The sequence below is a fragment of the Lithobates pipiens genome, unplaced genomic scaffold (assembly GCF_037356315.1).
Source record: "Lithobates pipiens isolate NorthernLeopardFrog02 unplaced genomic scaffold, aLitPip1_a1.2 Scaffold_25, whole genome shotgun sequence".
NCBI classification, from domain to species: domain Eukaryota; kingdom Metazoa; phylum Chordata; class Amphibia; order Anura; family Ranidae; genus Lithobates; species Lithobates pipiens.
In genome coordinates this window covers 103,870,826-103,942,483 of record NW_027507787.1, presented here as the reverse complement: position 1 = coordinate 103,942,483, position 71,658 = coordinate 103,870,826, and the positions used below count along the sequence as shown (strand labels likewise).

Below are 71,658 nucleotides of genomic sequence, written 5' to 3'. Positions count from 1 at the left end.
TGGAGCAGGAAGAAGGCAGAAATGACAATGCGGCGGCCGCACCACATCAATACCCACTTGGACGGGCGGCTCTCCTCTTCTCCTCTGGCTGCCTTGCACACCAGCACCACGGATGAGCTGCTGCTGTAGTACCTGAACACATGAAGTCTATCTCCTCCTGGTCAGGTAGGTCAATCAGAGTTTGTATGTCATGTCCCCCTATGTGTGTGTCCCTGTGTGTGTCCCCCCGTGTGTGTGTGTCCCCCGTGTGTGTGAGTGTCCCCGTGTGTGTGTGTCTCCCCATGTGTGTGTCCCTGTATGTGTGTGTGTGTGAGAGTGTCCCCCTGTGTGGTGAGTGTGTGTCCCCCTGTGTGTGTGTGTCCCCCTGTGTGTGTGTGTGTGTGAGTGTGTATCCCCCTGTGTGTGTGGTGGGAGTGTGTGTGTCCCCGTGTGTGTGTGTGTCCCCCTGTTTGAGAGAGTGTGTCCCCTGTGTGTGTGCCTCCCCTTGTGAGTGTCTCCCCTTGTGTGTGTGTGTCTCCCCCTGTGTGTGTGTGTCCCCCTGTGTGTGTGTACGTGTGAGTGTGTGTGTCCCCCATGTGATTGTGTGTGCCCCCCTTGTGAGTGTGCGTGTCCCCATGTGTGCTGTGAGTGTGTGTGTCCCCCTGTGTGTGTGTCTCCCCCTGCGTGTGTGTGTGTATGTTTCTTCCCCTGTGTGTGTGTCTCCCCCTGTGTGTGTATTTCTTCCCCTGTGTGTCTCTCCCCTGTGTGTGTGTGTCTCTCCCCCTGTGTGTGGTGTGTCCCCCTGTGTGTGTGTCCCCCTGTGTGTGTCTCCCACTGTGTGTGTGTCTTCCCCTGTGTGTGTGTGTCCCTGTGTGTGTGTGTGTCCCCCTGTGTGTGTGTGTGTGTCCCCCTGTGTGAGTGTTTTCACCTTGTGTGAGTGTCCCCCTGTGTGTGTGTCCCCCTGTGTTTGTGTGTGTGTGAGAGTGTCCCCCTGTGTGAGTGTCTCCCCGTGTGTGTCTCCCCGTGTGTGAGTGTCCCTGTATGTGTGTGAAAGTGTCCCCCTGTGTGAGAGTGGGCATTTAATCACTTCAGCGCAGGACCATTTGGCTGGCCAAAGACCAGAGCACTTTTTGCGATTCGGCACTGCGTCGCTTTAACCACTTGCCGACCATTGCACTCTGATGTACGTCCCTACTTTGGGAACAAACAGAGGCATCTTTAGGGGGTGGCCGTAGTCTGGGACCAGTAGCCCAGAGTCTCGGTCCAGAATGCAGGGAACAGGGGCAGACTGAGCCTTGGTTGGCTCCAGCTCCAGCTTTAGCTCTGCCCCGCTTCCACCCGACTTTACTCTTGGTCACTGATTGCTATAGCCGCCTGGCGGCTAGCAACCATTAACGTCACTGCCCACTGTGCACACACTGCCCAACATTCAAAGCAGAGGAGGATTGCACTTCCTCCTCCTCCGCGCTAGTGCTCGTGGGGCCTGGCCTACGACTTCTGGTCTGGATTGTCCCGTAGCTGTTATGTTAGCGTGGAGTGTAGAGCCCAGGAGGGAGAGAAAGGGATAACGCCGCCACCCTGAGCAGCATTCGCAGCGGCTCCCTTAGCCTACACTCCTGCAATCTTAGTCCTCTCCCAGCTTGCTGTGCTGGAGCAGGAAGAAGGCAGAAATGACAATGCGGCGGCCGCACCACATCAATACCCACTTGGACGGGCGGCTCTCCTCTTCTCCTCTGGCTGCCTTGCACACCAGCACCACGGATGAGCTGCTGCTGTAGTACCTGAACACATGAAGTCTATCTCCTCCTGGTCAGGTAGGTCAATCAGAGTTTGTATGTCATGTCCCCCTATGTGTGTGTCCCTGTGTGTGTCCCCCCGTGTGTGTGTGTCCCCCGTGTGTGTGTGTCTCCCCGTGTGTGTGTCCCTGTATGTGTGTGTGTGTGAGAGTGTCCCCCTGTGTGGTGAGTGTGTGTCCCCCTGTGTGTGTGTGTCCCCCTGTGTGTGTGTGTGAGTGTGTATCCCCCTGTGTGTGTGGTGGGAGTGTGTGTGTCCCCGTGTGTGTGTGTGTGTCCCCCTGTTTGAGAGAGTGTGTCCCCTGTGTGTGTGCCTCCCCTTGTGTGTGTCTCCCCTTGTGTGTGTGTGTGTGTGTCTCCCCCTGTGTGTGTGTGTGTCCCCCTGTGTGTGTGTACGTGTGAGTGTGTGTGTCCCCCATGTGATTGTGTGTGCCCCCGTGTGAGTGTGCGTGTCCCCATGTGTGGTGTGAGTGTGTGTGTCCCCCTGTGTGTCTCCCCCTGCGTGTGTGTGTGTGTGTATGTTTCTTCCCCTGTGTGTGTGTCTCCCCCTGTGTGTGTATTTCTTCCCCTGTGTGTCTCTCCCCCTGTGTGTGTGTGTCTCTCCCCCTGTGTGTGGTGTGTCCCCCTGTGTGTGTGTCCCCCTGTGTGTGTCTCCCACTGTGTGTGTGTCTTCCCCTGTGTGTGTGTGTCCCTGTGTGTGTGTGTGTCCCCCTGTGTGTGTGTGTCCCCCTGTGTGTGTCCCCCTGTGTGAGTGTTTTCACCTTGTGTGAGTGTCCCCCTGTGTGTGTCCCCCCCTGTGTTTGTGTGTGTGTGTGTCCCCCTGTGTTTGTGTGTGTGTGAGAGTGTCCCCCTGTGTGAGTGTCTCCCCGTGTGTGAGTGTCCCTGTATGTGTGTGAGAGTGTCCCCCTGTGTGAGAGTGGGCATTTAATCACTTCAGCGCAGGACCATTTGGCTGGCCAAAGACCAGAGCACTTTTTGCGATTCGGCACTGCGTCGCTTTAACCACTTGCCGACCATTGCACTCTGATGTACGTCCCTACTTTGGGAACAAACAGAGGCATCTTTAGGGGTGGCCGTAGTCTGGGACCAGTAGCCCAGAGTCTCGGTCCAGAATGCAGGGAACAGGGGCAGACTGAGCCATGGTTGGCTCCAGCTCCAGCTTTAGCTCTGCCCCGCTTCCACCCGACTTTACTCTTGGTCACTGATTGCTATAGCCGCCTGGCGGCTAGCAACCATTAACGTCACTGCCCACTGTGCCCACACTGCCCAACATTCAAAGCAGAGGAGGATTGCACTTCCTCCTCCTCCGCGCTAGTGCTCGTGGGGCCTGGCCTACGACTTCTGGTCTGGATTGTCCCACAGCTGTTATGGTAGCGTGGAGTGTAGAGCCCAGGAGGGAGAGAAAGGGATGACACCGCCACCCTCAGCAGCATTCGCAGCGGCTCCCTTAGCCTACACTCCTGCAATCTTAGTCCTCTCCCAGCTTGCTGTGCTGGAGCAGGAAGTAGGCAGAAATGACAATGCGGCGGCCGCACCACATCAATACCCACTTGGACGGGCGGCTCTCCTCTTCTCCTCTGGCTGCCTTGCACACCAGCACCACAGATGAGCTGCTGCTGTAGTACCTGAACACATGAAGTCTATCTCCTCCTGGTCAGGTAGGTCAATCAGAGTTTGTATGTCAGGGACCAGGTCAGTGTGTGTCAGGTAGGTCAGTGTATGTATGTCAGGTAGGTCAGCGTGTGTCAGGTAGGTCAGTGTGGGTCACGTAGTTCATCCTTTTTTCCCCACAAATAGAGAGGTTTTTTTTTTTTTGAAGGTATTTGATTGCCTCTGCAATTTTTTTTTTTTTGCGATATAAACGGAAAAATCTAAAAAATATTGAAAGAAAATTATATTTTCTGCTTTTTGTTATAAGAAAAATCCAATAAACTCAATTTTATTCATACTTTTAGGTCAAAATGTATTCAGCCACATGTCTTTGGTAATGTTAATAAGTGTATATTTATTGGTTTGCGCAAATGTTATAGCGTCTGAAAACGATGGTACATTTTCTGGAATTTACGCATCTTTTAGTTTATGACTGCCTATCTCATTTCGTACAAGGTTGCTTCAGCTGTTGCTGTCCGAAAAGGGTCATCATACAGGCGTGCCATAGCCTTGAAGAACTGATCCAAGGTATTCACAGAAGGGCTGCATTGTTCCAGCAGGCCATGGGCCCACGTCTGGGGATCGTCCCTCAACAGTGAAATGGTGAACCCCACCTTGGTCGCTTCTGAAGAAAATGTCTAAGGTTGCAGGGAGAAGTAAAGAAAACATGAGTTCTTGAAGGATCTGAATTTCCTTCGGTCCCCATAAAAGTGCTCTGGGGCTGGGACTCGTGGTTCTGGAGAGGTTGAAGTTGTAAAAACAGGAACTTGACCAGAGGAGGTGGGCGGTTCAAGAGTGCTGCAGGTGTTCCTTCAGCCAGAGATATCTTTCTTGGAGCTCCTGAATAGCTGGAGTAAGGGCCTTAACTTCTTGTAAAATGGCCTCCATTGGGGAGTCACCTCTGTCGGCCTCTGGCATGGCTGGATTATACTGTCACGATCAGGAGTGAGGCCGAGATGCTGAGAGGGCTCCCCTTGCGGCCGAGTGCAGCACAACCCTGAAGATGACACAGGGATGCAGTGCCCACAGTAGCACAGGTTGCCAGGTAGCAGCAGCAGAGGACAAGAGCCTGGGTAAACAAGTCTCTGGGGGCAACCGTGCTAGGAAGTCCAAGAGCGGAGCAGCAGAAGTCCAGAAGAGTAGTCAAGCCAAGACGGGATCGGGTGCAGGGAGCAGACAAGGAACGTCGGGTACAAGCCAGGAGTAAGAGCCAGGAGAACAACAGGAGCAGGTCGAGCAAGCCGGGTCGGTACACAGGAGATCGGATAGCAGAAATCACGGGTACAGGTACACAGGGGAGCTGACAATAATCCAGCGGTGCAGCACTGTCAGGCGAACGTTTAAATAGGCGAGGTGCCCAGGTCACGTCGTGAGCGCGTCGAGGCGATCGTACGGCTACGTCGAGTACGTTGCGTGTTCGTATCAACACCGCGTATGCCCGCCTGGTTAGACGTAGCGTCGGCCGTTCGTCTTGAAACTACCTTACGCTTCCGTAGGCGCTGACGCGCGTTAACACGAACGTACCTCGTGAGATTGCGCCTATTTCCCTGACAGTTGGTAATACGCTGAGAATAGAAAAAATTGTCTATCAGCATAGAGGTTGCCCTGATAAATTTGAAAAACTATGGGGGCCGTGGCTGGATACTAGTTTTTTTTCTGGATAAAAAAAAAAAAGAAGGTCGACAACTTTATGTCAAACAAGGGGTCCGCTAGCAGGAGGAACAGACGCATTAGTCTTCCCAGGGGATCAGTTTTCACTGATCTATGCTTTTCCTCTAGTTCTGATACTTCCGCGCCTTGTCCGCAGGATTAAGCAGGAACAAGAAGAGGCGATTCTGGTGACCCCAGCCAGGTCCCAGAAGATCTTAATTTTTCAAGATCATAAAGATGGCAGTAGGAGTCCTTTGGACTCTGCCATTATAGCCAGACCTTTCTTGCACAAGGTCCGGTATTTCATCCAACTTTATGGACAAGGAGTTTATAAAAAGATAAAGATAAGACTCTATAAAAGATCGTGGGTGATCTCCTTCAGTAGTGTCTACTTTGACTAATGCCAGGAAGCCGGCTTCCACAATTACTTACTATAGAATCTGGAAGGCATAGGTTTCTTGGTATGGATCCAGGAGTTGGCACCCCAGGAAGTATGTCAATAGGCAGGATTCCTGCCTATGTGATCTGAAATGAAGCTGGCCTTGACTTTTATCAAGAGCCAGATCCAGGCCATGTCAATGTCTTTTCCTACGGCCTGTTGCTTCCTACTCTTGGTGCGTAGCTTATTCAGGGGGTAACACAGTTTATCCCCCATATCAAGGCACCTCTAAATACTTAGGATTTAAAATTGGTCTTGTCGGCTTTGTTAAATCAGCCGTTTGAACCTTACGAGAAATTCTCTTGGTTCTTTGACAAGTAAGATAATCTTTTTTTGCTTGCCATTTCTTCTACTAGAAGAGTATTGGAACTAACGACTCTGTCTTGTAAGAGCCATATTTCATCATGCATAAGGATGAGGTGGTTTGATGTCCTCATCCTGAATTCTTACCAAAGGTGGTAACAGGTTTTCATTTAAACCAAGATATTATTCTTCCCTTTTTCTCCCCAGAAGCCTTAATCTGGGGAAGAGAAAGCACTACAGTCACTTGATGTAGTAAGAGCGATCAGAATCTATTTAAATGCGACCGCTGAGATTTGCAAAACACGGGTTTTGTTTGTACAGCCAGAGGGTCCAAGATATGGACAGGCAGCATCAAGAGCCACTATTTTCCAAATGGATTTGTCAAGTGATTGATCAAGCTTCAGCTTAAAGAAGAAAATTCTTCCTTCTCATATTAAGAGCACATTCATCCAGGGCGATTAGTGCCTCTTGGGTGGTGCATTATTAGGCCTCTATGGCTAAGATCTGTAAGAGCGCAACTTGGTCTTTGGTTCAGACGTTTATCTGTTTTTTTCAAATCGATATTAAAGGTCATGAGGATATTGCCTTTGGGCACAGTATACACTGCAGACTGCAGTATGAGTCCTCTGGCCTGCTGTTTCCTTGATTCTGTCTCCCCCCTTCAGTTGCCATTGCTATGGGACATCCCACATAGTTATTACTATGGCTCTGTGTCCCCTGATGTAAGAAAAGAAAATAGGATTTTTAAAACAGCTTACCTGTAAAATCCTTTTCTTTGATGTACATCAGGGGACACAGAGGTCCCTCCCTTCTTCTTCTTATACACTTTGATTGCTTGGCTACAAAACTGAGGACTCCCAATAATGGGAGGGGTTACATGGGGGAAGTTCACGCCTTAAGGGGCGTGCCAGTGTCCAGCACCTGATATGTCGATATAACCCACATACCCTGTTTCCCCGAAAATAAGACCTAGCATGATTTTCGGTGATGGCTGCTAACCTTCAATCCTGTGTCTGGGTTTTGCTGGAAACTTGTAGCCTCGAGTTCTCATCCCAGGAGTCAGGTGGGCTCCTATCAAGAGGTCAGAGTGTGTATCTGTGCAGTAAAGCTGAACGATTCTGGCTAAAATGAGAATCATGATTTTTTTTGCTTAAAATAAAGATCACGATTCTCGCTGCGTAACATCATCTTTTACAATATATAAAAAAATCGGGCTAGCGTCACTGTTTTTCTATTTATTTTTTATTTGTTGAAGTGTATTTTTTCCCAAAAAACTGTGCTTGAAAGACCCCTGCACAAATACAATGTGACATAAAATATTGCAACAACCGCCATTTTATTGTGTAGGCTCTGTTAAAAAAAAATATATGTAATGTTTGGAAGTTCTAAGTAATTTTCTAGCAAAAAATACTGATTTTAACTTGTAAGCAACAAGTGTCAGAAAAAGGTTTAATCTTTAAGTGGTTAAACTGACCTCATTTACACAAAGTTCATCCCTTTCATCTCTAAAAGTACTAAATGTTACAATGTTTATAGTTATCTCCCAGCGCTGACAATTTTGTGAAAAATGTGGCAAGCTACCTGTTTTTTTGACAGCTGAGTGAGCAGAGAACTTTCTGCACTTGTTACGGGAATGAATCAGGGAAATGCGCATAGAGATCGGGAGGGGGGGTTGAATCAAGATCACAATTTTTGAACGAATAATTGTGCAGCTCTACTGTGCAGCAAGGTGCAGCAATCTTCAAGGCTAAGCGAGTCTGAACAGCCGCTGGTCTGAGGGACTGGTATGCATAGCAGCAGGACTATGGAAGATTCTCGGTCTGAAAATCCGGCAGTGGCCGACCGGCCGGAATGAAATCTCCTGCGCATCGACATCGCGGCTCCGGCCACTCACAGCGCCGGAGCCGCGATACCCAGAAGATACACAGAGGGAGCATGTCAGCTCCCTCGGCGTGGATCGGGCCAGATGTCGGGGCCTCGTTCTAAGGTAAGTATTTCATAATGAGCTAGTATGCGGTGCATACTAGCTCATTATGCCTTTTGATTTGCAGGTGTTAAAAAAAAAATAGCGGGTTTACTACCGCTTTAATACAGTAAACATAAGGAACACAGCAAATCAATTTCCCTCATGCTTCTATGTGAAAAAAAAACAGCACACCCAGCTATTTTTGGTCACCGACAGGGGCGGACTGATGTGAAACATCCATAGTTTTTGCCGTATCCAGGGCAGAGGGAGTCCCTTTTAACGGCACAAAATGCGCCATCTTGGACAGGCGGTCTACTACCACCAAGATGGTCGTAAACCCTTCAGAGGGAGGTAACTCTACAATAAAATCCATGGAAATTTCTTTCCATGGTTTCTCCGGGACTGGCAGTGGCCTTAACAGACCCCAGGGTCTGGCGTTAGATCCCTTGTTACGTTGGCAGATGGTACAGGAGTCAACGTATTCTTTACAGTCTGCCCTTAAGGTAGGCCACCATAAGGACCGCTGTACAAGGTCAATCGTCTTCCGGACTCCAAAGTGGCCTGCTAGTTGGTGGTCATGGAAAGTCTTTAATACCAGTAACCTGGCTTGCCGAGGAACAAAAATCTTGTCCCGATGATATAGAAGCCCTCCTTGGCTTCTCAGGGAAGAAACTTCAGTTTCCATACACTGACTAGTGGCCTGCTCGATTGAAGACCTTAGATCCGGTTGAATCAGTAAGAAATTTTGGGGGGACAAAATTGTACTGGGTGGGACTCCTTCCGGGGTATCAGGAAACATCCGGGATAAAGCATCCGCTTTACTGTTCTTAGACCCTGGGCGATAGGTTATGTGGAAATTAAACCTTGAAAAGAACAAAGCCCATCGGGCCTGTCGGGGTCTCAGACGTTTGGCTGTGCGGAGGTACTCTAAGTTCTTATGGTCGGTAAAAATTAGAATGGGGTGAGCGGCACCTTCCAGGAGATACCTCCATTCTTCAAGAGCGGTTTTAATCGCTAGAAGTTCCCGATCCCCCACATCGTAGTTCCTCTCTGGGGAACTCATTTTCCGAGAGAAAAAGGCTACGGGATGCAGTAATGCCTTAGAACCTTGACGTTGAGATAAAATAGCCCCTGTGGCCACCTCCGAGGCGTCAACTTCCAGCACGTAGGGCAAGGCGGGATCTGGATGCTGCAGGATTGGTGCAGTGGTAAAGAGGGTCTTGAGCTGGTCAAAGGCGGACTGAGCTGCTGGGGACCAGTGGAACTTGGTGTGTTGGCGAGTGGTCTGGGTGATGGGGGCTACAATGGTGGAGAAGCTCCTTATGAATCTTCGGTAAAAGTTTGCAAACCCGATGAATCTCTGAACACTCTTTTTGTCAGAAGGAGCGGGCCAATCCAGGATAGACTTCACTTTCTGCGGGTCCATGGCAATTCCACCTGTGGTGATGAGTCCCAAGAAATGAATGGATTCCTTTTCGAAATCACACTTCTCGGCTTTGACATATAACCCATGTGTTCTAAGAATACATAGTACCTTCTTAACATGTACCCTGTGAAGTTCCAGAGAAGTTGAAAAAATAAGAATGTCGTCAAGATAAGCGACAACAAAGTGGTCTAAATGCTCCCGGAAGATATCATTAATGAAATGCTGAAAGGTTGCTGGGGCATTACATAGTCCAAAGGGCATGACTAAATACTCGAAATGCCCGAATCTTGTTCTGAAAGCGGTCTTCCACTCGTCCCCCTCCCGGATACGGACAAGGTTGTAAGCCCCACGTAGATCGAGTTTGGTGAAGATACGTGAGGTGTGGAATCTTTGGAAGAGTTCGGGGATGAGCGGAAGTGGGTAACGGTTTTTAATGGTAATATTATTTAATTCCCTGTAGTCCACACATGGTCTTAAAGTCTTGTCCTTTTTTTCCACAAAAAAGATGCCTGCACCGGCAGGGGATGAAGAGGGACGAATGAATCCTTTGGCCAGGTTCTCATCTATGTATTGTCTCAGGGCCTCAAGTTCAGTCTCAGAAAGGGGAAATATCCGGCCAAAGGGAATGGGAGCCTCGGGTAATAACTCGATGGGGCAATCATAGGGGCGTTGTGGAGGTAGGGTATCGGCTTTCTTCTTGTCGAACACATCTCTAAATTCCTGGTAAACTGCTGGTATGTGAGGAACTGGACTGGGTACAGGTTGAACGGTCAGACAACTGGGCAAGTCATGGGATACGGAATCCAGGCAATGCTGTTGGCAATAGGCAGATGTGAAGGATACCACCTTCTTGAGCCAATCGATCCGGGGGTTGTGAGCCTGTAGCCAAGGAATCCCTAGGATAACAGGGAACATCGGAGAACTCAGAACATCGAATTTAAGGAATTCCCGATGACCTGAATCGGTGATCGCCAGGATGGGTATTGTTTCCCTGGTGACATGGCCAGAACTAGGTAAGGAGCCATCGGCCAGATGGACAGTCAATCTCTGTTTCTTGAGGTTAAGTGGGAGAGCCAGACTCTTAGCCAGGGTTAAGTCCAGGAAGCAGCTACAGGCTTCGGAGTCAATTATTGCCTGTAGAAGAACTCCTTTACCTGCCACCATCAATGTGACCGGAAGGGTGATATGGGCGGAAGCCGACTTTGCTACCTGAAGGTGAAAAGGAGTGCAGTTGACTGGTTTACTTGCTCTTGTGGGGCAGTTGTTAATGAAATGTCCTGATTCCCCACAATAGAAACAAAGGTGTGCCTGTCGGCGATGAAGTCTCTCTTCGGAGGTTAAAGCGGGATGAGGCATGCCCTTCCAAACGGAGGTTACTGCTGGGCGAGCTGAAGGTGGAGCCTGGATAGAACAAGAAATCCGAGCGCGTTCAGACTGGCGCTCCCGTAGACGCCTGTCGAGCTGGATAGTGAGTAGGATAAGATCCTCAAGGGTAGAGGGAACCTCTAATCTGGCTAACTCGTCTTTGAGGGCTTCAGACAACCCCACCCGATATTGATATCTTAGTGCTGCTTCATTCCAGCCGGAATCAGAGCTCCAGGTACGAAATTCTACTGTATAGTCCTCTACAGGCCGCTCACCCTGGCGAAGGGCGTACAAGGTTGCTTCAGCTGTTGCTGTCCGAAAAGGGTCATCATACAGGCGTGCCATAGCCTTGAAGAACTGATCCAAGGTATTCACAGAAGGGCTGCATTGTTCCAGCAGGCCATGGGCCCACGTCTGGGGATCGTCCCTCAACAGTGAAATGGTGAACCCCACCTTGGTCGCTTCTGAAGAAAAGGTCTAAGGTTGCAGGGAGAAGTAAAGAAAACATGAGTTCTTGAAGGATCTGAATTTCCTTCGGTCCCCATAAAAGTGCTCTGGGGCTGGGACTCGTGGTTCTGGAGAGGTTGAAGTTGTAAAAACAGGAACTTGACCAGAGGAGGTGGGCGGTTCAAGAATGCTGCAGGTGTTCCTTCAGCCAGAGATATCTTTCTTGGAGCTCCTGAATAGCTGGAGTAAGGGCCTTAACTTCTTGTAAAATGGCCTCCATTAGGGAGTCACCTCTGTCGGCCTCTGGCATGGCTGGATTATACTGTCACGATCAGGAGTGAGGCCGAGATGCTGAGAGGGCTCCCCTTGCGGCCGAGTGCAGCACAACCCTGAAGATGACACAGGGATGCAGTGCCCACAGTAGCACAGGTTGCCAGGTAGCAGCAGCAGAGGACAAGAGCCTGGGTAAACAAGTCTCTGGGGGCAACCGTGCTAGGAAGTCCAAGAGCGGAGCAGCAGAAGTCCAGAAGAGTAGTCAAGCCAAGCCGGGATCGGGTGCAGGGAGCAGACAAGGAACGTCGGGTACAAGCCAGGAGTAAGAGCCAGGAGAACAACAGGAGCAGGTCGAGCAAGCCGGGTCGGTACACAGGAGATCGGATAGCAGAAATCACGGGTACAGGTACACAGGGGAGCTGACAATAATCCAGCGGTGCAGCACTGTCAGGCGAACGTTTAAATAGGCGAGGTGCCCAGGTCACGTCGTGAGCGCGTCGAGGCGATCGTACGGCTACGTCGAGTACGTTGCGTGTTCGTATCAACACCGCGTATGCCCGCCTGGTTAGACGTAGCGTCGGCCGTTCGCCTTGAAACTACCTTACGCTTCCGTAGGCGCTGACGCGCGTTAACACGAACGTACCTCGTGAGATTGCGCCTATTTCCCTGACAGTTGGTAATACGCTGAGAATAGAAAACATTGTCTATCAGCATAGAGGTTGCCCTGATAAATTTGAAAAACTATGGGGGCCGTGGCTGGATACTAGTTTTTTTTCTGGATAAAAAAAAAGAAGGTCGACAACTTTATGTCAAACAAGGGGTCCGCTAGCAGGAGGAACAGACGCATTAGTCTTCCCAGGGGATCAGTTTTCACTGATCTATGCTTTTCCTCTAGTTCTGATACTTCCGCGCCTTGTCCGCAGGATTAAGCAGGAACAAGAAGAGGCGATTCTGGTGACCCCAGCCAGGTCCCAGAAGATCTTAATTTTTCAAGATCATAAAGATGGCAGTAGGAGTCCTTTGGACTCTGCCATTATAGCCAGACCTTTCTTGCACAAGGTCCGGTATTTCATCCAACTTTATGGACAAGGAGTTTATAAAAAGATAAAGATAAGACTCTATAAAAGATTGTGGGTGATCTCCTTCAGTAGTGTCTACTTTGACTAATGCCAGGAAGCCGGCTTCCACAATTACTTACTATAGAATCTGGAAGGCATAGGTTTCTTGGTATGGATCCAGGAGTTGGCACCCCAGGAAGTATGTCAATAGGCAGGATTCCTGCCTATGTGATCTGAAATGAAGCTGGCCTTGACTTTTATCAAGAGCCAGATCCAGGCCATGTCAATGTCTTTTCCTACGGCCTGTTGCTTCCTACTCTTGGTGCGTAGCTTATTCAGGGGGTAACACAGTTTATCCCCCATATCAAGGCACCTCTAAATACTTAGGATTTAAAATTGGTCTTGTCGGCTTTGTTAAATCAGCCGTTTGAACCTTACGAGAAATTCTCTTGGTTCTTTGACAAGTAAGATAATCTTTTTTTGCTTGCCATTTCTTCTACTAGAAGAGTATTGGAACTAACGACTCTGTCTTGTAAGAGCCATATTTCATCATGCATAAGGATGAGGTGGTTTGATGTCCTCATCCTGAATTCTTACCAAAGGTGGTAACAGGTTTTCATTTAAACCAAGATATTATTCTTCCCTTTTTCTCCCCAGAAGCCTTAATCTGGGGAAGAGAAAGCACTACAGTCACTTGATGTAGTAAGAGCGATCAGAATCTATTTAAATGCGACCGCTGAGATTCGCAAAACACGGGTTTTGTTTGTACAGCCAGAGGGTCCAAGATATGGACAGGCAGCATCAAGAGCCACTATTTTCCAAATGGATTTGTCAAGTGATTGATCAAGCTTCAGCTTAAAGAAGAAAATTCTTCCTTCTCATATTAAGAGCACATTCATCCAGGGCGATTAGTGCCTCTTGGGTGGTGCATTATTAGGCCTCTATGGCTAAGATCTGTAAGACCGCAACTTGGTCTTTGGTTCAGACGTTTATCTGTTTTTTTCAAATCGATATTAAAGGTCATGAGGATATTGCCTTTGGGCACAGTATACACTGCAGACTGCAGTATGAGTCCTCTGGCCTGCTGTTTCCTTGATTCTGTCTCCCCCCTTCAGTTGCCATTGCTATGGAACATCCCACATAGTTATTACTATGGCTCTGTGTCCCCTGATGTAAGAAAAGAAAATAGGATTTTTAAAACAGCTTACCTGTAAAATCCTTTTCTTTGATGTACATCAGGGGACACAGAGGTCCCTCCCTTCTTCTTCTTATACACTTTGCTTGGCTACAAAACTGAGGACTCCCAATAATGGGAGGGGTTACATGGGGGAAGTTCACGCCTTAAGGGGCGTGCCAGTGTCCAGCACCTGATATGTCGATATAACCCACATACCCTGTTTCCCCGAAAATAAGACCTAGCATGATTTTCGGTGATGGCTGCTAACCTTCAATCCTGTGTCTGGGTTTTGCTGGAAACTTGCAGCCTCGAGTTCTCATCCCAGGAGTCAGGTGGGCTCCTATCAAGAGGTCAGAGTGTGTATCTGTGCAGTAAAGCTGAACGATTCTGGCTAAAATGAGAATCATGATTTTTTTTTGCTTAAAATAAAGATCACGATTCTCGCTGCGTAACATCATCTTTTACAATATATAAAAAAATCGGGCTAGCGTCACTGTTTTTCTATTTATTTTTTATTTGTTGAAGTGTATTTTTTCCCAAAAAACTGTGCTTGAAAGACCCCTGCACAAATACAATGTCTAGGCTCTGTTAAAATGTCTAGGCTCTTTATTGTCTAGGCTCTGTTAAAAAAAATATATGTAATGTTTGGAAGTTCTAAGTAATTTTCTAGCAAAAAATACTGATTTTAACTTGTAAGCAACAAGTGTCAGAAAAAGGTTTATTCTTTAAGTGGTTAAACTGACCTCATTTACACAAAGTTCATCCCTTTCATCTCTAAAAGTACTAAATGTTACAATGTTTATAGTTATCTCCCAGCGCTGACAATTTTGTGAAAAATGTGGCAAGCTACCTGTTTTTTTGACAGCTGAGTGAGCAGAGAACTTTCTGCACTTGTTACGGGAATGAATCAGGGAAATGCGCATAGAGATCGGGAGGGGGGGTTGAATCAAGATCACAATTTTTGAACGAATAATTGTGCAGCTCTACTGTGCAGCAAGGTGCAGCAATCTTCAAGGCTAAGCGAGTCTGAACAACCGCTGGTCTGAGGGACTGGTATGCATAGCAGCAGGACTATGGAAGCATAGCCAGGTTGGCTAGCATTTTCTCCAGTTCATGTTTTGATGTTGAAGAACTCTTGTATAGGAACCTATATTCATGGACATTTTTAACACTAGGGCGGTGCTGGCGTCGGCGGTAAAGTGCTGCTATTTTTAGCGGGGCTTTACCGTCGTTTTAGCGACGGTATGCGGCCACTAGTGCTGCAGTTTTAACCCCCGCTAGCGGCCAAAAAAGGGTTAAAACCGCCCACAAAGCACCGCTGCAACTGCGCTTTGCCGGCAGTATAGCCGCACTGCCCCATTGATTTCAATGGGTAGGAGCGGTGAATAAACCGCTCCAAAGATGTGGCTAGAAGGACTTTTTTCACTGCCCTGCTAGCGCACCACTCCAGTGTGAAAGCGGCAGTTTTTTTCAGGCGCTACATAAGTGCTATTTTTAGCGCTGTAGCGCCTGAAAACCACCCCAGTGTGAAGGGGGCCTTAGGCTCGATTCACATCTATGCATGTTGCATTTGAGCGTTTTTGCAGTGCTTGTTGCGTTTTTGGACATGCGTTTTTGCCGCGTTTATTTTTTTTTTCTTCACTGTGGTTGCTTGCCAACCAGCTATATACAGTGAAAAAAACAAAACAAAACTGCAAATCGCAGTAAAAATGCAGTGCTTGCGTTTTTTGATGCAGCTCCATTGACTTCTATTAATGAAAAAACGCTGCATTTTTGCATGAAAAAAATGCCCCGCCCTTTCCAAAAATGCAGAGGCACAAAAATGCATTGATGTGAACATGTTCCATAGGAACCCATGTTAAAAAAAATGTCCCTGCATCTCTGCAAAATGCATCAAAAAACGCGTTAGTGTGAATCCAGCCTTAAAATCCATTATATTTTATTTAGAAATTTCCTCTAAATGACTCTAGATGCAGCCGTCAAGGCCAGTGTAAATGAGGCCTAATAGTCAATAGTCTGGTGTAAAATGCATAAAAAAGCACACCTATGCTTTCTTTTTTTTTTTTTTTTGTGCATTTTCAGTTTTGCATAAACACCCTACAGTCCATTTAACATGGTTTCCTATGGATGTAGTTCACATCTGTGCATTTTTTGGAAAGGGCCAGGGATTTTCAGTTTTTTGGTTACATTAGATGGTTTAAATGGTCTAAAGATGTGCATTGAAAAATGCTAAATACGCCTGCAATATGCAAACTGCAAAAGTGTGAATCAGACCTTGGACAGATTTAGAAGCTGCAGTGTGCATGGGCACTTAGGCTGGATTCACGCCTGTGCATTTTGGAGATTTGTACTACAGAATGTGTTCCATATGAAAACATGTTAAGTGGGCTGTAGTGAAAATCTGCAGAATGCAAAAATCACAAAAAATGCATGGGTGTGAATCAAGCCTTATAGCTTATGAAGAAAAAACTATCCAAGGAAAAACCCTTACCTTTTTTTTATGTATAGGTTTTGCTTGCAAAAGCTTTCTTCTGTCTCCCAGGATGCCAGTTTTTCAGACAAGAGATTGGCAGCATTTTTTTTTAAATTTGGAGCACTGGCCTTTGCTTGTGACCAGACAGTGAACCCTAACTTGTTACAATGTTGTATCCTCCTATCAGGACATGTTTTGGACTTTTAAACCCAGGTGACTCTGTGCTGTTTCTTCCTTTGCATTTTGGATTTTATCTAGAGTGGATTGAATTTATCAGAGTCTGTGACCAGATCATCCAGTGCGTTGGAAGAAGTGAATATCAAGTCACATTCAGGTATGTACACCACTTTCATGTTGTGAAGTTTGTCAGTCACTAGAGAGATGACATGTGGGCTTATTTTTGAAGTGCAGTTTGCCGCTTTTGTAAACTTGCGTGATGCTGTCTATTGGTGAATGAGGGATTTATCTGGAAAGTTGGTTTGCAGGGTTTCTTCTTCCTTTTTTATTTTTCAATGTTATATACTTAGAATGCAAGGGTAGAGCATACTGCCGTATACTCTATATTGTGTAGTATGTGATATGTAATGCAAACATCTTGCATTCTGTAGTTTTTCTGTATTGTAAGCACATTTAAGCTTGCCATACACTGTACAATGTGATTTTACAACCTTCTTTAGAACTACCAGAAACTATACGGTGCAAGTGACTGTCCATTTGTGTTCTTTCGCATAGTTTTATTCAAGCCATACACATGGTGGTTTTTAGGGTTTTTTTTTTTTACTTTAACATGCAGGTTGAAGGAGGGAAAAGCGGATCCCCCCCCCCCCCCCCCCCCCATTCACACATTTCTCTTTGGATGGGGTAATCTTTCCTACTGTGGCATTGCAGTATGACAGTGGGCTGTTTTCAAATTACTAGTGTTGTCAGCTATCCACACTGATCATTGGGGAAAATTGTCTGGTTGTGCACAAGTCATCCAATAGATCAACTTCTGTACAACCAGCCAGCCTGTACATGGATCAAAATTCAGCCATTCCTGCTAAACAAGCAAAATTTTTTGACTCCATGTACAGCCAGGCTAACTCTAAAGCACAACCTCTGTACAATCAGATTGTCTCTTGTATGGCCAGCTGAAAATGCAAAAGATTTTAGTGTCTCTTGTCAATAACAGTCCAGGTGATAGAGGGGCTTATTTTGAAGTGCAGATACCCAAGTGTATCTTTCAGTTTAATGTAAGTTGGCGATTATGTTCTATTTGTGAATGAAGCATGAGGGAAATTGATTTGCTGTGTTCCTTATGTTTACTGTATTAAAGCGGTAGTAAACCCGCTATTTTTTTTTTTAACACCTGCAAATCAAAAGGCATAATGAGCTAGTATGCACCGCATACTAGCTCATTATGAAATACTTACCTTAGAACGAGGCCCCGACATCTGGCCCGATCCACGCCGAGGGAGCTGACATGCTCCCTCTGTGTATCTTCTGGGTATCGCGGCTCCGGCGCTGTGAGTGGGCGGAGCCGCGGAGATTTCATTCCGGCCGGTCGGCCACTGCCGGATTTTCAGACCGAGAATCCCCTTGTGCGCATGCGCCGCTGCAGTCAGCGGCGCATACCGAGGGGAATATGTCCTAAACTGTACAGGTTTAGGAGATATTTTTTTTACCTACAGGTAAGCCTTATTATAGGCTTTCCTGTAGGTAAAAGTTAAAAAAATGAATATACAACCACTTTAAAGGTGTTGTAAAGTAAAATTTTTTATTTTTTTAAAATAACAAACATGTCATACTTACCTCCACTGTGCAGCTCGTTTTGCACAGAGTGGCCCCGAACCTGCTCTTCTGGGGTCCCTCGGCGGCTGTCTCTGCTTCCTCCCGCAGGTGCTTCTCACGTTAATGCGAGCTCCCTCGCATTGGTGAGAAGCACTGCGGGCGCGCTCCCGTGATACAGCCGGCGGCTATAGCCGCTCGCTGTATCACAAGGCCCCGCCCCCCGGCGCGCTGCATCATTGGATGTGATTGACAGCAGCGCGAGCCAATGGCTGCGCTGCTTTCAATCCATCCACTCCAGCCAATCAGCGGCCAGGCTGAGCGGCGAAGAGGAAGTCGGGGGCGAGCGCAGGATTTTCGAGGGGTCAGGTAAGTAAAACGGGGGGACTGGGGGCGCCGGCAGTGTGAGATGTTTTTTCACCTTAATGCATAGAATGCATTAAGGTGAAAAAACATTTACCTTTACAACCCCTTTAAGACACTACAGATTAGGGAATATGCCAGGGACTTGTATCCTATTTGAGATCTTGACTTCAACCATAACAAAAAACGCATTGCATAGACCTAGTTTTTCTGTCTTGTTATGCACATTTAGGGTGGTCATACACTATACAATCTCCTTAAGACCCCTTTCACACTGAGGCAGTTTTCAGACATTTTAGCACTAGAAATGGCCTCTAAAAAGTGCCTGGAAACTGCCTCCCATTCTGTGCATTGTGTGTTTTCACACTGGGGCAGTGCACTTGCGGGATGTTAGAAAAATTCCTCCAAGCAGCATTTTTTGAGGGGCTTGGAAGCACTGTATTTAGCGCTTTCAAAATGCCCCTGCCCATTGAGTTTTACTTTTTCTACCTTTCCATTTTTAAATGCAACGCATAAACAGAGTGATCATTGCTGAGCTGGCAGTCTGTCAAAATGGACATGTCATGTGTGAAATGCACCTAACATTAACGACTTGCTTACTGTGCACTTAAACACCCTTCCTGCCAAGACCAATTTTCAGCTTTCGGTGCTCTCACACTTTGAATGACAATTACTCAGTCATGCAACACTGTACCCAAATGAATTTTTTGTCCTTTTTTTTCCCAGAAATAGAGCTTTCTTTTGGTGGTATTTGATCATCTCTGGGGTTTTTATTTTTTGCGCTATAAATGAAAAAAGACCGAAAATTTTGAAAAAAAAACGCATATTTCTTTGTTTCTGTGACAGAATTATGCAAATTATTAATTTTTCTTAATAAATTTTGGCCACAATTTATACTGCTACATATCTTTGGTAAAAAATACCCCAAATTAGTGGATATTATTTGGTCTTTGTGAAAGTACTGGTGGCCTATCTTGCTTCTTGTGACCCGAACAAGCCAGGGAAGTACAAATAACCCCCAAATGACCCCTTTTTGGAAAGTAGACATCCCAAGGTATTTAGTAAGAGGCATAGTGAGCTTTTTGATGTTGTCATTTTTTTCCCACAATTCTTTGCAAAATTAAGATTTTTAATTTTTTTAATTTTTCTCCACAAAATTGTCATTGTAATAGGTTATTTCTCTCACATGGCATGTGTATACCACAAATGACACCCCCAAAAAAATTCTGCTACTCCTCTTGAGTATTACAATACCACATGTGTGGGACTTTTTCACAGCCTGGCCACATAGAGAGGCCCAACATGCAGGGAGCGCCATCAGGTGTTCTAGGAGCATAAATTACACATCTAACTTGTTGACTACTTATTACACTTTTGAAGGCCCTGGAGCACCAGGACAATGACACGTAACACTGATGACAGATGGCACTGATACGTGGCAATGATGACACTTATACGTGGCACTGATGACACGTGGCACTGATGACAGATGGCACTAATATATGGCACTAATGACAGATGGCACTAATATGTGGCACTAATGACAGATGGCACTAATATGTGGCACTGAAGACACGTGGCACTAATACGTGGCACTGATGACAGATGGCACCAATACGTGGCACTAATACGTGCCACCGATGACAGATGGCACTAATACGTGGCACCGATGACGCGTGACACTGATGATAGATGGCACTGATAAATGGCATTGATGACACGTGACACTGACAACAGATGGCACGTGACACTGACAGGTGGCACTGATGACAAATGGCACTGATACGTGGCACTGATGACAGATGGCACTAATATGTGGCACTGATGACAGATGGCACTATGTGGCACTGATGACACGTGGCACTGATGACAGATGGCACTGATACGTGGCACTGGGGACAAATGGCACTGACAACAGGTGGCACTGGGGACAGATAGAACTGACAACAGATGGCACTGGGGCAGGTAGCACTGGGGTGGATGGCACTGGAGTGGATGGCACTAGATTTTGTTTTTGTGGGGAATGCTGGTATTTATGTGTTTGTTGTCATTCTTGTTGTCTGTGTTTTGCTCTTTCTTGCAGGTTTCGGTGATGAGGGTCATCATAGCAGCTGTAGCGGTGGTGTCTTTTGGTCTTTGCTGGGGCAAAAGAAAACAGATGATGGAAATGTGGGGGGAGCTCATAGCGATATGGGCCCCCTTTTGGTGTATCCCAGCGGAAGGGTAGGCTGGAATACGGGATTTGGTGGCACTGCGGGAAAGGTGGTTGTCACCGGGCTGATAAACAGGTGTTTAAAAGGTGGAAAGTGGTACCGTCAAAGACCAACTGACTGGGAGTTCTTTCAAATTGCCGTTACTAAACAGTGGTTATATATATATTTAATAAAGTTATTTAAGTTATTGGTTTGAAGAGTTGTTAATAAAGGCTGCTATGGCCATTTATACTCCAAAACTCCTGTGTGGCCTGATTATTGGGATAGAGGGGGAGTTATATAGAGTAAAAGGTAATAAGAAATATATGAAAGGTGAAGGGAAAGGTTAAAGCCAAGGGTAAAAGTTCCTGTACTACTTCAATCTAGGGTTGCCACCTTTTCTTCAAGCCAAACCTAAACATTTTCACGGCGCATGGCAATTTTTTTGTAGTACACGCTATAGGATTGTAAAATACCTTGGGTTACCCAAAAAGAGTAGTAATGAAGTGTGCTACAGTGAACAGTTGCTATAGCCAAATTGCATTAAAAGTGGGGGGACTTAAAGGGGCATGATTAAATAAAACAAAAGCATTTAGTGTACCCATAAAATATGATATGATTAATAAAAGAAATGTCAGTGAAAATAGCCTACCTTAAAAGTCGACACTGTCAGCCAGTAGAGCAGAGGACGGTGTCAGTAGGGCAGTGGACGGTGTCAATAGAGCAGTAAATGGTGTCAGTAGGGCAGTGGACAGTGTCAGTAGGGCAGGCAGTAGACAGTGTCAGTAGAGCAGGCAGTAGACAGTGTCAGTAAAGCAATGGATGGTGTCAGTAGGGGCAGTAGACAGTGTAAGTAGAGCAGTGGACGGTGTCAGTAGAGCAGTGGACGGTGTCAGTAGAGCAGTGGACGGTTTCAGTAGAGCAGCGGACAGTGTCAGTAGGGCAGGCAGTAGACAGTGTCAGTAGGGCAATAAAGGGTGTCAGTAGAGCAACGGACGGTGTCAGTAGAGCAGCGGACAGTGTCAGTAGAGCAGCGGACAGTGTCAGTAGAGCAGCGGACAGTGTCAGTAGGGCAGGCAGTAGACAGTGTCAGTAGGGCAGTAAATGGTGTCAGTAGAGCAGTGGACGGTGTCAATAGAGAAGTGGACGGTGCCAGTAGAGCAGTGGATGGTGTCAGTAGAGCAGCGGACGGTGTCAGTAGGGCAGGCAGTAGATAGTGTCAGTAGGGCAGTAAATGGTGTCAGTAGGGCAGTAAATGGTGTCAGTAGAGCAGCGGACGGTGTCAGTAGGGCAGGCAGTAGACAGTGTCAGTAGGGCAGTAAATGGTGTCAGTAGAGCAGTGGGCGGTGTCAATAGAGCAGTGGGCGGTGTCAATAGAGCAGTAAATGGTGTCAGTAGAGCAGTAAATGGTGTCAGTAGAGCAGAGGACGGTGTCAGTAGAGAAGTTAATGGTGTCAGTAGAGCAGTGGACGGTGTCAGTAGAGCATTGGACAATGTCAGTAGGGCAGGCAGTAGACAATGTCAGTAAGGCAGTAAATGGTGTCAGAGCAGTGGACGGTGTCAGTAGGGCAGTAAATGGTGTCAGTAGAGCAGTGGACGGTGTCAGTAGTGCAGTGGAGCAGTAAATGGTGTCAGTGGAGCAGTAAATGGTGTCAGTAGAGCAGTAAATGGTGTCAGTAGAGCAGTGGACGGTGTCAGTAGAGCAGTGGACGGTGTCAGTAGAAAAGTGTAAATGGTGTCAGTAGAGCAGTGGACGGTGTCAGTAGGTCAGTAAATGGTGTCAGTAGGGCAGTCAATGGTGTCAGTAGACCAGAGGACGGTGTCAGTAGAGCAGTAAATGGTGTCAGTAGAGAAGTGGACAGTGTCAGTAGAGCAGCGGACAGTGTCAGTAGAGCAGCGGACAGTGTCAGTAGAGCAGGCAGTAAATGGTGTCAATAGAGCAGTGGACGGTGTCAGTAGAGCAGTGGACGGCGTCAGTAGAGCAGTGGACGGCGTCAATAGAGCAGTGGACAGTGTCAGTAGGGCAGTGGACAGTGTCAGTAGGGCAGGCAGTAGACAATGTCAGTAAGGCAGTAAATGGTGTCAGTAGAGCAGTGGACGGGGTCAGTAGAGCAGTGGAGCAGTAAATGGTGTCAGTAGAGCAGTAAATGGTGTCAGTAGAGCAGTGGACGGTGTCAGTAGAGCAGTGGACGGTGTCAGTAGAGAAGTAAATGGTGTCAGTAGAGCAGTAAATGGTGTCAGTAGGGCAGTGGACGGTGTCAGTAGAGCAGTGGATGGTGTCAGTAGAGCAGTGGACGGTGTCAGTAGAGCAGTAAACGGTGTCAGTAGGGCAGTAAGTGGTGTCAGTAGACCAGAGGACGGTGTCAGTAGAGCAGTAAATGGTGTCAATAGGACAGTGGACGGTGTCAGTAGGGCAGAGGACGGTGTCACCCGGTGAGAACTGTATATATGGATGCTGTCTGGGGAGTGGAGAACAGTATATATGGGGGGACTGTATATATGGATAGTGTATGGAGGGGGGGTGTTTGCATAGTGTATGGTGGGGGGAGGGGTGTGTAAATGGTGTCAGTAGAGCAGTAAACGGTGCCAGTAGGGCAGTGGACGGTGTCAGTAGGGCAGTGGACGGTGTCAGTAGGGCAGAGGACGGTGTCAGTAGGGCAGAGGACGGTGTCAGTAGAGCAGTAAACAGTGTCAGTAGGGCAGTAAAAGGTGTCAGTAGACCAGAGGACGGTGTCAGTAGAGCAGTAAATGATGTCAGTAGGACAGTGGACAGTGTCAGTAGGGCAGAGGACGGCGTCAGTAGGGCAGAGGACGGCGTCAGTAGAGCAGAGGACGGTGTCAGCAGAGCAGGAGGACGGTGTCAGCAGAGCAGGAGGACGGTGTCAGCAGGGCAGGAGGACGGTGTCAGCAGGGCAGGAGGACGGTGTCAGCAGGGCAGGAGGACGGTGTCAGCAGGGCAGGAGGGCGGTGTCAGTAGGGCAGAGGGGTGTGTGTATAGTGTATGGTGGGGGGAGGGGGGTGTATGTATAATGTATGGTGGGGGGTGTATGGTGGGGGAGAGGGTGTATGTATATTTTTAGATTGTGAGCTCTAGCGAGCAGGGCCCTCTGATTCCTCTTGTACCAAATTGTAATGTAAATGTGATGTCTGCCCTCATGTTGGCGCTATATAAAACCTGTATAATAATAATAATGTATGGTGGAGGAAGGGGGTGTATGGTGGGGGAGGGGTGTATGTATAGTGTATGGTGGGGGGAGGGGGGTGTATGTATAATGTATGGTGGGGGGAGGGGGGTGTATGTATAATGTATGGTGGGGGGAGGGGGGTGTATGGTGGGGGAGGGGTGCATGTATAGTGTATGGAGGGGGAAGGGGTGTATGTATAGTGTATGGTGGGGGGAGGGGGGTATGTATAATGTATGGTGGGGGAGGGGGGTGTATGGTGGGGGAGGGGGTGTATGTATAGTGTATGTTGGGGGAGGGGGTGTGTGGTGTGGGAGGGGGGTGTATGTATAATGTATGGTGGGGGGAGGGGGTGTATGTATAATGTATGGTGGGGGGAGGGGTGTGTATGGTGGGGGGAGGGGTGTATGTATAGTGTATGGTGGGGGGAGGGGGGTGTATGGTGGGGGGAGGGGTGTATGTATAGTGTATGGTGGGGGGAGGGGGGTGTATGGTGGGGGGCGGGGTGTATGTATAGTGTATGGTGGGGGGAGGGAGGTGTATGTATAGTGTATGGTGGGGGGAGGGGGTGTATGTATAATGTATGGTGGGGGAGGGGGGTGTATGTATAGTGTATGGTGGGGAGAGGGGGAATGAGAGGTGAGAGTACTTTGAAAACCTGACAATGAAAAAACGTACCTTACATGCTTGGCTGCAGTCCAGCGCGATCTCTGCACACATTCCAGAGCAGCAGGGAATGGGGAGGCTCCGCCCACGTCCTTGTCCCTTCTACAGCCAGCCAGAGGATTGGAGGAGAGCACCATGGAGGCTCCGCCCACCTCCTTGTCCCTTCTGCAGCCAGCCAGGGGATTGGAGGAGAGCACCATGGAGGCTCCGCCTCTGCCTCCCGCCTCACGTTCTGTACTCAGAGTCTCAGACAGCTAAACAGGAGCAGAAATTAATAAGCGCTACGCCGCTGCGGACCCCGAAATTGAGGAGACACGGCCGCGCAGGAAGGGAGCCACTGACGGGTCTGAAAGGAATAATGTGCCCGGGTCTCAGGTGGTTAGAGACCCGGGCACATGTTTCAAAACCCGTACTGTCTGGGTTCATCTTGGACAGGTGGCAACTACTTCAATCTGACTTCTAGGCAACTTGTACCCATTGATTTCAATAGAAGTTGCCTCCAAGTCTGATCCCCTGTCTTAACTGAAGTAACTTTCCAGGAAGTAAAAATAGGCAAACCCCTCCCTCCCACAGAGCTGATTATTATGTGATTGACCACTGGTAAAGTCCCCTGTCCTGGAAGCAACTTCAAGTTGCCTTATAAGTTGCCTCAAGTCGTGCTGTGATTCATACTCAAGTCGTGTCCAAGTTGCCTCCCAAAGTCTCGCTCAAAGTCATGTTGCCCCTGTGTGAATGGACTATAACTGGACCCCTGCTGCGAGCCACATCTGTCTACCAAGCCTTAAGCCTCGTACACATGATTGGATTTTTGGCCAACAAAACGTCAGACTTTTGTCCGAAAGGCGTGTGCCGTAAACTTGTCCTGCATACAAGATTATACACAATTGTAGGCCAACAAACACGAATGCAGTGATGTACTACGTGGAATTTCAGCTCTTGGGCGCCACCCTTTGGGCACCTTCTGCTAATGTCGTGTTTGGTGAGCATTTATTCCGCTCATGCGTGCTTGTACTTTGGACTTTTGTGCAACAAGCTTGTGTACATACGATGCAAAAATCTGACAACAGACCGTTGTCTGCCAAAAATGTACTAGCATGTCATCTAACATTTGTTGTGATTGGACACAGCTGATCATGTGGTAAAGAACCTATGTGTGAACCGTGTGTATACAACAGTTTCGGACAAAATCCGTCGGACAAAATCTGACGGATTTCGTTGTCGGAATCTCCGACCGTGTGTACAAGGGCTTAGAGTTGCCCTCTCATCCCTTTAAAACCAAACACATGTGAATTTCACGGGTTCTGTGGCTGATTCAGGTGGTAATTAAACTCACTTGGTGCCTTATCTGCATTAAATTGGTTTCAGAACCTGTGCAATTCATATGTGTTTGGGTCTAAAGGGATGAGGTGGCAACTCTAGGTCCAGTGAGGCCAAATTTTTGGTGCCTTTTGGGGGGTCTGCTTCTGGTGCGGTCTTCTGGTGCCTTTGGGGGGTCTGCTTCTTGTGCGGTCTTCTGGTGCCTTTGGGGGGTCTGCTTCTGGTGCGGTCTTCTGGTGCCTTTGGGGGTCTGCTTCTGGTGCCTTTGGGGGGTCTGCTTCTGGTGTGGTCTTCTGGTGCCTTTGGGGGTCTGCTTCTGGTGCGGTCTTTGGGGGTCTGCTTCTGGTGCGGTCTTTGGGGTTCTGCTTCTGGTGCCTTTGGGGGTCTGCTTCTGGTGCCTTTGGGGGTCTGCTTCTGTTTCGGTCTTCTGGTGCCTTCTTTGGGGTTCTGCTTCTGTTTCGGTCTTCTGGTGCTTTTGGGGGGTCTGCCTCTGGTGCCTTTGGGGGTCTGCTTTTGGTGTGGTCTTCTGGTGCCTTTGGGGGGTCTGCTTCTGGTGCCTTTGGGGGGTCTGCTTCTGGTGCAGTCTTCTGGTGCCTTTGGGGGGTCTGCTTCTGTTGTGGTCTTCTGGTGCCTTTGGGGGGTCTGCTTCTGGTGTGGTCTTCTGGTGCCTTTGGGGGGTCTGCTTCTGTTGCAGTCTTTGGGGGTCTGCTTCTGGTGTGGTCTTCTGGTGCCTTTGGGGGTCTGCTTCTGGTGCGGTCTTCTGGTGCCTTTGGGGGTCTGCTTCTGGTGCGGTCTTCTGGTGCCTTTGGGGGGTCTGCTTCTGGTGCGGTCTTCTAGTGCCTTTGGGGGGTCTGCTTCTGGTGTGGTCTTCTGGTGCCTTTGGGGGTCTGCTTCTGGTGCGGTCTTCTGGTGCCTTTGGGGGTCTGCTTCTGGTGCGGTCTTCTGGTGCCTTTGGGGGTCTTCTTCTGGTGCGGTCTTTGGGGGTCTGCTTCTGGTGCGGTCTTCTGGTGCCTTTGGGGGGGTCTGCTTCTGGTGCGGTCTTCTGGTACCTTTGGGGGGGTCTGCTTCTGGTGTGGTCTTCTGGTGCCTTTGGGGGTCTGCTTCTGTTTCAGTCTTCTGGTGCCTTCTTTGGGGGTCTGCTTCTGTTTCGGTCTTCTGGTGCTTTTGGGGGGTCTGCTTCTGGTGCCTTTGGGGGTCTGCTTCTGGTGTGGTCTTCTGGTGCCTTTGGGGGGTCTACTTCTTGTGCGATCTTCTGGTGCCTTTGGGGGTCTGCTTCTGGTGCGGTCTTCTAGTGCCTTTGGGGGTCTTCTTCTGGTGCGGTCTTGGGGGGTCTGCTTCTGGTGCCTTTGGGGGTCTGCTTCTGGTGCGGTCTTTTGGTACCTTTGGGGGGGTCTGCTTCTGGTGTGATCGTGGTTATCTGGTGCCTTTGGGGGGTCTGCTTCTGGCGTGGTCTTCTGGTGCCTTTGGGGGTCTGCTTCTGGAGCGGTCTTCTGGTGCCTTTGGGGGTCTGCTTCTGGATTGGTCTTCTGGAGCCTTTGGGGGTCTGCTTCTGGTGTGGTCGTCTGGTGCCTTTGGGGGTCTGCTTCTGTTTCGGTCTTCTGGTGCCTTCTTTGGGGGCCTGCTTCTGTTTCCGTCTTCTGGTGCTTTTGGGGGGTCTGCTTCTGGTGCCTTTGGGGGTCTGCTTTTGGTGTGGTCTTCTGGTGCCTTTGGGGGGTCTGCTTCTTGTGCGGTCTTCTGGTGCCTTTGGGGGTCTGCTTCTGTTGCTGTCTTTGGGGGTCTGCTTCTGGTGCAGTCTTCTGGTGCCTTTGGGGGGTCTGCTTCTGTTGTGGTCTTCTGGTGCCTTTGGGGGGTCTGCTTCTGGTGTGGTCTTCTGGTGCCTTTGGGGGGTCTGCTTCTTGTGCGGTCTTCTGGTGCCTTTGGGGGGTCTGCTTCTTGTGCGGTCTTCTGGTGCCTTTGGGGGGGTCTGCTTCTTGTGCGGTCTTCTGGTGCCTTTGGGGGGTTTGCTTCTGTTTCGGTCTTTGGGGGTCTGCTTCTGGTGCGGTCTTCTGGTGCCTTTGGTGGTCTGCTTCTGGTGCCTTTGGGGGGTCTGCTTCTGGTGCCTTTGGGGGTCTGCTTCTGGTGTGGTCTTCTGGTGCCTTTGGGGGTCTGCTTCTGGTGCAGTCTTTGGGGGGTCTGCTCCTGGTACGGTCTTCTGGTGCCTTTGGGGGTCTGCTTTTGGTGCGGTCTTCTAGTGCCTTTTGGGGTCGTCTTCTGGTGCGGTCTTTGGGGGTCTGCTTCTGGTGCCTTTGGGGGTCTGCTTCTGGTGCGGTCTTTTGGTACCTTTGGGGGGTCTGCTTCTGGTGCGGTCTTCTAGTGCCTTTGGGGGGTCTGCTTCTGGTGTGGTCTTCTGGTGCCTTTGGGGGGTCTGCTTCTGGTGTGGTTTTCTGGTGCCTTTGGGGGTCTGCTTCTGGTGCGGTCTTCTGGTGCCTCAAAAGTCCTTGCACCAGCCCTGTCACCACCAAATCTGCGGTGGAAGCGTCAGTTACTTCAAGAGTCCTTTTTACAATGAGAAAGACCTCCTCAGAGCAGTCTTTTGGGTGGGTGAATAACCCTTTGCTCTTGCTGTTCTTTAGGTTCTGGGGTTACAGGCACACTGGTTTCTTCTTCCTGCATATCAGCTTCAGTTTCCTCAATGAAGGATGGAAAGTCTTAGGGGTCTGTTGTCAGCAGGTAAGATTGAGCGTCTTCCAACTCTTCAAAAGGTGGACTTTAAGGTCCAAACTCAGGATCCTCTGGCCTGAGAGTCACCTCAATCACCTTGGGAGGAGAAGAAAAGGGGAGGTGGCAGGCCCTGACATTTGAGATGGCCACAGACAATCTTTCTCTTTATACTCTGTTTTCATCTTCAGAAACGGGTAGAGAGTGAGATACAGTCACTGGCTGGGATCTTTGTGAGTCCATGGGTGTGAACTGTAAATCTGGCTCTGGTGGCACGTTGTGGAAAATGTTAGATGTATTTTTATATGTATTGTCATAAGAGTCCCCCTGCGTTCATTCTCCCCTAGCCCGCGCTAAAGAGTTGACTGGGGCAGACTGACACTGGTTGAGATCCGTTAGGTAACGTTAACACCACTTGATCTTACCGGATTTAACGAATATCTATTAGCCTGAATGATTTTTGGCCAGAAAATTTGATAAGGGGGGCTAACCCTTCCTTATGTACCACCTAATATCTCTATTGTGATGTGGAATATCTCTGAAATGATGTGAGATCAAACGTTAAAACCAATTGCTCTTCCCGGATCTAATGAATATCTATTTTTCAGGGCTGGTTTAGCCCTTACTTCTCTGGGTTGGCTGCTCAGCTGTCGGCTAATTGCCAGCTCTCATCTCTCTCCACAGTTACCAGCTGTTCCTTATCATGCTCGTCTGACCTGCCTACTTAAAGCTGTCCAGCTGACTTCATCTCTGCCTTCGCCTTGGTCACATCACAAGAAACCATCTCCTGCAGTTCTGTTTAAAGACTGGCTTGCTGACATCCCTTCTGGCTCCTTTTTCCGCTTGCTGCTGTTTCACTTGGATCCCTGACTTCTGGCCTGGCTGATTACCCGATCTGGTTATTGAACTCTGGCCTGGCTGACTACTCGATCGGGTTGCTGGAGTCTGGCTATGCTTTGACTACACTTTCTCTACTCACCTTTTTATTTAATAAACAAGTGTGATTTAATTGTACTTCTGTCTCGGTCTGATTCATGGTTTCTGACACTATTAGCCTGAATGATTTTTGGGCAGAAAATTGCATGTGGGGGGGCTAACCCGTCCATATGTACCACGTAATATCTGTATTTTGATGTGTAATATCTCTGAAATGATGGGAGATCTAACATTAAAACTACTTAAGATCTTACCGGATCTAAGGAATATCTATTAGCCTGAATGTTTTTTGGGCAGAAAATTAAATAAGGGGGGCAACCCCCCTCATTATTCACTTAATAAGTCTCTAATTATGTGAGATTGAACGTCAAAACCACTTGATCTTACCGGATCTAATGAATATTTTTTTCTGGCCAAAATTGCATGTGGGGGGATAACCCGTCCATATGTACCACCTAATATCTCTATTTTGATGGGAAAGGAGATAAGGGGAGGGGGCAGCCCCCCTCATTAATCTCTTAATAAGTCTCTAATTATGTGAGATCTAACATTAAAACCACTTGATCTTACCGGATCTAACAAATATTTATCAGCCTGAATGATTTTTGGCCAGAAAATTTGATAAGGCGGGCTGATGACGGGTTAGCCCCCCCTGCAAATAACTGTTAATATTGCTTCTTCTGTATGAGATCTAACGCAAACAACAGTTGGTCTAACCTGATCTAAAAAAGATCTAACAAACTGAATACGATTTTTTTTTAAATACTGTACATTGTAATAAATCACAGCAGAGGGAGGCTAGAGGTTACAGAAAGGTCACTGTGCAATACAAACAACCAAACATTGAATACCAAAAATGGTCCTCAGTTACCAAAAAAAGCCCGGACCTTCTAGGCTAAATATTATCCTTGGAGGCCAAAAATGGGCCCCAGTGAAAAAAAACAGCACACCCAGCTATTTTTGGTCACCGACAGGGGCGGACTGACCAGTCGGTCTCTCGGGTGCCGCCCGAGGTCATTAGGTGCCCGGCCCGGTCTCGGCCAGATGAGAGGCCACTTGAAGCAGATGTGCCGTATCACATGCCGCGATCATGCCGATTACAATACTGCAAACGATACTTCTAACGGCACGCTGCTCCCCGCCGCCCCCTCCTTCCCTCCCGTCCGTCCCAGGTGATGTCACAACGCATACCGTACAAGCACCTGGGACGGACGGGAGGGGAGGAGGGGTCGGTGGGGAGCAGCGCACCGTTAGCAGTATTGTAATTGACATGATCGCGGCATGTGATATGGGCACAGCAGAAGAGTGGAGGGGCCGGCAGGGAGCTGCGCCGTTATTATCGGCATCCGGTAAGTGAAGCCTGGGCCTGCCACAAGTGATGGGAGGCGGCAGTACAGAATGCATGTGGCCCTGGATCCCCCCAACCTACAGTGTCCCCCTCTGTGAGTGCCCCCCCGTTTGTGAGTGTCCCCCTGTGTGTTTGTCCCCCTGTGCCCCCGTGTGAGTGTGTCCCCCTGTGTTTGTGTCCCCATGTGTGTGTCCCCCTGTGTGAGTGTCCCCCTCTGTGTGTGAGTGTCCCCATGTGTGTGTGAGTGTGTGTGTCCCTGTGTATGTCCCCCTATGTGTGCGTCCCTGTGTGTGTCTCCCCGTGTGTGTTCCCCCGTGTGTGTGAGTGTCCCCGTGTGTGTGCGTCTCCCCGTGTGTGTGTCCCTGTATGTGTGTGTGTGAGAGTGTCCCCCTGTGTGGTGAGTGTGTGTCCATCTGTGTGTGTGTCCCCCTGTGTGTGTGTGTGTCCCCCTGTGTGTGTCCCCCTGTGTGAGTGAGTGGGCGTGTCCCCCTGTGTGTGAGTGTGTATCCCCCTGTGTGTGTGGTGTGAGTGTGTGTGTGTCCCCCTGTGTGTGGTGTGTGTGAGTGTCCCCGTGTGTGTGTGTCCCTGTTTGAGAGAGTGTCCCCTGTGTGTGTGTGTGTGTCCCCCTGTGTGTGTGTCTCCCCTTGTGTGTGTGTCCGTATGAGTGTGTGTCCCCATGTGATTGCGTGTGCCCCCCGTGTGAGTGTGCGTGTCCCCATGTGTGGTGTGAATGTGTGTCCCCCCCTGTGTGTGTGTGTGTGTGTTTCTTCCCCTGTGTGTGTGTCTCCCCCTGTGTGTGTATTTCTTCCCCTGTGTGTCTCTCCCCCTGTGTGTGTGTCTCTCTCCCCCTGTGTGTGTGTCCCCCTGTGTGTGTGTCCCCCTGTGTGTGTCTTCCCCTGTGTGTGTGTGTGTGTCCCTGTGAGTGTGTGTCCCCCTGTGTGAGTGTTTTCCCCTTGTGTGAGTGTCCCCCTGTGTTTGTGTGTGTGTGTGTGTCCCTGTGCTTGTGTGTGTGTGAGAGTGTCCCCCTGTGTGAATGTCCCCCTGTGTGTGTCTCCCCGTGTGTGAGTGTCCCTGTATGTGTGTGTGTGTGAGAGAGTGTCCCCCTGTGTGGTGTGAGTGTGTGTCCACCTGTGTGTGTGCCCCCTGTGTGAGTGAGTGTGCGTGTGTATCCCCCTGTGTGTGTGTGTGTGAGAGTGTATCCCCCTGTGTGTGTGTGTGGTGTGAGTGTGTGTCCCCCTGTGTGCGGCGTGTGTGAGTGTCCCCGTGTGTGTGTGTCCCCCTGTGTGTGTGTGAGTGTCCCCCTGTGTGTGTGCCTCCCCTTGTGTGTGTCTTCCCTCTTTGTGTGTGTGTGTGTCTCCCCCTGTGTGTGTGAGAGAGAGTGTCCCCCTGTGTGAGTGTGTGTCTCTGTGTGAGTGTGTCCCCCTGTGTGGTGTGTCCCCCCTGTGTGTGTGTGTCCCCCTGTGTGTGTGTGTGTCCGTGTGAGTGTATGTCCCCCCATGTGATTGTGTGTCCCCCCCGTGTGAGTGTGTGTGCTCCCCTGTGTGAGTGTGCGTGTCCCCCTATGTGTGGTGTGAGTGCGTGTGTCCCCCTGTGTGTGTGTGTCTCCCCCTGTGTGTGTGTATCTCCCCCTGTGTGTGTGTGTGTTTCTTCCCCTGTGTGTCTCTCCCCCTGTGTGTGTGTGTCTCTCCCCCTGTGTGTGAGTGTGACCCCCTGTGTGTGTCTCCCCCTGTGTGTGTGTCCCCCTGTGTGCGTCAGTGTGTCCCTGTGTGTGAGTGGTTCCCCCTGTGTGTGTAAGTGTGTCCCCCTGTGTGTGTGTGTGTGTGAGTGTGTCCCCCTGTGTGTGTGTGTCCCTGTGTGTGTGTGTCCCTGTGTGTGTGTGTCCCTGTGTGTGCGTGTGCGTTCTTCCTCCAGTTTCCCCCTGTGTGCTCCCCCCGTGTCTCCCTGTGCAGGTGTGGTGCCCAAGGGGGCCCCATGAGCTTCTATTGCCTGGGGGCCCCATTAGTTGTCAGTCCGCCCCTGGTCACCGAGGACCTTTTTGGCATTCAAAGGTCAGGAGTGTGCCTTTTTTAGTCACCAAGGACCATTTTGGGCATTTAATCACTTCAGCGCAGGACCATTTGGCTGGCCAAAGACCAGAGCACTTTTTGCGATTCGGCACTGCGTCTCTTTAACCACTTGCCGACCATTGCACTCTGATGTACGTCCCTACTTTGGGAACAAACAGAGGCATCTTTAGGGGGTGGCCGTAGTCTGGGACCAGTAGCCCAGAGTCTCGGTCCAGAATGCAGGGAACAGGGGCAGACTGAGCCTTGGTTGGCTCCAGCTCCAGCTTTAGCTCTGCCCCGCTTCCACCCGACTTTACTCTTGGTCACTGATTGCTATAGCCGCCTGGTGGCTAGCAACCATTAACGTCACTGCCCACTGTGCCCACACTGCCCAACATTCAAAGCAGAGGAGGATTGCACTTCCTCCTCCGCGCTAGTGCTCGTGGGGCCTGGCCTACGACTTCTGGTCTGGATTGTCCCGCAGCTGTTATGGTAGCGTGGAGTGTAGAGCCCATGAGGGAGAGAAAGGGATGACGCCGCCACCCTGAGCAGCATTCGCAGCGGCTCCCTTAGCCTACACTCCTGCAATCTTAGTCCTCTCCCAGCTTGCTGTGCTGGAGCAGGAAGAAGGCAGAAATAACAATGCGGCGGCCACACCACATCAATACCCACTTGGACGGGCGGCTCTCCTCTTCTCTGGCTGCCTTGCACACCAGCACCACGGATGAGCTGCTGCTGTAGTACCTGAACACATGAAGTCTATCTCCTCCTGGTCAGGTAGGTCAATCAGAGTTTGTATGTCATGTCCCCCTATGTGTGTGTCCCTGTGTGTGTCCCCCCGTGTGTGTGTGTGTCCCCCGTGTGTGTGAGTGTCCCCGTGTGTGTGTGTCTCCCCGTGTGTGTGTCCCTGTATGTGTGTGTGAGAGTGTCCCCCTGTGTGGTGAGTGTGTGTCCCCCTGTGTGTGTGTGTCCCCCTGTGTGTGTGTGTGAGTGTGTATCCCCCTGTGTGTGTGGTGGGAGTGTGTGTGTCCCCGTGTGTGTGTGTGTCCCCCTGTTTGAGAGAGTGTGTCCCCTGTGTGTGTGCCTCCCCTTGTGTGTGTCTCCCCTTGTGTGTGTGTGTGTGTGTGTGTCTCCCCCTGTGTGTGTGTGTGTCCCCCTGTGTGTGTGTACGTGTGAGTGTGTGTGTCCCCCCATGTGATTGTGTGTGCCCCCCGTGTGAGTGTGCGTGTCCCCATGTGTGGTGTGAGTGTGTGTGTCCCCCTGTGTGTGTGTCTCCCCCTGCGTGTGTGTGTGTGTGTATGTTTCTTCCCCTGTGTGTGTGTCTCCCCCTGTGTGTGTATTTCTTCCCCTGTGTGTCTCTCCCCCTGTGTGTGGTGTGTCCCCCTGTGTGTGTGTCCCCCTGTGTGTGTCTCCCACTGTGTGTGTGTCTTCCCCTGTGTGTGTGTGTCCCTGTGTGTGTGTGTGTCCCCCTGTGTGTGTCCCCCTGTGTGAGTGTTTTCACCTTGTGTGAGTGTCCCATTGTGTGTGTGTCCCCCTGTGTTTGTGTGTGTGTGTCCCCCCCTGTGTTTGTGTGTGTGTGAGAGTGTCCCCCTGTGTGAGTGTCTCCCCGTGTGTGTCTCCCCGTGTGTGAGTGTCCCTGTATGTGTGTGAGAGTGTCCCCCTGTGTGAGAGTGGGCATTTAATCACTTCAGCGCAGGACCATTTGGCTGGCCAAAGACCAGAGCACTTTTTGCGATTCGGCACTGCGTCGCTTCAACCACTTGCCGACCATTGCACTCTGATGTACGTCCCTACTTTGGGAACAAACAGAGGCATCTTTAGGGGGTGGCCGTAGTCTGGGACCAGTAGCCCAGAGTCTCGGTCCAGAATGCAGGGAACAGGGGCAGACTGAGCCATGGTTGGCTCCAGCTCCAGCTTTAGCTCTGCCCCGCTTCCACCCGACTTTACTCTTGGTCACTGATTGCTATAGCCGCCTGGCGGCTAGCAACCATTAACGTCACTGCCCACTGTGCCCACACTGCCCAACATTCAAAGCAGAGGAGGATTGCACTTCCTCCTCCTCCGCGCTAGTGCTCGTGGGGCCTGGCCTACGACTTCTGGTCTGGATTGTCCCGCAGCTGTTATGGTAGCGTGGAGTGTAGAGCCCAGGAGGGAGAGAAAGGGATGACGCCGCCACCCTGAGCAGCATTCGCAGCGGCTCCCTTAGCCTACACTCCTGCAATCTTAGTCCTCTCCCAGCTTGCTGTGCTGGAGCAGGAAGAAGGCAGAAATGACAATGCGGCGGCCGCACCACATCAATACCCACTTGGACGGGCGGCTCTCCTCTTCTCCTCTGGCTGCCTTGCACACCAGCACCACGGATGAGCTGCTGCTGTAGTACCTGAACACATGAAGTCTATCTCCTCCTGGTCAGGTAGGTCAATCAGAGTTTGTATGTCAGGGACCAGGTCAGTGTGTGTCAGGTAGGTCAGTGTATGTATGTCAGGTAGGTCAGTGTGGGTCACGTAGTTCATCCTTTTTTCCCCACAAATAGAGAGGTTTTTTTTTTTTGAAGGTATTTGATTGCCTCTGCAATTTTTATTTTTTTATTTATTTTTTTTGCGATATAAACGGAAAAATCGAAAAAATATTGAAAGAAAATTATATTTTCTGCTTTTTGTTATAAGAAAAATCCAATAAACTCAATTTTATTCATACTTTTAGGTCAAAATGTATTCAGCCACATGTCTTTGGTAATGTTAATAAGTGTATATTTATTGGTTTGCGCAAATGTTATAGCGTCTGAAAACGATGGTACATTTTCTGGAATTTACGCATCTTTTAGTTTATGACTGCCTATCTCATTTCTTGAGGTGCTAATATGGCATAGTTGACTTCTTTTTTTCCCTTGTTTCCCAAGGTGACCATCTTGGTGTTTGTCAAGAGGGTTGAGGGTGCCAAAAGTGAGTGCCTATGGCAACATCACCCTGAAAGCATCTGATACTAAGCAGGGACGGGCCTGGTTAGTACCTAGATGGGAGACCGCCTGGGAATACCCTCTTGAGAAATGCCAAGATGGTCACCTTGGGGAACCACAAAAAAAGGCGGTCTCCCATCCAGGTACTAAGCAGGCCCATCTCTGCTTAGTCTTCAAGACCAGATGAGATCGGGTGCTTTCAGAGTGGAGTGGCCATAGGCAATCTCTTCTGGCACCCAAAACCCTCTTGAGAAATGCCAAGAAGGTCATCTTGGGAAACCAGAAATAAAAAACAGGTCAACTAATGCAGGTACTAACCAGGCCCGACTCTGCTTAGCCTCCAAGATCAGGTGCTTTCAGGGTGATGTGGCTGTAGGCAATCTCTTTGGGCACACTCCACCCTCTTGACAAACGACAAGATGGTCATCTTGGGAAACAAGGGAAAAAAAAAACAAGTTAACGGCAAAAAAAAAAGATGCCTATGGCACATGCTATTCTCAGGCGGTCTCCCATCCAGGTACTGACCAGGCCTGACCCTGTTTAGCCTCCGAGATCAGACGAGATTAGGGCTTTGAGGGTGATGTGGCCATAGGCAATCTCTTTGGGCACCGTCAACCCTCTTGACAAACCTCAAGATGGTCACCTTGGGAAACAAGGGAAAAAAACAAGTTGACGCAAAAAAAAAAAGAAAAAGAAGACTGCAGCTCCTGGTATTCCCAGGCGGTCTCCCCTCCAGATGCTAATCAGGCCCGACCCTGCTTAGCCTCCAAGATAAGACGAGATTTTGAGCTTTCAGGGTGATGAGGCCAAAGACAATCTCTTTGGGCACCCTAAACCTCCTTCACAAATGCCAAGATAGTCACCATGGAAAACAAGGAAAAATAAGTCAACGGCAAAAAAAAATAAAAGAAGCCTATGCTACCTGGTATTCCCAGGCAGTCTCCCATCCAGGTACTAACCAGGCCTAAGCCTGCTTAGCCTCCGAGATTAGAAGAGATTGGTCGCTTTCAAGGTGATGTGGCCATAGGAAATCTCTTTGGGTGCCCTCAACCGTCTTGACAAACGCCAAGATAATAACCTTGGGAAACAAGGGAAAAAAATAAGTCAACGCCCCCCCCCCCCCAAAAAAAGAAGCCTACATCACCTTGTATTACCAGGCGGTTTCCCATTCAGGTACTAACCAGGCCCTACCCTGCCCATAGGCAATCTCTTTGGGCACCCTCATCCCTCTTGACAAATGCAAAGATGGTCACTAAGCCCGACCCTGCTTAGCCTCCGAGATCAGACGAGATTGGGCGCTTTCACGGTGATATGGCCGTAGGCAATCTCTTTCGGCACCCTCAACCCTCTTGACAAACGCCAAGATGGTCACCTTAATTGAAAAAAAAACAAGTCAACATCAAAAAAAAAAAAAAAAGAAACCTACGGCACTTGGTATTCCCAGGGGGTCTCCCATCCAGGTTTTAACCAGGCCCAACTCTGCTAAGCCTCCAAGATCAGATGAGATTGGTTGCTTTCAGGGAGATGTGGCCGTAGGCAATCGCTTTGGGGACTCTCAACCCTCTTGAAAAATCCCAAGATGGTCACCTTGGTAAACAAGGGAAATTAACAAGTCAACTCCCAAAAAAAAAAAAAAAAAAAAGTCTATGCCACCTGGTATTCCCAGGCAGTCTCCCATCCAGGTACTAACCAGGCCCGACCCTGCTTAACATCCGAGATCAGATGAGATCAGGCGCATTCAGGGTGATGTAGCCGTAGACCATCGTGCTGGCCACTCTAAACCCTCTTGACAAACGGCAAGATGGTCACCTCTGCAAACAAGCAAAAAAATTAAAACAGGTCTTCAACGCCAACAACATATAAAAAAAAAGCCTACGGCACCTGGTATTCCCAGGGGGTCTCCCATCCAGGTTCTAACCAGGCGCGACCCTGCTAAGCCTCCGAGATCAGATGAGATTTGTTGCTTTCAGGGAGATATGGCCGTATTCAATTGCTTTGGGCACTCTCAACCCTCATAAAAAACGCAAAGATGGTCACCTTAGTAAACAAGGGAAAATAACAAGTCAACACCCAAAAAAAAAAAAAAGTCTATGCCACCTGGTATTCCCAGGCAGTCTCCCATCCAGGTACTAACCAGGCCTGACCCTGCTTATCCTCCGAGATTAGACGAGATTGGTCGCTTTCAAAGTGTTTTGGCCATAGGAAATTTCTTTGGGCGCCCTCAACCGTCTTGACAAACGCCAAGAAACAAGGGAGAAAACAAGTCAACGCCAAAAAAAAAAGAAAAAAAGAAGCCCGTGGCACTGGGTATTCCCAGGAGGTCTCCCATTTGTTACTAACCAGGCCAAATGCTGCTCAACCTCCGGGATCAGACAAGATCAGGAGCTTTCAGGGTGATGTGGCCATAGGCAATCTCTTTCGGCACCCTCAACCCTCTTGACAAACGCCAAGATGGTCACCTTGGGAAACAAGGGAAAAAAAACAAGTCAACAACAAAAAAAAAAGAAACCTACAGCACTTGGTATTCCTAGGGGGTCTCCCATCCAGGTTCTAACCAGGCCCAACCCTGCTAAGCATCAGAGATCAGATGAGATCAGTTGCTTTCAGGGAGATGTGGCTGTAGGCAATTGCTTTGGGCACCCTGAACCCTCTTGAAAAAAAAGCCCAAAAAAGAAAAAAAGAGAAGCCTATGGCACCTGGTATTCCCAGGCAGTCTCTCATCCAGGTACTAACCAGGCTTGATCATGCTTAGCCTCCGAGATTAGTCACTTTCAGGGCAATGTGGCCATAGGCAATTTCTTCGGACACCCTCAACCATCTTGACAAACGCCAATATAGTCACCTTGGGAAACAAGGGAAAAAAACAAGTAAACGCAAAAAAATAAATAAGCCTACGGCACCTGGCCATCCAGGTATTAACCAGGCTCAGCCCCTGCTTAGCCTCCGAGGTGAGACAAGATGGGGCGCTTTCAAGGTGATGTGGCCGTAGCCAATCTTTTTGGGCACCGTCAACCCCCTTGACAAATGCCAAAATACACTTTGGGAAACAAGGGAAAAAACAAGTCAATGCCCCAAATGAAAAAAAAAAGGAAGCCTATTCCTAGGTGGTCTCCCATCCAGGTACTTACCAGGCCCGACCCTACCCATGGGCAATCTCTATGGGCACCCTCATCCCTCTTGACAAACGCAAAGATGGCCACTAGGCCTGACCATGTTTAGCCTCCAAGATCAGATGAGATTGGGCGCTTTCACGGTGATATGGCTGTAGGCAATCCCTTTGGGTATCCTCAACCCTTTTTGACAAACGCCAAGATGGTCACCTTGAGAAACAAGGGAAAAAAACAAGTCAATGCCAAAAAAAAAAAAAAAAAAAAAAAAAAGAAGCCTATAGCACCTGATATTCCCAGGTGGTCTCCCATCCAAGTACTAACCAGGCCCGCCACTGCTTAGTCTCTGAGATCAGATGAGATGGTTTGCTTTCAGGGTGATGTGGCCGTAGGCAAGCTCTTTATGAAACTTCAACCCTCTTGACACTCATCAAGAGTTCTGCGGTTTGAGTTGGAACAGCAGCATTTCCAGTTCGTAGCCCTGCCCTTTGGGCTAGCCACAACACCCCAGGTGTTCACTAAAGTGCTGGGTCCACCTCTAGCCAGATTAAGGGCACATGGCATAAGTCGTAGCATACCTAGACAATCTGTTACTAATCAGTTGGCTCATTTAGAGCAAAGCATACGCACTACAACCATCTGAAGAGTTCAGATTCTAAACCTAGAGAAATCTTCCTTAACACTGCTAAAAAAGCTGGAGTACTTGGGTCTGATCGTAGACAGAGCCCACGAAAAAGGTGCTCTTGCCTCGGGCAAAGATCAACTCCATAAGAGTTGGTGCGGATGGTCAGGTCAAATGGCCTAATCTCGGAGGCTAAGCAGGGTCAGGCCTGGCTAGTACCTGGATGGGAGACTGCCTGGGAATACCATGTGGCATAGGCTTCTTTTTTTTTTTTTTTGCCGTTGACTTGTTAAGTGTTTAATTAAGGTTAGATATACCACTACATATCTAACATATCCAAACTATATATTAACCTCCCATATCAATAGTGTTTTATTAACCCTAAATTAACATAACCAACCCCAATGTGTATATTTAATAATCTTGTTAACAAATTCATTATTACTATTAAGGCCTGTGACATATCAAATATAATACATCCATACAATTTAGTGACTCTTTCTTGCCTTTTCGACTTACTTCCTTTTACCCATTACCATTATACCCCCCTACATCCCCTCCCTCCCAACACCCAACGCTGTTAGCTGTGCTTTTTAGGCTTCAAAGAGAAAAGCGCCCCCCCCCCCCTGAGCTTTCAGCGGTATCGCCTTGTTCAAGATTGCTTCTCCTTTTACTTTTTTACTTTATTTACTTCTTTTTACTTTATTTCCTTACTAACCTTGAACAGTGTCCATAGAGTGGTGGTCAGCATCATATTTTGCTTGTTCAGCTTTACTTTCTCCTGTCACCTTTCACCATCCTTTCACCATCCAGCTCTGTTCTTTTTCGTACCCCCTCGGAGGTTCACGAGCTCTCCCGAGGTTCCCCGAAATCTTTCCGGGATCTCCCGATCTCTGCCGTCCTCTGCCCGACTCCTCTGTGACACTTCCGAGGCTTCCGAAGGGAGGATCACATCTGTCGGCTCCGTCTCTCAAGCCTTAGACACGGACCGGCGTTCGGATCCACTCCCTCCCCCAGCCTCTCTCAGCTTCAGATCTGGCGGCGCAGGGACCGGCACTCCACGGGGTCCTCCAATCCACCGGACGTACGGCTCCAAAGAACGGCGTTCCACGGGCTCTCCACCTCCTCACAGTGATCACGCCAGGCACTCCATCCACTTAGCCACAGGTGAGGGGGTGAAAGGGATATCCCTTATGCAGCTTGGAAATTTGCTGTGTTAGCAATCCCTGAGTGAGTCCTTCCAGGGAGATTTCATATGCGGCTCAGAGTCTCCATAACGTAGCTTAACTTCTGTGCAGATATTAATATGTAGGCTCCATAATCTCTTTATGCCACAGCACAGGCACCAGCAGCAGCAGCAGCTTCCTACACCAGCGTGTCAGCATGCCGACCTCATGGAGCTCACCTAGTCAGCAGCTCCTCCCCCCTCCATCAGGTGTCTGGTGCCTTTGGAGGTCTGCTTCTGGTGCCTTTGGGGGTCTGCTTCTGGTGCCTTTGGGGGGTCTGCTTCTGGAGCGGTCTTCTGGTGCCTTTGGGGGTCTGCTTCTGGTGTGGTCTTCTGGTGCCTTTAGGGGTCTGCTTCTTTTTCGGTCTTCTGGTGCCTTCTTTGGGGGTCTGCTTCTGTTTCGGTCTTCTGGTGCTTTTAGGGGGGTCTGCTTCTGGTGCCTTTGGGGGTCTGCTTCTGGTGTGGTCTTCTGAGTTTAGGATTTCACTATCTACAAATGATTACTAATGCCTTGGTGGGGGGAGGGAATGGGGAAGAAGACTAACCACCTATGATTTAGGGTGCGTTTTTTACTGTGCTGACTAAAGTGTTAATCATCTCAACAATTGCTGGTTACTAAGTAGATACCAACTATTTTTAAAATAAAGCTAAATGCAAAACTTTTTTTTAAGTTTTGGACAGAGTGGAGAGGGACTGGAACACCTTTTAGGTTTGTATTGCTACCTATGCCCCATTAGAAATATTCATTCTTTATATTTGTCCTGTTTCCTATTATCATCAAAAGTGTCAGTAAAAGAAAATGCCAAATTTTGGGTTGTCCCTAGAACAGTTATAGAGGGGAAATCTTCCAATGGGGACATTCGTTCTGGTGACCTGGCGGGCCCCAAATGGATTCCACTAATTTGCAGGGCTTTCCTCTCACTTCCTGTTTAGGCTATGGGACAGGAAATAAAGGTAAATCTCTCCAATGGGGCACAGATAACAAGAAAAAATTGGACATGTTATAGCCCTTCCTTACTCTATCCGAAATGCCTACAGTTGTACTTTAAAATTTTATGATTTGGCATAATTTTCTGCTCCCCTGACAATGGTCACTAGTATAGAGAGCTGCATCTTATCATTCCTTATGGGGATACAGACAACAATAAAAACTAACCTGTTCTCACTCTATCCAAAACTTTAAAAACAAAAAAAAAGTTTTGGCTATACATATACTTTAAACTTCTTTTTTTTTTATAAATTAAAACTGTACCTGTGAAGAGAAATGTAAATACTCTCCTGCTCCCTGCTCGATTGATCTCAGCTTTGATCAAGAGAAATCCTCAGTTAATGTCTATGCAGAAACTGACACTCTGGGAGTGTCGTCTTCTGTCAACCATATAGTGCTTAGTGCTATGCCCTTTAACCCTTATGTCAATAAAGGGCACAGCAGTGACTTGGCTCCCGACATAGGTTAGAGCCTAAATTGGTGGTTGTTATCCAGCAGGAGGGAAAATCTTCATCCTGCAAGGTGTTAACAACAGATGCCAGCCTTCTAGGCTGGGGAGCAGCCCTGGAAGAAGATTCTGTCCAGGGGAGATGGTCCAGGTTAGAGGACCTTGCCTATCAACTTTGTTGGAGGTTTTCAGGCAGTACATCTGGCCATAGAATCTTGGTGGTCAGATAACGGGACTGTCCTGACAGGATTCAGTCTGACAGAGCCACGGCGGTGGTTTACATCAATCACCAGGGGAGTCGTGCAACCCAAAAAAAGAGGTGAATAATGTTCTAGCTTTGGCAGAACATAACACTCCTTGCCTAGCGGCAAATTTAATATTTCAGGTGTACTACTTGAGACGCCAACAATTATTTCTGGGAGAATGATCTCTTCACCTCGATATCTTCCTAGCAATATGTCAGATGGGGTATCCTGACATGGAGCTATTCGTGTCCAGATTCATTAAGAAAGTCGACAACGGCCGTATCTTTGGGAGATACTGAGGCGTTTTGGCTTTGGCGCTGGGTACATATCCTGAGTATGGCTGCTTTATTACCACCCGAGCGCGGCCATTAGGGAGGCCGGTAGGCTATCTTTGTCATTCTGTCTTGGTCGAGGCCCTTTATCTCCCCTGCTGTTTGCCCTGGCAATAGAACCACTGGCCATTAGGATCAGGGAGCACAGAGGCATCACAGTTTTCTGCTATGGGGATAGACAGGAAAAGGTGATGCTTTATGCAGATGATACTATGATTTTGCTGGGGGACTCAGCACAGTCTCTGGATAACACATTAGATACAGTGACCCGCTTTGGGGAGTTCTCTGGTCTTAGGATAAACTGGTCCAAATCCGCACTTATGCCTATAGATGAGCCACAACCACAGCAGGGGGGACAAGTGGGAGAGATCCCTAACGCCCTCCAGTTTAAATATCTGGGGATACAGGTGACACCGCAAATCAGAGACTATGTTGCGTTAAACATTGCACCGCTGCTGACCAGGTTTCGCTCCAGGACTAAGACTTGGAATTTGCTGTGTATGTTGGCTGCAGGCAAGGTGAACCTTATTAAAATGATCCTAATGCCCCAACTGTTATACATGTTGCACAACTCTCCTGTGGTGATCCCGCTGAAGACTTTTAGGATAGTGAACTCCATCTTTCGTGAGCTAATATGGAAAGGCCGACCCCCTAGGATTAAATTAGAGCATCTCCAACACCCAAAGTGGGACGGGGGGCTTGCGCTGCCGAACCCCTGGCTGTACTATTTAGCCTCTCAACTACAACATTTAATAGGCACTATGGCCCCTGAGAGTGACCCCACTGGCAGAGTCCCTAGCGCTTCTGAGGCCATCATGTTGTACACGGTGGGCGGGGGATCTGTTCAGACTGCCCTGGAGGCTCAGGCCTTCGGCAAACCCCCCCAAAAAAGTTTCCCCACATATAACTTAATACAGAAAGTATGGAACAAAACCAAATATTTGCAGGGAGCTACGAGTATTAGTGAATACAGCCCTATCTGGGCTAATGAGTCATATCCTGAATTAGCAAAGCTGCAGCATAAGGAAAGGTGGCAGAGGAGGGGAGTGTTTTATCTAACGCAGATAATCAGTAATGGTCAACTGTTATCCTTTGATACTCTGAGAGCGAGATATCAACTCCCGGCACATATGTACTTTTATTATATGCAACTTAGGCACGCCTTTCTGGCCCAATCAAAGGTTTCGGACTGGCAGCTGGAGGGATTGCCTCTTGTGTCCCAGCTTAAATCAGCTGCCAACGCAAAAGGATTTATCTCGCAGAGCTATGCTACCCTTTTAAGCAGGTTCATGTTGAAACACCCCCTGCGGTTAAAAGGAAATGGGAATTAGATGTGGGACCCCTGGAAGATGAGCAGTGGGAAGAGGTGTTGCAATCGGTGGCAATCTGCTCGCTGAATGTGACGCATAGACTTACCCAACTGTACACCATACTGAGAATTTACTATACTCCCCGTAGGCTACACTCTATGGGCCTTACACCGACACCGGTGTGTACCAGATGTAAAAAGGGATCACGGTGACTTACTACACATGCTGTGGCGATGCCCCAAACTTCATGTCTATTGGAGGGGGGTGAGGGGCACCCTGAGCACGGTGTTTCGGGTGTCAGTCCCCTGGGATCCTCGGTGTTGCATTCTGAACTTGCTGGATGAGTTGGACTGGGAATGGCATACTAGAGAGGCTCTGACCAGGGCGCTCTTTATTGCCCGCAAGTTGATAATGCTCCACTGGAAATCGGACTCCATCGGTCCGGTAGTGGACCACCACTGTTAGTAATACGCTGAGAATAGACAAAATTGTCTATCAGCATAGAGGTTGCCCTGATAAATTTGAAAAACTATGGGGGCCGTGGCTGGATACTAGTTTTTTTTCTGGATAAAAAAAAAAAGAAGGTCGACAACTTTATGTCAAACAAGGGGTCCGCTAGCAGGAGGAACAGACGCATTAGTCTTCCCAGGGGATCAGTTTTCACTGATCTATGCTTTTCCTCCAGTTCTGCTACTTCCGCGCCTTGTCCGCAGGATTAAGCAGGAACAAGAAGAGGCGATTCTGGTGACCCCAGCCAGGTCCCAGAAGATCTTAATTTTTCAAGATCATAAAGATGGCAGTAGGAGTTCTTTGGACTCTGCCATTATAGCCAGACCTTTCTTGCACAAGGTCCGGTATTTCATCCAACTTTATGGATAAGGAGTATATAAAAAGATAAAGATAAGACTCTATAAAAGATCGTGGGTGATTTCCTTCAGTAGTGTCTACTTTGACTAATGCCAGGAAGCCGGCTTCCACAATTACTTACTATAGAATCTGGAAGGCATAGGTTTCTTGGTATGGATCCAGGAGTTGGCACCCCAGGAAGTATGTCAATAGGCAGGATTCCTGCCTATGTGATCTGAAATGAAGCTGGCCTTGACTTTTATCAAGAGCCAGATCCAGGCCATGTCAATGTCTTTTCCTACGGCCTGTTGCTTCCTACTCTTGGTGCGTAGCTTATTCAGGGGGTAACACAGTTTATCCCCCATATCAAGGCACCTCTAAATACTTAGGATTTAAAATTGGTCTTGTCGGCTTTGTTAAATCAGCCGTTTGAACCTTACGAGAAATTCTCTTGGTTCTTTGACAAGTAAGATAATCTTTTTTTGCTTGCCATTTCTTCTACTAGAAGAGTATTGGAACTAACGACTCTGTCTTGTAAGAGCCATATTTCATCATGCATAAGGATGAGGTGGTTTGATGTCCTCATCCTGAATTCTTACCAAAGGTGGTAACAGGTTTTCATTTAAACCAAGATATTATTCTTCCTTTTTTCTCCCCAGAAGCCTTAATCTGGGGAAGAGAAAGCACTACAGTCACTTGATGTAGTAAGAGCGATCAGAATCTATTTAAAGGCGACCGCTCAGATTCGCAAAACACAGGTTTTGTTTGTACAGCCAGAGGGTCCAAGATATGGACAGGCAGCATCCATAGCCACTATTTTCCAAATGGATTTGTCAAATGATTGATCAAGCTTCAGCTTAAAGAAGAAAATTCTTCCTTCTCATATTAAGAGCACATTCATCCAGGGCGATTAGTGCCTCTTGGGTGGTGCATTATTAGGCCTCTATGGCTAAGATCTGTAAGACCGCAACTTGGTCTTTGGTTCAGACGTTTATCTGTTTTTTTCAAATCGATATTAAAGGTCATGAGGATATTGCCTTTGGGCACAGTATACACTGCAGACTGCAGTATGAGTCCTCTGGCCTGCTGTTTCCTTGATTCTGTCTCCCCCCTTCAGTTGCCATTGCTATGGGACATCCCACATAGTTATTACTATGGCTCTGTGTCCCCTGATGTAAGAAAAGAAAATAGGATTTTTAAAACAGCTTACCTGTAAAATCCTTTTCTTTGATGTACATCAGGGGACACAGAGGTCCCTCCCTTCTTCTTCTTATACACTTTGATTGCTTGGCTACAAAACTGAGGACTCCCAATAATGGGAGGGGTTACATGGGGGAAGTTCACGCCTTAAGGGGCGTGCCAGTGTCCAGCACCTGATATGTCGATATAACCCACATACCCTGTTTCCCCGAAAATAAGACCTAGCATGATTTTCGGTGATGGCTGCTAACCTTCAATCCTGTGTCTGGGTTTTGCTGGAAACTTGCAGCCTTGAGTTCTCATCCCAGGAGTCAGGTGGGCTCCTATCAAGAGGGCAGAGTGTGTATCTGTGCAGTAAAGCTGAACGATTCTGGCTAAAATGAGAATCATGATTTTTTTTTGCTTAAAATAAAGATCACGATTCTCGCTGCGTAACATCATCTTTTACAATATATAAAAAAATCGGGCTAACGTCACTGTTTTTTTTATTTATTTTTTATTTGTTGAAGTGTATTTTTTCCCAAAAAACTGTGCTTGAAAGACCCCTGCACAAATACAATGTGACATAAAATATTGCAACAACCGCCATTTTATTGTCTAGGCTCTGTTAAAAAAAATATATGTAATGTTTGGAAGTTCTAAGTAATTTTCTAGCAAAAAATACTGATTTTAACTTGTAAGCAACAAGTGTCAGAAAAAGGTTTAATCTTTAAGTGGTTAAACTGACCTCATTTACACAAAGTTCATCCCTTTCATCTCTAAAAGTACTAAATGTTACGATGTTTATAGTTATCTCCCAGCGCTGACAATTTTGTGAAAAATGTGGCAAGCTACCTGTTTTTTTGACAGCTGAGTGAGCAGAGAACTTTCTGCACTTGTTACGGGAATGAATCAGGGAAATGCGCATAGAGATCGGGAGGGGGGGTTGAATCAAGATCACAATTTTTGAACGAATAATTGTGCAGCTCTACTGTGCAGCAAGGTGCAGCAATCTTCAAGGCTAAGCGAGTCTGAACAGCCGCTGGTCTGAGGGACTGGTATGCATAGCAGCAGGACTATGGAAGCATAGCCAGGTTGGCTAGCATTTTCTCCAGTTCATGTTTTGATGTTGAAGAACTCTTGTATGGGAACCTATATTCATGGACTTTTTTAACACTAGGGCGGTGCTGGCGTCGGCGGTAAAGTGCTGCTATTTTTAGCGGGGCTTTACCGTCGTTTTAGCGACGGTATGCGGCCACTAGTGCTGCAGTTTTAACCCCCGCTAGCGGCCAAAAAAGGGTTAAAACCGCCCACAAAGCACCGCTGCAACGGAGCTTTGCCGGCAGTATAGCTGCACTGCCTTATTGATTTCAATGGGTAGGAGCGGTGAATAAACCGCTCCAAAGATGTGGCTAGCAGGACTTTTTTCACTGCCCTGCTAGCGCACCACTCGGCTTTCACACTGGAGTGAAAGGGGCTGTTTTTTTCAGGCGCTACATAAGTGCTATTTTTAGCGCTGTAGCGCCTGAAAACCACCCCAGTGTGAAGGGGGCCTTAGGCTCGATTCACATCTATGCATGTTGCTTTTGAGCGTTTTTGCAGTTCTTGTTGTGTTTTTGGACATGCATTTTTGCCACGTTTTTTTTTTTTTTTTCTTCACTGTGGTTGCTTGCCAACCAGCTATATACAGTGAAAAAAAAAACTGCAAATCGCAGTAAAAATGCAGTGCTTGCGTTTTTTGATGCAGCTCCATTGACTTCTATTACATGAAAAAACGCTGCATTTTTGCATGAAAAAAATGCCCCGCCCTTTCCAAAAATGCAGAGGCACAAAAATGCATTGATGTGAACATGTTCCATAGGAACCCATGTTAAAAAAAATGTCCCTGCATCTCTGCAAAATGCATCAAAAACCGCGTTAGTGTGAATCCAGCCTTAAAATCCATTATATTTTATTTAGAAATTTCCTCTAAATGACTATAGATGCAGCCGTCAAGGCCAGTGTAAATGAGGCCTAATAGTCAATAGTCTGGTGTAAAATGCATAAAAAAGCACACCTATGCTTTTTTTTTTTTTTTTGTGCATTTTCAGTTTTGCATAAACACCCTACAGTCCATTTAACATGGTTTCCTATGGATGTAGTTCACATCTGTGCATTTTTTGGAAAGGGCCAGGGATTTTCTGTTTTTTGGTTACATTAGATGGTTTAAATGGTCTAAAGATGTGCATTGAAAAATGCTAAATACACCTGCAATATGCAAACTGCACAAGTGTGAATCAGACCTTGGACAGATTTAGAAGCTGCAGTGTGCATGGGCACTTAGGCTGGATTCACGCCTGTGCATTTTGGAGATTTGTACTACAGAATGTGTTCCATATGAAAACATGTTAAGTGGGCTGTAGTGAAAATCTGCAGAATGCAAAAATCACAAAAAATGCATGGGTATGAATCAAGCCTTATAGCTTATGAAGAAAAAACTATCCAAGGAAAAACCCTTACCTTTTTTTATGTATAGGTTTTGCTTGCAAAAGCTTTCTTCTGTCTCCCAGGATGCCAGTTTTTCAGACAAGAGATTGGCAGCATTTTTTTAAAATTTGGAGCACTGGCCTTTGCTTGTGACCAGACAGTGAACCCTAAGGCCGCGTACACACGGGCGGACTGTCTGACGGACTTGGTCCGCTGAAACGTGTTTCAGCGGACAGTCCGCTCGTGTGTGGGCTTCAGCTGACTTTTTCAGCGGACAGTCTGGCGGACTAAGTCTTTCGGAATTTCCGTAATATTGTCCGTCCAAACTTGGTTTCAGCGGACAGTCCGCTCGTGAGTAGGCAAGTTGGACGGACTAAGTATGGCGCATGCTCAGAAAGGATTTACACGGCCGAAGGTTGCATTGCAGTGTATTGGACGTCGTATTTCTAGTCCCGTCGTACGTGCTGTACACGTCATCGCGCAAGCTTTCAGCGGACTGTCTGTTCATCGTGTGTGGTCAAGTCCGTTCATTCAAAAGTAGGACGGACTGTCTGTCGGATTGTCTGACGGACTTAGTTGGACGGATAGTCCGCCCGTGTGTACGCGGCCTAACTTGTTACAATGTTGTATCCTCCTATCAGGACATGTTTTGGACTTTTAAACTCAGGTGACTCTGTGCTGTTTCTTCCTTTGCATTTTTGATTTTATCTAGAGTGGATTGAAATTATCAGAGTCTGTGACCAGATCATCCAGTGCGTTGGAAGAAGTGAATATCAAGTCACATTCAGGTATGTACACCACTTTCATGTTGTGAAGTTTGTCAGTCACTAGAGAGGTGACATATGGGCTTATTTTTGAAGTGCAGTTTGCCGCTTTTGTAAACTTGCGTGATGCTGTCTATTGGTGAATGAGGGATTTATCTGGAAAGTTGGTTTGCAGGGTTTCTTCTTCCTTTTTTATTTTTCAATGTTATATACTTAGAATGCAAGGGTAGAGCATACTGCTGTATACTCTATATTGTGTAGTATGTGATATGTAATGCAAACATCTTGCATTCTGTAGTTTTTCTGTATTGTAAGCACATTTAAGCTTGCCATACACTGTACAATGTGATTTTACAACCTTCTTTAGAACTACCAGAAACTATACGGTGCAAGTGACTGTCCATTTGTGTTCTTTCGCATAGTTTTATTCAAGCCATACACATGGTGGTTTTTAGTTTTTTATTTTTTTTATTTACTTTAACATGCAGGTTGAAGGAGAGTGTGTATCTGTGCAGTAAAGCTGAACGATTCTGGCTAAAATGAGAATCATGATTTTTTTTTGCTTAAAATAAAGATCACGATTCTCGCTGCGTAACATCATCTTTTACAATATATAAAAAAATCGGGCTAACGTCACTGTTTTTTTATTTATTTTTTATTTGTTGAAGTGTATTTTTTCCCAAAAAACTGTGCTTGAAAGACCCCTGCACAAATACAATGTGACATAAAATATTGCAACAACCGCCATTTTATTGTCTAGGCTCTGTTAAAAAAAATATATGTAATGTTTGGAAGTTCTAAGTAATTTTCTAGCAAAAAATACTGATTTTAACTTGTAAGCAACAAGTGTCAGAAAAAGGTTTAATCTTTAAGTGGTTAAACTGACCTCATTTACACAAAGTTCATCCCTTTCATCTCTAAAAGTACTAAATGTTACAATGTTTATAGTTATCTCCCAGCGCTGACAATTTTGTGAAAAATGTGGCAAGCTACCTGTTTTTTTGACAGCTGAGTGAGCAGAGAACTTTCTGCACTTGTTACGGGAATGAATCAGGGAAATGCGCATAGAGATCGGGAGGGGGGGTTGAATCAAGATCACAATTTTTGAACGAATAATTGTGCAGCTCTACTGTGCAGCAAGGTGCAGCAATCTTCAAGGCTAAGCGAGTCTGAACAGCCGCTAGTCTGAGGGACTGGTATGCATAGCAGCAGGACTATGGAAGCATAGCCAGGTTGGCTAGCATTTTCTCCAGTTCATGTTTTGATGTTGAAGAACTCTTGTATGGGAACCTATATTCATGGACTTTTTTAACACTACGGCGGAGCTGGCGTCGGCGGTAAAGTGCTGCTATTTTTAGCGGGGCTTTACCGTCGTTTTAGCGACGGTATGCGGCCACTAGTGCTGCAGTTTTAACCCCCGCTAGCGGCCAAAAAAGGGTTAAAACCGCCTACAAAGCACCGCTGCAACGGAGCTTTGCCGGCAGTATAGCCGCACTGCCTTATTGATTTCAATGGGTAGGAGCGGTGAATAAACCGCTCCAAAGATGTGGCTAGCAGGACTTTTTTCACTGCCCTGCTAGCGCACCACTCCAGTGTGAAAGCCTTCCGGCTTTCACACTGGAGTGAAAGGGGCTGTTTTTTTCAGGCGCTACATAAGTGCTATTTTTAGCGCTGTAGCGCCTGAAAACCACCCCAGTGTGAAGGGGGCCTTAGGCTCGATTCACATCTATGCATGTTGCTTTTGAGCGTTTTTGCAGCTCTTGTTGCGTTTTTGGACATGCATTTTTGCCACGTTTTTTTTTTTTTTTCTTCACTGTGGTTGCTTGCCAACCAGCTATATACAGTGAAAAAAAAAAAAAAAACTGCAAATCGCAGTAAAAATGCAGTGCTTGCGTTTTTCGATGCAGCTCCATTCACTTCTATTACATGAAAAAACACTGAATTTTTGCATGGAAAAAATGCCCCGCCCTTTCCAAAAATGCAGAGGCACAAAAATGCATTGATGTGAACATGTTCCATAGGAACCCATGTTAAAAAAAATGTCCCTGCATCTCTGCAAAATGCATCAAAAAACGCGTTAGTGTGAATCCAGCCTTAAAATCCATTATATTTTATTTAGAAATTTCCTCTAAATGACTATAGATGCAGCCGTCAAGGCCAGTGTAAATGAGGCCTAAGGCCTCATGCACACGGACGTTTTTACAGCCACTTTTTTGAGCTTTTTTTGCAGCTTAAAAACGGCTGTCCATGTTAGTCTATGGCTTCATGCCCACCTAGGCGTTTTTGAGCTGCAAATGGCATAGGCGTTTTTAAGCTGTAAAAAAAAACCCAGGACCAGTGCGTTCCGTGGCGTGGAGCTAGAGCTGTAAAAACGCGAATCGCGGGAAAACGCGCAAAAACGCGCATAAACGCGCAACATATTTTCTTTGTTTTCTGAGTGCTATAGCCAAGAGATGTGTTTCTTAAAAAACGCTACTTAACGCTAACGCTAAAAAACGCGCAAAAACGCCAATGCAAAACGCGGTAAAAATCATGTTTTTAACAACGATTTTTCCAGGCATCGGAGCTAGCTTTGCAGCCAGTTTTTTAAAACGTCCGTGTGCATGAGCACTAATAGTCAATAGTCTGGTGTAAAATGCATAAAAAAGCACACCTATGCTTTTTTTTTTTTTTTGTGCATTTTCAGTTTTGCATAAACACCCTACAGTCCATTTAACATGGTTTCCTATGGATGTAGTTCACATCTGTGCATTTTTTGGAAAGGGCCAGGGATTTTCTGTTTTTTGGTTACATTAGATGGTTTAAATGGTCTAAAGATGTGCATTGAAAAATGCTAAATACACCTGCAATATGCAAACTGCACAAGTGTGAATCAGACCTTGGACAGATTTAGAAGCTGCAGTGTGCATGGGCACTTAGGCTGGATTCACGCCTGTGCATTTTGGAGATTTGTACTACAGAATGTGTTCCATATGAAAACATGTTAAGTGGGCTGTAGTGAAAATCTGCAGAATGCAAAAATCACAAAAAATGCATGGGTGTGAATCAAGCCTTATAGCTTATGAAGAAAAAACTATCCAAGGAAAAACCCTTACCTTTTTTTATGTATAGGTTTTGCTTGCAAAAGCTTTCTTCTGTCTCCCAGGATGCCAGTTTTTCAGACAAGAGATTGGCAGCATTTTTTTAAAATTTGGAGCACTGGCCTTTGCTTGTGACCAGACAGTGAACCCTAAGGCTGCGTACACACGGGCGGACTGTCTGACGGACTTGGTCCGCTGAAACGTGTTTCAGCGGACAGTCCGCTCGTGTGTGGGCTTCAGCGGACTTTTTCAGCGGACAGTCTGGCGGACTAAGTCTTTCGGAATTTCCGTAATATTGTCCGTCCAAACTTGGTTTCAGCGGACAGTCCGCTCGTGAGTAGGCAAGTTGGACGGACTAAGTATGGCGCATGCTCAGAAAGGATTTACACGGCCGAAGGTTGCATTGCAGTGTATTGGACGTCGTATTTCTAGTCCCGTCGTACGTGCTGTACACGTCATCGCGCAAGCTTTCAGCGGACTGTCTGTTCATCGTGTGTGGTCAAGTCCGTTCATTCAAAAGTAGGACGGACTGTCTGTCGGATTGTCTGACGGACTTAGTTGGACGGATAGTCCGCCCGTGTGTACGCGGCCTAACTTGTTACAATGTTGTATCCTCCTATCAGGACATGTTTTGGACTTTTAAACTCAGGTGACTCTGTGCTGTTTCTTCCTTTGCATTTTGGATTTTATCTAGAGTGGATTGAATTTATCAGAGTCTGTGACCAGATCATCCAGTGCGTTGGAAGAAGTGAATATCAAGTCACATTCAGGTATGTACACCACTTTCATGTTGTGAAGTTTGTCAGTCACTAGAGAGGTGACATATGGGCTTATTTTTGAAGTGCAGTTTGCCGCTTTTGTAAACTTGCGTGATGCTGTCTATTGGTGAATGAGGGATTTATCTGGAAAGTTGGTTTGCAGGGTTTCTTCTTCCTTTTTTATTTTTCAATGTTATATACTTAGAATGCAAGGGTAGAGCATACTGCTGTATACTCTATATTGTGTAGTATGTGATATGTAATGCAAACATCTTGCATTCTGTAGTTTTTCTGTATTGTAAGCACATTTAAGCTTGCCATACACTGTACAATGTGATTTTACAACCTTCTTTAGAACTACCAGAAACTATACGGTGCAAGTGACTGTCCATTTGTGTTCTTTCGCATAGTTTTATTCAAGCCATACACATGGTGGTTTTTATTTTTTTTATTTACTTTAACATGCAGGTTGAAGGAGGGAAAAGCGGATCCCCCCCCCCCCTTCCCACATTTCTCTTTGGATGGGGTAATCTTTCCTACTGTGGCATTGCAGTATGACAGTGGGCTGTTTTCAAATTACTAGTGTTGTCAGCTATAGCCACACTGATCATTGGGGAAAATTGTCTGGTTGTACACAAGTCATCCAATAGATCAACTTCTGTACAACCAGCCAGCCTGTACATGGATCAAAATTCAGCCATTCCTGCTAAACAAGCAAAATTTTTTGACTCCATGTACAGCCAGGCTAAGGCCGCGTACACACGGGCGGATTGTCTGTCCAACTTAGTCCGCTGAACCGTGTTTCAGCGGACAATCCGCTCGTGTGTGGGCTTCAGCTGACTTTTTCAGCGGACTGTCTGACGAACAAAGTCTTACGGAATTTCCGTAATTTTGTCCGTTCAAACTTGGTTTTGTCCGTCCAAACTTTGTTTCAGCGGACAGTCCGCTCGTGTGTAGGCAAGTTGGACGGACTAAGTATGGCGCATGCTCAGAAAGGATTTACACGGCCGAAGGTTGCATTGCAGTGTATAGGACGTCGTTTTTCTAGTCCCGTCGTACGTGCTGTACACGTCATCACGCATGCTTTCAGCGGACTGTCTGCTCATCGTGTGTGGTCAAGTCCGTTCATTCAAATTTTGAACGGACTGTCTGTCGGATTGTCTGACGAACTTAGTTGGGCAGACAATCCGCCCGTGTGTACGCGGCCTAACTCTAAAGCACAACCTCTGTACAATCAGATTGTCTCTTGTATGGCCAGCTGAAAATGCAAAAGATTTTAGTGTCTCTTGTCAATAACAGTCCAGGTGATAGAGGAGCTTATTTTGAAGTGCAGATACCCAAGTGTATCTTTCAGTTTACTGTAAGTTGGCGATTATGTTCTATTTGTGAATGAAGCATGAGGGAAATTGATTTGCTGTGTTCCTTATGTTTACTGTATTAAAGCGGTAGTAAACCCGCTATTTTTTTTAACACCTGCAAATCAAAAGGCATAATGAGCTAGTATGCACCGCATACTAGCTCATTATGAAATACTTACCTTAGAACGAGGCCCCGACATCTGGCCCGATCCACGCCGAGGGAGCTGACATGCTCCCTCTGTGTTTCTTCCGGGTATCGCGGCTCCGGCGCTGTGAGTGGCCGGAGCCGCGATGTCGTCACTCCCACGCATGTGCGTGGGAGATTTCATTCCGGCCGGTCGGCCACTGCCGGATTTTCAGACCGAGAATCCCCTTGTGCGCATGCGCCGCTGCAGTCAGCGGTGCATACCGAGGGGAATATGTCCTAAACCGTACAGGTTTAGGAGATATTTTTTTTACCTACAGGTAAGCCTTATTATAGGCTTTCCTGTAGGTAAAAGTTAAAAAAATTAGTATACAACCACTTTAAGACACTACAGATTAGGGAATATGCCATGGACTTGTATACTATTTGAGATCTTGACTTCAACCATAACAAAAAACACATTGCATAGACCTAGTTTTTCTGTCTTGTTATGCACATTTAGGGTGGTCATACACTATACAATCTCCTTAAGACCCCTTTCACACTGAGGCAGTTTTCAGACATTTTAGCACTAGAAATGGCCTCTAAAAAGTGCCTGGAAACTGCCTCCCATTCTGTGCATTGTGTGCTTTCACACTGGGGCAGTGCACTTGCGGGATGTTAGAAAAATTCCTCCAAGCAGCATTTTTTGAGCGGCTTGGAAGCACTGTATTTAGCGCTTTCAAAATGCCCCTGCCCATTGAGTTTTACTTTTTCTACCTTTCCATTTTTAAATGCAACGCATAAACAGAGTGATCATTGCTGAGCTAGCAGTCTGTCAAAATGGACATGTCATGTGTGAAATGCACCTAACATTAACCACTTGCTTACTGTGCACTTAAACACCCTTCCTGCCAAGACCAATTTTCAGCTTTCGGTGCTCTCACACTTTGAATGACAATTACTCAGTCATGCAACACTGTACCCAAATGAATTTTTTGTCCTTTTTTCCCACAAATAGAGCTTTCTTTTGGTGGTATTTGATCATCTCTGGGGTTTTTATTTTTTGCGCTATAAATGAAAAAAGACCGACATTTTTGAAAAAAAAACGCATATTTCTTTGTTTCTGTGACAGAATTATGCAAATTATACATTTTTCTTCATAAATTTTGGCCACAATTTATACTGCTACATATCTTTGGTAAAAAATAACCCAAATTAGTGGATATTATTTGGTCTTTGTGAAAGTTAGAGAGTCTACAAGCTGTGGTGCGAATCGCGCAAAATTGATCACATCTGATGTACTGGTGGCCTATCTCGCTTCTTGTGACCCGAACAAGCCAGGGAAGTACAAATACCCCCCAAATGACCCCTTTTTGGAAAGTAGACATCCCAAGGTATTTAGTAAGAGGCATAGTGAGCTTTTTGATGTTGTCATTTTTTTTCCCACAATTCTTTGCAAAATTAAGATTTTTAATTTTTTTAATTTTTCTCCACAAAATTGTCATTGTAATAGGTTATTTCTCTCACATGGCATGTGTATACCACAAATGACACCTCCAAAAAAATTCTGCTACTCCTCCTGAGTATTACAATACCACATGTGTGGGACTTTTTCACAGCCTGGCCACATAGAGAGGCCCAACATGCAGGGAGCGCCATCAGGTGTTCTAGGAGCATAAATTACACATCTAACTTGTTGACTACTTATTACACTTTTGAAGGCCCTGGAGCACCAGGACAATGACACGTAACACTGATGACAGATGGCACTGATACGTGGCAATGATGACACTTATACGTGGCACTGATGACACGTGGCACTGATGACAGATGGCACTAATATATGGCACTGATGACAGATGGCACTAATACGTGGCACTGATGACAGATGGCACCAATACGTGGCACTAATACGTGCCACCGATCACAGATGGCACTAATACGTGGCACCAATGACGCGTGACACTGATGACAGATGGCACTGATAAGTGGCATTGATGACACGTGACACTGACAACAGATGGCACGTGACACTGACAGGTGGCACTGATGACAAATGGCACTGATACGTGGCACTGATGACAGATGGAACTAATATGTGGCACTGATGACAGATGGCACTATGTGGCACTGATGACACGTGGCACTGATGACAGATGGCACTGATACGTGGCACTGGGGACAAATGGCACTGACAACAGGTGGCACTGGGGACAGATAGCATTGACAACAGATGGCACTGGGGGCAGGTAGCACTGAGGTGGATGGCACTGGAGTGGATGGCACTAGATTTTGTTTTTGTGGGGAATGCTGGTATTTATGTGTTTGTTGTCATTCTTGTTGTCTGTGTTTTGCTTTTTCTTGCAGGTTTCGGTGATGAGGGTCATCATAGCAGCTGTAGCGGTGGTGTCTTTTGGTCTTTACTGGGGCAAAAGAAAACAGATGATGGAAATGTGGGGGGGAGCTCATAGAGATATGGGCCCCCTTTTGGTGTATCCCAGCGGAAGGGTAGGCTGGAATACGGGATTTGGTGGCACTGCGGGAAAGGTGGTTGTCTCCGGGCTGATAAACGGCCGGAGGCCTGGTGTGGTAAATGTGGTCCCACAGTGTAATGGTGGAGAATGTTATGTTTAAAAGGTGGAACGTGGTACCGTCAAAGACCAACTGACTGGGAGTTCTTTCAAATTGCCGTTACTAAACAGTGGTTATATATATATATTTAATAAAGTTATTTAAGTTATTCTTTTGAAGAGTTGTTAATAAAGGCTGCTATGGCCATTTATACTCCAAAACTCCTGTGTGGCCTGATTATTGGGATAGAGGGGGAGTTATATAGAGTAAAAGGTAATAAGAAATATATGAAAGGTGAAGGGAAAGGTTAAAGCCAAGGGTAAAAGTTCCTGTACTACTTCAATCTAGGGTTGCCACCTTTTCTTCAAGCCAAACCTGAACATTTTCACGGCGCATGGCAATTTTTTTGTAGTACACGCTATAGGATTGTAAAATACCTTGGGTTACCCAAAAAGAGTAGTAATGAAGTGTGCTACAGTGAACAGTTGCTATAGCCAAATTACATTAAAAGTGGGGGGACTTAAAGGGGCATGATTAAATAAAACAAAAGCATTTAGTGTACCCATAAAATATCATTCGATTAATAAAAGAAATGTCAGTGAAAATAGCCTACCTTAAAAGTGGACACTGTCAGCCAGTAGAGCAGAGGACGGTGTCAGTAGGGCAGTGGACGGTGTCAATAGAGCAGTAAATGGTGTCAGTAGGGCAGTGGACAGTGTCTGCACTTGTTACGGGAATGAATCAGGGAAATAGAGATCGGGAGGGGGGGTTGAATCAAGATCACAATTTTTGAACGAATAATTGTGCAGCTCTACTGTGCAGCAAGGTGCAGCAATCTTCAAGGCTAAGCGAGTCTGAACAGCCGCTGGTCTGAGGGACTGGTATGCATAGCAGCAGGACTATGGAAGCATAGCCAGGTTGGCTAGCATTTTCTCCAGTTCATGTTTTGATGTTGAAGAACTCTTGTATGGGAACCTATATTCATGGACTTTTTTAACCACTTAACAACCGGCCCATAGCCGAATGACGGCTACAGGGCGGTTGCTTAACTCTGGGAGGCCGTCATATGATGTCCTCCCAGAATTCCGCTTTCACGCGCCCCCTGGAGCGCGCACTCGAGAGCATCCGTGACCGCATCACGGATCACGGTAAACGGCCGCTCATCATGGCTGTTTACCACGTGATCACTCTGTCAAATGATGGAGTTATCACTTGTAAACAAACCGGCGTCATGTTATGACGCCGGTTCCTCCCTCCCCCTCTCTGTACCGATCGGTACAGCGGAGGGGGAAGAGATCGGTGTCAGCAGCGCTGTGGGCTGCATCTGCAGTGCCCACATCGCTGCTCAACGAAATTTAACCCCTCAATTCCCTGCCATTACTCTGCAATACTCTGCAATACCCTGCAACACTCTGCAATGCTCTGCAACACCCGCCAATACCCTGCAACACTCTGCAATGCTCTGCAACACCCGCCAATACCCTGCAACACTCTGCAACATCCGCCAATACCCTTCAACACTCTGCAACACCCGCCAATACCCTGCAATGCTCTGCAACACCCGCCAATACCCTGCAATGCTCTGCAACGCAATACTCTGCAACGCCATACTCTGAGATACCCAGCCATACTCGGAGATACCCAGCCATAGTCGGTGATGCCCTGCAATACCCAGCCATAGACATCCCCCCCTCCCGCCGCCCTCCGGTGCTTCTACCGACTCGCCAATACGATCAAAGCCAGAATCTTTTTTTTTTTCAGGCTTCCCAGCTTAGAGGTGAGATGCGGGGTCTTATTGACCCCATATCTCACTGTAAAGAGGACCTGTCATGCCATATTCCTATTATATCTCCTCTAATATTAAAAAACACAACTAGAAACATACAGTAGAGTATCCCCTCCCACAGAATTAGGTATATTAAATTATAATATCCAACGCTGTGCATGAAAGTTTACCCCGTATTGAAGCCCACCATATACTCTAAGGCCCCTTTCACACGGGACGGATCAGTAATGATCCGCCCCGTGATGATTCGCTCACTCAGCGGGGACCACTCCGTTGTCCCCGCCGAGCCGGCGGTGGACAAGGCGGTCTCCGCACACTGTGCAGGGACCGCCCTGTCAGCTCTCCGCTCTCCTCTATGGGGATCGGATGAGCACGGACCGTCTGTCCGTGTTCATCCGATCCGCTCTGCAGACGGATAGAAAAATAGGATTTTCCTCCTTCTGCAGAATCGGACAGTAGCGGAGGCGGACGATATCGGGTGTCTGCGGATGTTCATCCGCAGACACCCGCTATCCCATAGGGGTGAATGTATGCCTGTATTTCATCCGCAAACGGATGGATGAAATACGAACATATCGTCCGCATGTGTGAAAGGGGCCTAAAAAGTCTGAGAGTGAATCCCCTCTTGTGTGCTCACACTGCTAGATCGTACTATATCAGGCCATTACAAAATCCACAAAGGTAAGCAAAGGACAAATAATAATAGAAATAATAATACATAAAATATAAGAAATTAACCACATCAATACCAGACACTTAAACACCTTCCCGCCCAGACCAATTTTGAGCTTTCTGCGCTGTTGCAATTTCAATGACAATTGCGTGGTCATGCTACACTGTACCCAAATGGATTTTTTTTCATTTTTTCCCCACAAATAGAGCTTTCTTTTGGTGGTATTTGATCACCTCTGCGGTTTTTATTTTTTGCTAAACAAATAAAATAAGACAGAAAATTTTGACATTTTTTTTTTGGTTTCAGTTTCAAAACTTTATAAACAAGTACGCTTTCTCCTTCACTGATGGGCACTGGTGGGGCGGCACTGATGGGCACTGATAAGGCAGCACTGATGAGGTGGCACCAATGAAGTGGCACTGATGAGGTGGCATTGATGGGCACTGATATGTGGCACTGATAGGTGGCACTGATGGGTGACACGGATGGACACTGATAGGTGGCACAAATTGGCATGGATGGGTGGCACGGATTGGCATGGATAGGTGGCACGGACGGGCATGGATAGGTGGCACGGTTTATGCTTTGCATGTGGGTGTTAGCGGTACTAGCACTAACCTATCGCTGCCTGAGGCGACGCAGACCCTGACCCTAAAACCTAATTGATATCACCCGCCGGGTGATCAGGGGGTTAAACCTTTATTGGGTAATAAATGGTGGGTGCCCTGATGCTATAAAAAGCAAACTAACCAGAGTCACCCGTAACACTTATACGGTGATCAGTGGTGAAAGGGTTAACTAGGGGCAATCAGGGGGTTCAAATTTTTATTGGGTAGTATATGGGGGTACCTAACGCTATAAAAACCTGGCGGTGAACCTAAAAAAATAACTAGCTACCTAACGACACTAGTGACACTAATGCAGCGATCAGAAAAACGATCGCTTAGTGACACTGGCAAAAGGGGGTGAAAGGGTTAACTAGGGGCAATCAGGGGGTTAAAACCATTATTGGGTAGTATATCGGGGTACCTAGCGCTATAAAAACCTGGCGGTGAACCTAAAAAAAAACTAGCTACCTAGCGACACTAGCGACACTAATGCAGCGATCAGAAAAATGATCGCTTAATGACACTGGCAAAAGGGGGTGAAAGGGTTAACTAGGGGCAATCAGGGGGTTAAAACCATTATTGGGTAGTATATCGGGGTACCTAGCGCTATAAAAACCTGGCGGTGAACCTAAAAAAATAACTAGCTACCTAGCGACACCAATGCAGCGATCAGAAAATGATCGCTTAGTGACAGTGGCAAAAGGGGGTGAAAGGGTGATATAGAGCACTGACACCTGCACCGTGATAGAGTGATCTGACAACAGCACCGTGATAGTGAGCACTGACATCAGCAGCGTGACATAAAGCACTGACACCAGCACCGTGATATACAGCACTGACACCTGCACCGTAAGCAGCCCCAGGAGGAAGTCAGCATAGCACAGGGATGGTGGGAGCCTCTCATAATGAGCATAGCACAGGGATGGTGGGAGCCCTTCATAATATGCACAGCTAAATGAGGCCCAATAGTCAATAGTCTGGTGTAAAATGCATAAAAAAGCACACCTATGCTTTTTTTTTTTTTTTGTGCATTTTCAGTTTTGCATAAACACCCTACAGTCCATTTAACATGGTTTCCTATGGATGTAGCTCACATCTGTGCATTTTTTGGAAAGGGCCAGGGATTTTCTGTTTTTTGGTTACATTAGATGGTTTAAATGGTCTAAAGATGTGCATTGAAAAATGCTAAATAAACCTGCAATATGCAAACTGCAAACTGCACAAGTGTGAATCAGACCTTGGACAGATTTAGAAGCTGCAGTGTGCATGGGCACTTAGGCTGGATTCACGCCTGTGCATTTTGGAGATTTGTACTACAGAATGTGTTCCATATGAAAACATGTTAAGTGGGCTGTAGTGAAAATCTGCAGAATGCAAAAATCACAAAAAAAGCATGGGTGTGAATCAAGCCTTATGGCTTATGAAGAAAAAACTATCCAAGGAAAAACCCTTACCTTTTTTTATGTATAGGTTTTGCTTGCAAAAGCTTTCTTCTGTCTCCCAGGATGCCAGTTTTTCAGACAAGAGATAGGCAGCATTTTTTTTAAATTTGGAGCACTGGCCTTTGCTTGTGACCAGACAGTGAACCCTAACTTGTTACAATGTTGTATCTGAAGGGATATTTAGCTTAACCGCTTTCATTATTTAAGAAATTTGGTTTCCATTTTGTGTCTCTCTCCAACATCCACCTCACAAAATGTATGCTCAAGTTTTGCTACTCTAGTTTCGTTTCCCATGTTACTGTTATCTTCTTTCAGTTGTTTCGTTTCTTGGAAAGCACATGATTTTGAGGAATTGCTAGTTTCACTTTTATTGTAGGCTGTACTTGTATATGATTGGATAATCTGTATGACACGTTCAAAGGGCGGTACTTTCTGAAAGCCCCCTTTAAATATTCACACCAAAGAATAAAGATTAGATTTGCTCGGAGAGACTTTGTTGTTTTGTGTCATTGTCTCAATGGGCGAATCTCCCAGGCCTGTGTGGGGATTGATCGTCACATTTTACCAGAGGTAATTGAAGGGTTAACTACCTCTAGACAATCTACATTCCCTTCAGTTTGGGGGCTCGTCCGAGGTCGATTATAATATATGTCTATATGGTGAGTTGAATTGATATATGTATCTCTCACTGTGACATCTATTTAAAAAATCGTTCTTTGAACCTGTGATTTATGTAGAAGTTGTTTTCAGACCTCGTTGATAAGTTTAACTGCTCTGAGAAGCAGTAAAAAAAGCTGTTCTGAGTTAACAGTGATAAAGCCTTGGGTGGGCTTTAATGGACTCTGAGAAGTTCATTTAATAAGACTGCTTTAAGAAGCAGCACCTGTTCCCGTGTGAACAGGTAGAGAAGCCTTGGGTGGGCTTTAATGGACTCCGAGAAGTTCATTTAATAAGACTGCTTTAAGAAGCAGCACTTGTTCCCGTGTGAACAAGGAGAAAGCTCTGGGGGGGCTTTCACGGACTCTGAGAAGTTCGTAGGAAAATGATTTATACAGTACTGTAATTATAAGAAAAAAGTCTGCTAAAGTGTGACGGACAAAACCCTTCTCTTTGCTTATCTTCCTATCGCCTGTAGAAGTTTATAAGATGATCTGTTAACTGTTTGTGTGGAATTTGTCAGCGTTGTAAGGTAAGACGACGCTTTCCACTGCACTGTGTTATAAGGGTACTTAAATAAAAGGCGACAGACGCGTCTTGCGGTGAACTCCCGGCTCCTTTTTGTGATTGATGGAAGTTCCCCAACCGAAACGTAGAGCGATGCTACAGTATCCGGTGATGTATTTATGTTTTCTCTTAATGATTTACATATGAATGCTTTGACTCCAATGTATAAGATAGTGAGCATAGTAGCAGTGTTTATAACACTCTCTTAAGGTAATACATAAATTGGCATAGTCGGTAGTATACTCTGAGGCTAACTTTTGATCAAAACATGCTATTTGAATAATTCTTTTTGCTACTGACATCTCTTGCACAGGGGAAGTCAGGTGCAAAATTTGGACATTTGGCTTTTTGCCAACAGGGTTCAAGTGCTAATATCTCACTGACCGTAATAGATAGTGAGGAATTGTTTGCGGCATTGGTACTACAGCAATTGAAAGTACTGTTTGAACCTGTTGGCACTCTGCCAAAAAAAAAAAAAATTGTAAATATAAATAAAAATTGTTTGGTTATAAAAATAAGAAAAGTAATAATGCACAAAGCTTGCTTGTGATCAGGGGAACCTCTGGCCATAAGGAGTGCTTGTTGGAATTTTGCCAAGAAAAAAATAATAAAAAAAAAAAAAAGTAAAGGAAATAAAAGTCAGAATGTTTAGAAATAAAATAAGGATGAAAATAAACATGCTGTGGAGATCCCCGGCTGGACCGAGGCTCCCTATAGCATCCTAGCCACAACATTATCCACGATGGGTTTAACAGAGACATGAGATGGTGGATTTAAGGGTTAAATCAACGTTTTCTATGCATGTACCAAGCACCCCCCCTCCTCCCCCTTACATTCCACAACCAGATAAGAGTTTCATGAAAGACTTCATTACATGAGGACACACAGCAAATATCAGAGTGGGCTACAAGCACAATAACTGATTTCTGACAGCAAAGGATGCTGCAGGATGTTTTGACATCCTTAAGCAAACACCAGTGCAGACACATTATCAAAATGATTTCTCAGGAAATAAAAGGGGTAACTTTTATAAAAGGGAGGGGGCAAGGACAAAGAGGGGGTTAAACACAGAGACAACCAAGAGAGAAATTGTCTCGCCCTACATTAACATTAACCCAGTAAGAAGGCGAATGGTGACTATAGGTTTGTACAAGACCTAAGGGCCATCAATAGCCTAATGGTACCGATTGCCCCAATAGTGCCTGATGTGTCATCAATGCTGCCATACCACAGGATGCAGAGTATTTTATTGTGATTGATTTATTGAATGCTTTTTTTATTTCCGTCCCTGTGGATGAGGAGACACAGCCAATCTTTGCTTTCTAACTAACATGGTGTAGAATGCCCCTGGGTTATGTAGACTCCTCTGCAGTCTATTCCATTGTCCTCCAAACTACTCTCAGAGCTTGGATACCAGGACACTGTTCATCCCTGCTGCAGTATGTGACTCCTCATCTGCAGTTCTACTCGGTGGCCGCCCTGGAGGATGGGGGGGATCTTTTGAAATGTTTTTTTTTTAAAGTGGTCACAAAGTGTCAAAGAAATTATTGCAATGGTGTCAGGAAATCTTGGTTGTGTACTCTCAAAAGGAGAAAGGAAAGTCAATCACAAAAGAGCTATGGTTCTTGTGGGTCTGCCCCGCCCACTTACTAAGAAAGACATGCTTACCTTTCTTGGTATGATTGGTTACTGCCGCTAATGAATACCTGACTGTTCCTACTATGACAATCTCCTGAGACAAGCCATAGGTTCAGACATGCCAGACTGTATAAAATGGTCAGATGAAATGTGCAATGCTTTTGTGTATTTGAAAAATGCTATGGTAATGGCTCCAGGGCTCGGCCTCCCTAATTATGAAAAAAAATGTTTTATTTGTTTGCAAGGGAAAATTGTAAGACTTTGTCAGGTGTCCTCGCTCAGGAGCATGGAGGCAAGTTGCGCCCTATTGTTTTTTTTCCCTCAAAGATGGTTCCGGTGCAGGTTCAGGGCATGCCTGTGTGTCTCAGAGCTCTCGCGTCATGCGCGATGATGGCTCAGATGACCACTTCTTTCACTCTGGGGCACGACACCACATTTCACACCACCAACAATGTATCAATCCTATTGAAAAATGTACATACACAGCACATGTCTGCTCAGAGGTTGAGTGGCTATGAGGTGATCGTGCTGTCTAATCCAAAATTGCACATCAAATATGCTTCTCCAAATGCAGGACCAGCACCAATCTTAAATGCCCTTTAGAATTAAAAGGAGAGCAGGATGAGGTTGTGCCACAACATGATTGCATAAACCTCATTCACCAAGACACATCACCCAGGTCTGATTTATCTTTCACAGCACTGCAGAGCACACACAGGCCAACAAACAGATAGCCAAGGGAAATGCTCTGGCTGGTTTAGCTGCTAAACAAGCTGATATTTCACAAAATGCACAGATCTAAATGCCCATGCTAGCCCCAGAATTGCCCTTCTATGATCAGGTTCTTTCAGATTTGCAGGGATTTGCAGAAGAAGCTGATCTCAGGGATTGGGACAAAATAAGTGTGCAGAAAGATCCAAAGACTGGACTTCTCTGCAAAGAGGGGAAGCCATGTATACCAGTAGCTAGTGCATCACTTTTTATTTCCCAGTACCATGGAATAGGTCACAGAGGCTGGAAGGCCACTTGTGAACTATTGGAGAAAGATTTTTTATTTTCCAGAACTTTCCTGAAGGATTAAAGATTATGTATCAAGATGCATCACATGTATCAGGAGCAACCCACACAAGGCCAAACACTCCTTTTACACATTTGCAGATTGACTTCACACACATGCCCAAACTAGGCAAAAGACAGAAATATCTTTTGGTAATTGTGAACATTTCCTCAAGACGAGTTGAACTTTTTGTAACCACAAAAGAAGATGCACAAACAGTAGTGAGGATCCTCATTCAGGAAATCATTCCTCGATGGGGATGCCCACTTCAAATAAACTCAGACAATGGACCTACATTTGTATCAAGGGTCTGCCAGGACTTGGTAAAAACTCTCAAGATAGAATGGAAGTTTCACATTCCCTACCACCCTCAAAGCTCAGGGATAATAGAAAGAATGAACAGAACAATTAAAAAAATACAAAATAAGAAAGGCCACAGGAGGAACCTTTGCCAACTGGAAGAAGGTCCTCCCAGCAGTCCTGGCAGAAATAAGAATGACCCCTTCCAAGACAACAGGGTATTCACCTTTTGAAGTCTTGATGGGTCTACCTTTCCCCACCCCATAGGCCAGAGCACCTTTAATGATAGAAAAGGGAGATTTAGACTTAATACAGGAAGAATATGTAAGGAAATTGGTTGAAACATTGGATACAGTTGAGAGAAATGTTGCTCGCACCTCTCCTTTTTCTTCACAGGAAGCTACTCACCTCTTTAAGGTGGGAGACACCGTGGTGGCCCAATAGCTGAACAGAAGTAAGAAGCAAGAGTATCCCTTTGGACCTCCTACTACAGTGGTTGCAGTGACCAGAACAGCCAACCCAGTGGAAAATTGGCAGTCCTCGATCCATGCCAACAGAGTGAAAAAGGTTGCCCAAAGCCCCAAGAGCTGGAAGGAGATCTTGGATACAGGAGGCCCTCAAGCAGAAGTCCAAGCAGAGGAAGGAGGAGTTCCTGGGAAAGCAGGTCCGGCCAGAGAAGATGACCTCGCTTATTTCACCACAGACTTCTGGCAAGGCATTTTGCCTCCTGATCTCTCTGGCAGTGTTCCTACCCACCTGAAGATTTGGGTGCAATTAAAAGTATCTGTGGGAACACACACACACACACACACACACACACACATACATACACACAAGAAAGCATTACAGTGACACAAGCTAGAATCAAGAGAGAGACTGGAGATAGTTTTACTGATAAGATGCTTTTGCTAAAATTTAAGTATGCTTATGCTCGGGAAAAAAAATCAGGGTATGAAGAATGTAGGATATGTAACAAATTACATCCTAGCACTGCCTGAATTTCCCTTTTGTCTGTACCTTTAAATATTTCCTCCTTTCTCAAGGAGACTCCTCCTCCGGTATTCCTGACTAACATATCCACTCTGTACATAAACAACTTTGTTAACTTTCCAATAGCAGGTAGAAGTCATTCCCCTGATTGGTGTTTTAATTTAGGGAATGAGACACAGACTAACCCTTCTTTCTGCAGCAGGTCAATATTTAACATCAAGATGTGGGAATCCAGAGTCTCTTCCCCTGCCTGCTCACTGTTTCAAGTATCTGACCCAGGGTTAAACTGTACTTTGCATAACTTTTATTCTTTCCCTAAAAATGTAGGTGAAATATTGCACCAATAATCGCGACACAGGACAAGTACACTCATGAGATTGTTGCTAAGAGATCTTTTGCACTAGGACAAAGTATTTATGTATGTTGTGGGAAAGTGTGTTATCCCTGGGTGCCCCTTCATATTAAGGGATGGTGTTACCTTGAATACTTTAAAAAAAGGGGGGTGTGTGCGCTTGCTTATTAAACCCCAAAATAAGAGAAAAAAGGCAATCTTATAAACACAATCTTATAAAATGACCAAGTGTAAATCAATGTGAGAATATGTGAAACATCAAAAGTGGTCAATAAAAAAGTGAATCAACTCAAACAATTAAAAATTGCGGGTATGTGCAAGAACTAATTAAAATTACTACGTACAAAAAAAGTGCATAAAACCTGTACATATAATACTCGAAACAAATCAGTGAATCACAGCAGTAAAAAAATTAAATAAAATGCAATATGATGTAAACCATATATGTGAAGCACAATCGTGTCAGTGCATCAAACTAAAGTGTCCCAAATAGCATACAATAAAAACATGCCACTTAAGATTAAAGAATCGCAGCACAGAAAAGCGACAATCGGATTAAAGTGCCAAACGTGAAACGATCCTCTGGTGGTGATCCGTGCCAGTGGTTGTGCTATCACTAGGTAATTACCTCCCTGCTGCGGGATTAGGCAGCGAAACAGACACACAGGGCAATCAGGAAACAGAGGATGATCCAGGTGATGGCTGTACAATGGAGTCTTGGAGATGACACAAATATATCCAGTTTCCTTGTGTATGGTCACCAGGCTCAAAAGGATAAACCGAGAGATACCGCCATAGTGTAGTATTTTTAAAGACAATTTTATTAAAGATAAAAATATCTACTCACAGGGGGATGGACATATAAAGCACAGCAGACCGCCGAGCAACTAGCCCGGATGTAAACGTCACTTCCGGCTCCTACGCGTTACGTCAACAATAGGACTTCAACTGGGATCCTAAACCGTACAGGTTAAACCGAATATGTCCTAAACCGTACAGGTTTAGGAGATATTTTTTTTACCTACAGGTAAGCCTTATTATAGGCTTTCCTGTAGGTAAAAGTTAAAAAAATGAGTATACAACCACTTTAAGACACTACAGATTAGGGAATATGCCAGGGACTTGTATCCCAGTTGAAGTCCTATTGTTGACGTAACGCGTAGGAGCCGGAAGTGACGTTTACATCCGGGCTAGTTGCTCGGCGGTCTGCTGTGCTTTATATGTCCATCCCCCTGTGAGTAGATATTTTTATCTTTAATAAAATTGTCTTTAAAAATACTACACTATGGCGGTATCTCTCGGTTTATCCTTTTGAGCCTGGTGACCATACACAAGGAAACTGGATATATTTGTGTCATCTCCAAGACTCCATTGTACAGCCATCACCTGGATCATCCTCTGTTTCCTGATTGCCCTGTGTGTCTGTTTCGCTGCCTAATCCCGCAGCAGGGAGGTAATTACCTAGTGATAGCACAACCACTGGCACGGATCACCACCAGAGGATCGTTTCACGTTTGGCACTTTGCACTTTAATCCGATTGTCGCTTTTCTGTGCTGCGATTCTTTAATCTTAAGTGGCATGTTTTTATTGTATGCTATTTGGGACACTTTAGTTTGATGCACTGACACGATTGTGCTTCACATATATGGTTTACATCATATTGCATTTTATTTAATTTTTTTACTGCTGTGATTCACTGATTTGTTTCGAGTATTATATGCACAGGTTTTATGCACTTTTTTTGTACGTAGTAATTTTAATTAGTTCTTGCACATACCCGCAATTTTTAATTGTTTGAGTTGATTCACTTTTTTATTGACCACTTTTGATGTTTCACATATTCTCACATTGATTTACACTTGGTCATTTTATAAGATTGTGTTTATAAGATTGCCTTTTTTCTCTTATTTTGGGGTTTAATAAGCAAGCGCACACACCCCCCTTTTTTTAAATTTTTTACATATTGAGAGTCCACTCATATAGTGATTGCTGCTGCTTTTTGTTTTTACCTCCCCCTATTTTACATAGAGCGCGGAAGCTTACAGATATACATTTACCTTGAATACTTGGTACCTGTCATGGGAGTGGTAAGGGATGATGAAAGGGGACATCCCTTAGAAGTCAGCTCCAGCAGGAAGCTAGGGACATTGCTAAAACATGGAGCCCATTTGCCAATGCAGGATTTGGGCTTGGAGTTATATTTTAATGGTTAAAAGACATTGCCCTTGTTATTGTTATGATATTTATCCTTGCTCTGATTCTTTACCTCTGCTTTAAGTGTTGCACTTGCATAGTTGCACGCCTTCAATCTCCTGATAAGGTTCTATCCTACATGACATACATGAAGAGTCATCAGGCAATCAACGCCACAACCCCAAAGAAGTATTAAGACACAACATAGAATGTAGAGATCATCTTATATGATCTAAGAGGGGATTGAAGGGATATTTAGCTTAACCGCTTTCATTATTTAAGAAATTTGGTTTCCATTTTGTGTCTCTCTCCAACATCCACCTCACAAAATGTATGCTCAAGTTTTGCTACTCTAGTTTCGTTTCCCATGTTACTGTTATCTTCTTTCAGTTGTTTCGTTTCTTGGAAAGCACATGATTTTGAGGAATTGCTAATTTCACTTTTATTGTAGGCTGTACTTGTATATGATTGGATAATCTGTATGACACGTTCAAAGGGCGGTACTTTCTGAAAGCCCCCTTTAAATATTCACACCAAAGAATAAAGATTAGATTTGCTCGCAGAGACTTTGTTGTTTTGTGTCATTGTCTCAATGGGCGAATCTCCCAGGCCTGTGTGGGGATTGATCGTCACATTTTACCAGAGGTAATTGAAGGGTTAACTACCTCTAGACAATCTACATTCCCTTCAGTATCCTCCAAACAGGACATGTTTTGGACTTTTAAACCCAGGTGACTCTGTGCTGTTTCTTCCTTTGCATTTTGGATTTTATCTAGAGTGGATTGAATTTATCAGAGTCTGTGACCAGATCATCCAGTGTGTTGGAAGAAGTGAATATCAAGTCACATTCAGGTATGTACACCACTTTCATGTTGTGAAGTTTGTCAGTCACTAGAGAGGTGACATGTGGGCTTATTTTTGAAGTGCAGTTTGCCGCTTTTGTAAACTTGCGTGATGCTGTCTATTGGTGAATGAGGGATTTATCTGGAAAGTTGGTTTGCAGGGTTTCTTCTTCCTTTTTTATTTTTCAATGTTATATACTTAGAATGCAAGGGTAGAGCATACTGCTGTATACTCTATATTGTGTAGTATGTGATATGTAATGCAAACATCTTGCATTCTGTAGTTTTTCTGTATTGTAAGCACATTTAAGCTCGCCATACACTGTACAATGTGATTTTACAACCTTCTTTAGAACTACCAGAAACTATACGGTGCAAGTGACTGTCCATTTGTGTTCTTTTGCATAGTTTTATTCAAGCCATACACATGGTGGTTTTTAGGGTTTTTTTTTTTTTTTTTTACTTTAACATGCAGGTTGAAGGAGGGAAAAGCGGATCCCCCCCCCCCATTCACACATTTCTCTTTGGATGGGGTAATCTTTCCTACTGTGGCATTGCAGTATGACAGTGGGCTGTTTTCAAATTACTAGTGTTGTCAGCTATAGCCACACTGATCATTGGGGAAAATTGTCTGGTTGTACACAAGTCATCCAATAGATCAACTTCTGTACAACCAGCCAGCCTGTACATGGATCAAAATTCAGCCATTCCTGCTAAACAAGCACATGTACAGCCAGGCTAACTCTAAAGCACAACCTCTGTCCAATCAGATTGTCTCTTGTATGGCCAGCTGAAAATGCAAAAGATTTTAGTGTCTCTTGTCAATAACAGTCCAGGTGATAGAGAGGCTTATTTTGAGGTGCAGATACCCAAGTGTATCTTTCAGTTTACTGTAAGTTGGCGATTATGTTCTATTTGTGAATGAAGCATGAGGGAAATTGATTTGCTGTGTTCCTTATGTTTACTGTATTAAAGCGGTAGTAAACCCGCTATTTTTTTTTTAACACCTGCAAATCAAAAGGCATAATGAGCTAGTATGCACCGCATACTAGCTCATTATGAAATACTTACCTTAGAACGAGGCCCCGACATCTGGCCCGATCCACGCCGAGGGAGCTGACATGCTCCCTCTGTGTATCTTCCGGGTATCGCGGCTCCGGCGCTGTGAGTGGCCGGAGTCGCAATGTCGTCACTCCCGCGCATGTGCGCGGGAGATTTCATTCCGGCCGGTCGGCCACTGCCGGATTTTCAGACCGAGAAGACCGAGAATCCCCTTGTGCGCATGCGCCGCTGCAGTCAGCGGCGCATACCGAGGGGAATATGTCCTAAACCGTACAGGTTTAGGAGATATTTTTTTTACCTACAGGTAAGCCTTATTATAGGCTTTCCTGTAGGTAAAAGTTAAAAAAATGAGTATACAACCACTTTAAGACACTACAGATTAGGGAATATGCCAGGGACTTGTATCCTATTTGAGATCTTGACTTCAACCATAACAAAAAACGCATTGCATAGACCTAGTTTTTCTGTCTTGTTATGCACATTTAGGGTGGTCATACACTATACAATCTCCTTAAGACCCCTTTCACACTGAGGCAGTTTTCAGACATTTTAGCACTAGAAATGGCCTCTAAAAAGTGCCTGGAAACTGCCTCCCA

The 71,658-nt window shown here is 46.3% G+C and overlaps 5 pseudogenes; all 5 read right to left on the bottom strand.

The window, feature by feature from the left end:
• Positions 1–36,887: 36,887 nt before the first annotated feature.
• On the bottom strand, positions 36,888–37,006 carry LOC143931574 (5S ribosomal RNA; annotated as a pseudogene).
• A 103-nt stretch (positions 37,007–37,109) lies between these two features.
• On the bottom strand, positions 37,110–37,228 carry LOC143932652 (5S ribosomal RNA; annotated as a pseudogene).
• A 109-nt stretch (positions 37,229–37,337) lies between these two features.
• On the bottom strand, positions 37,338–37,456 carry LOC143931641 (5S ribosomal RNA; annotated as a pseudogene).
• Positions 37,457–37,974: 518 nt separating this feature from the next.
• On the bottom strand, positions 37,975–38,093 carry LOC143931185 (5S ribosomal RNA; annotated as a pseudogene).
• Positions 38,094–38,850: 757 nt separating this feature from the next.
• LOC143931969 (5S ribosomal RNA) lies at positions 38,851–38,969 on the bottom strand (annotated as a pseudogene).
• Positions 38,970–71,658: the final 32,689 nt, after the last annotated feature.